The 72,089-nt window shown below is 42.3% G+C and overlaps 1 protein-coding gene and 1 long non-coding RNA gene across 2 annotated transcripts; one reads left to right on the top strand and one right to left on the bottom strand.

Annotated features, from left to right (window-relative positions):
* Positions 1–2,758: 2,758 nt before the first annotated feature.
* Positions 2,759–36,767, bottom strand: tmem33 (transmembrane protein 33). Its single transcript, XM_055636987.1, has 8 exons — positions 36,612–36,767; positions 26,986–27,039; positions 20,109–20,203; positions 16,738–16,925; positions 15,415–15,482; positions 12,978–13,111; positions 12,756–12,839; positions 2,759–4,017 (listed from the first exon to the last, which is right to left on the bottom strand). Exons 2-8 carry the CDS (start codon positions 27,025–27,027, stop codon positions 3,888–3,890), a joined length of 741 nt encoding a protein of 246 aa, XP_055492962.1. The 5' UTR covers positions 27,028–27,039; positions 36,612–36,767; the 3' UTR covers positions 2,759–3,887.
* Positions 36,768–57,122: 20,355 nt separating this feature from the next.
* On the top strand, positions 57,123–66,592 carry LOC129698110 (uncharacterized). The gene is made up of 2 exons (XR_008723617.1): positions 57,123–57,498; positions 66,366–66,592. It is a non-coding gene; the product is annotated as an uncharacterized LOC129698110 (long non-coding RNA).
* Positions 66,593–72,089: the final 5,497 nt, after the last annotated feature.

The following is a 72,089-nucleotide window of genomic DNA, read 5'->3' on the forward strand; positions in this document are numbered from 1 at the left end:
GTAGCACTCGATCTAATCGAGTCCCAGGTGGAGGCAAGACCTCCAGACCCACTCCACCATCACCTCAACCCCAACCCATGTAAGTGCCATGCCTCGTCTCACACAGCCTTCCCGCGGCTGACATTGGAGCACCGAGGGGGGGGGGGGGGGGGAAAGCATGGTAGGCAAAGACTGCCCTGCAGCTGCGAGGCCACAATCGAGACCTCAGAAGTAGCATAGCCCAGCTGGCCACCTTACAGCTCACTCAGGCACAAATCGAACCCAGTGAATGAAATGCTCGGCCTTTCACTTTTGAAAACTTTTGCACTTTATGACTAACTATAAATATGTTCCTAACACGATAAGCCTGATAAATGGTGTACACTTATTTTCCCAATTACATTGCTGAACTTCTAATAGTTTGACAATTTATACGACCAGCAAATCCTACACATGCTCAAGACCATCTGTATAGTCTACCACTGAGAATATGCAGGCACAATGGTTTCTCGAGTACGTTTTAAAATCAGACAGCATACTCTTGTCTATCCAGCATTCATGGGGAATGTAGTGTGCTTGTTAGTCATAGTCATGCCTACCAAGATGCTCCATCTAAGCTATCCCAATTTACCCAAAGCTCTCAAAACCATGTGCCGACTACTGCCCTCTGGCAGCTCTCATTCTATGTACCCACCACCGGAGTGAAAATGCCCTTCAAATTTCCTATTAAATTTCCCCCCTCTGTTTAAACCTATTCTCTCGAGTTTTTGATTCTCCTAGACTGCATTCACCCTATGTGTTCCTCTCATGATTTTATATACCCAAGAATAAAAGGCCCTTGGCTACCCAACCACGCCTTGTGGCTCAGGCCCTCAAGTGCTGGCAATGTCCTCATAAATCTTCTTTGCATTCTTTTCAGCTTAACAGCATCCACTACATTCATCCCTACCTAACTACCAATCTAACTCAATTTACAAATTTGATGACAACACAACTGTACTGGGCAGGCTATCAAATGATGAGACCGAGTACAGAAAAGGCATTGAGAACCTTGTAATCTGGTGCCAAGACAACAACCTCTCCCTCAATGCCAGCAAGGCAAAGGTGATTATGATTGACTTCAGGAAGCAAAGGAGTACACACACCATGGTATACATTGCTGACACCGAAGTAGAGATGGTCGAAGGTTTAAGAATAAATATCACTGCATTTTTTCCTGGACCAGCCACATCGAAGCTATGGCCAAGAAAGCACACCAATGCCTCTACCTCCTCAGGCAGCTTAGGAGGTTTGGCACGTCTTCCTCACCAACTTGCATAGATGCACCACATAAAGCATTTTAAACAGATGCATTACAGCATGGTTTGGGAACAGATCCATCAAAGACCACAAGAAATTGCAGGGTTGTGGACATAGCCCAGACCACAGCACAACTGACCTGCCTTCCATTGACTCCATCTACACTTCACTGTCTTGGCCAATCTATCAGCATAATCAAGGACCAGCCTCCCTTTTCTCTCCCATCAAGCAAAAGGTACAGAAGTTTGAAAACGCACCTCTAGATACAGGGACACCTTCTGCCCAGCTGTTGTCAGGAAATTGATCCATTCTCTCATCTGCTAAAGTGCAGTCCGGACCGCCCATCTACCTCATTGGAGACATTTTGAAATTTCTTTAATCAGACTTTATCTTGCAGTTATACCCTTTATCCTGTATCTGTGCCCTGTGATTGGCTTGATTGTAATCATGTATAGTCTTCATTGACTGGATAGCAGGCAACAAAAGGTTTTCCACTGTACCTTGGTACGTGACAATAATAAACTAAACTAAATCAAAACAGTGCAGATGCAAAAAAATCTGCAATAAATATATGGCAGTCTTTTCTTTGACTGGTTAGCACACAAAAGTTTTTCACTGTACCTCAGTACACGGGACAATAATAATAAACTACACTAAAGTGCGGCCTCACCATCATTTTGTACAACAACAACATAGCTTCCCAACTCCTAGACTCAATTTCCTAACTGATAGGCCAGCCTATCAAAATCCTTCTTCAGCACCCAATCTACTTGCAACGCCACTTTCAGGGCATTATGTACTTTTACACCTCAAAGCCTTCTTTCTACAATTCCCCAGGGCCCGACCAGTGACTGTGAAGGTCCTGCCCTGGTTTGACTTCCCAAAATGCCACATCTTCTCATCCAAATCTTTGGTTGATGACAGAGCAATGGCCAAGCTCTTTGTATGACAACACCATCAACTACAATGGAATGCATATTCCCACACCCTTGCCCCATCCAAAACAAATTGGAAACTAGTTCAATAAATGGACTGACGTGAACTTCATGTTGGAGAAGAATAATCTTTCTTCAACAGACCAGGCCTGAATGCTAACAATGCTAAGAAGAAAAAACTCAGGAGGGTTCAGCTAGATCACAAATTCTTGGGGAACATTTCCAGCATTTATCATTTATTTTAATTATCTAACAGCTGTGTTTTTGTCCATGTTTACATATAATAGCAATAAAGGTGCAAGTATTGTCTTACACTCAAATTCTACTTGGTGGAGATCATTGCAAAATATCCATTTGTTTTGAATTAAAGATCATTTCAATCTGCAATAAGGAATTAGGTAAAAAATAGCAATATTTCAAAAGATTTAGTTTGGCATGGATGTAAAACCTGAAATCTGACTGAAATATGGCAGGAAAATTAAAGTGTAAAATGACAGATATGGCAACCAAACTGCAAAGTAAACTTGAATACAGCAAATAATACAGCCATTTCAATGTTATGCTTTATTAGGTACAGGAACTTCAGTCAATAAAATTCCCAATACATACCACATCTTGGTTGACAGAACAGAAACAAAAAAAAAAACACCAACACTACATAACAGCATCAGTCTGTCTTGCATTGGTTGGAATGGGAAATTGGTTACATAAATATTTGATTTGCTATGTATGAATTTTTAAACACATCTTAAAAAAACATATTTTTTTAATTTTCTAGCTAATTTAGCTTGTATTTCATTATTGTGAACATTCTGTACCAATACAGGTTCTCGTAGAAAGGATTAAATTTTGACAACTAGAATGCAATTATTTCAGTGCAAATTGCTGGTAATAGTTACATGCCTTAAATATACATCATTCAAATATCGAAAACCTGTTATAAAATCGACATTAGATCCTTTTATGCAGTGTGAAACACATTTAAGAAATGCTCATATCCCAGTGAGCATTAAATATCTTTTCTGCCACATTGAGGTTTATCCTTATTGGAGCTAATATTTACCTCCATTTAAATGCAGTCTGATTAATTTGAGCCGCCTCAACATTTTTCTAATAAACTTATTCATTGGGTATTCTGATTGAGTGGGAAACAGACATTTTACAGTGTAAACGGACAAACAATGACATTTTATTTGTGTTTGATTTCACATAACACTTCAGGATGCAGTGTCTGACGTGTAATCTATCCATTTAATGAATTGGATACCCTATATATTAATCAAAATACAAAGTTTTGGGTACAGACAACAAAATCTAAGATCGTGAACATTCAAACAAGTGCACATCAAGACCAATTACCTTCAGTGCCATTTTTCCATTTTCCCTCTAATAACTAAAAGTAAACATTTATTTCACCATTATTACATCAGTTAAAAATTAAAATCCATACGAACATCCTAGTTTTTCAATACCTTAGCCAACCATTTCAATTAGATAATTTAACCAAAAATTGAAATTGAGTTTAACAAATTTTGTTCAAAGATAAAATCTCATATGAATGGGATTCTAAAAAAAAAACAAGCATTTGGAATATATCTAGGCTGACAGCCTGTAACATTAATCAGTTGCTCAGTATGTTTATTTATCTTTCACAGAGGATGCATTGTTTTCACGTCAATTTGCGGTGGGAGCCAATCGACTTACAAAGGAAATGCAATTAAGACACATATTTCGCAAAAATCCAGGGCAGACAGGTTTCATGATTAAATGTTCCAACAGTAATTTCAGTTCTGAAAAGAGAGTTCTGAAACGCAAAAAGGGGTGTTAACATCTTGGTATGGCTCAGATTCGTATTCAACAATTAGCAACAAGAGATAGATAGCAATAACCTGAAATATGTCAGATAATGACCCTTCTCATTTTCCTTATGAGAATATTTCATGAGCTAAATGGGAATGACAAGGTAAACATGATGTACAAGTACATTTCATTCATAACTTTATTCATTCATAGAAAATGAGCACAACTTCGTCAGTATGTACTGCGACCTTTTCAAAGACATTCAAGGTGGGAAATGGGATACCACTGAAAAACACTGCAAAAACACTCGTTGTGGAGAATTTCATGATTTAGACCCAACAAAGAAGATAGATCAGTAATATTTCTAAATCAGAATAGGGTGATAGTAGGAAAAAAACGCGTGGGTGATGACATTGCTATGATTAAATGTCATGCATCAGTTACCCTTGCTCTTCTAGGTTGTGGGCACTGTGACAAGAGTAGTGCAGGAGATTTTAAAAACAGCCTTTAAGGCTTGCCTAGTCTTGTTAGTTTTAGATCGTGTGAAGCTGGAGAGGAGCGCGGGAGATTTAAAAAGCAAGCATTAAGGCATAGTTCGTTGAAATAAATAGAAAGGAGACAGACTCAAGCGGAGCATCCATTTTGACAAAAAAAGACAAAATGTTGGAGTGATTTATCGGGTCGGCAGTATCTCTGGAGAACACGGATAGATGACGTTTCGGGCTGTAACCCGTCTTCAGAATGAAACAGGGCTCTCACTTAACTTTTTTTTTTTCTGTTTCCAGCCGGGCAACCTTGGCAGCTTTTTAAGTTGCCAAATGACAGTTTAGGTGGTCATTTAAGACGGCTTGCATGACGCGTGCGATAATGTGCTTGGACGAATTGCGTAGTTATCAGTCGGAATTATGCTCAATGAAGCATTCACATATTATTTCTGCTTCAAATAAGGTCACAAACTAAATATATTCACCAATCAAGACATGATATATATCACAATGACATGCAGCAAAATTATAATACAGTATCTCAACTCTTTTTACACATTGCAATGAATGCAATTTCTATTATTTCTTTCCACTTCCAAACAAAAATGTGGTTAGATTATTCAGCGTATGATCAACCTCGGCGAAACCAAGCGCAAGCTTGGCGATAGCTTCGCACAACACCTCTACTCAGTTCGCAATAACCAACCTGATCTTCCAATAGCTCAGCACTTCAACTCAACTCTCATTCCGAATCTAACCTTTCTGTTCTGGGCCTCCTCCATGGCCAGAGTGAGGCCCACCGCAAATTGGAGGAGCTGCACCTCATATTTCGCTTGGGTAGTTTACACCCCAGCGGTACGAACATTGGCTTCTCCAATTTCAGGTAGTTCTTGCTTTCTCCCTCCTTCTCCTCCCATTCCCAGCTCTCCCCCAGCCTACTGTCTCTGTCTCTTCCTTTCCTTTTTCCCGTGCTCCCCCCCCCCCCCGACATCAGTCTGAAGAAGGGTCTCGACTTGAAACGTCGCCTATTCATTCGCTCCATAGATGCTGCCTCTCCTGCTGATTTTCTCCAGCTTTTTTGTTTACCACCCATTCACACAAGTTCTCTTATCCCACTTTCCTCACCCACTCCCTACACATTAGGAGCAATTTTACAGAGATAAGAACCTACAAAGCCAATGCGTCTTTGGGATGTGGGAGGAAACCCACACGCTTGCAGGGAGAATGTGTGAATTCAACATAAACAGTGCCCGAGGACAGGATCGAACACAGATCTCTGGCGTGTGAGGTAGCAAGTCTACCAGCTGTGCCACTATTTTGTTTTCCAACACACAAAAAATTATACGTTGATAACTTTGGTTACTAAAAAAAAGAAACTATCCATTTTCAGTCTTAAATCTCTAAGTGATGCTATGTCCCCCTTTACAGCTACTGTATGTTTTAATTCAGTTCAAGACTATGGTGCAGTACATTGGCCATAAAGTTGCTGCCTAAAAGTGCCAGAGACCCAGAATTGATCCTGAATATGGATGCTGTCTGTATGGAGTTTGCTCCTTTTCTCTTTGATCGCACGGGTTTTCTCCACGTGCTCTTGTTTCCTTCCACATTCCAAAGGAGTGCAGGAACCTTTTTCAGACCTAACCCAAAACGTAATATTTTCCTTTTGTCCAGAGATTCTGTCTGACCTGTTGAGTTACTTCAGCTTTTTATGTCTATCTTCAGTTTAAACCAGTATCTGCAGTTCCTTCCGACACACACACGATACTATACGATAGAACTTTATTAATCCCAGGAGGGAAATGTGTGTGTGTGTATATATAAAATACATACAGCTTCGTTTTCACGTTCATAACATTGTTTACAGAGTACTATGTTTACATATTCTGTTGTGCTGCTGCAAGTAAGGATTTCATTGTTCTAAGTGGAACGTGAGAAAATAAAATACTCTCGACTTACGTCGCTAATGTGTGGGATAGAACTAGAGTATGGGTGATTGGTGGTCAGCGTGGACGCAGTGGGCCGAAGGGCCTGTTTCCACGCTGTATCTTTAAATTAAACTAAAAACACTAAAACCAGAGGGAGTCTAAAGAAAGGTCTCTACCCGAAACATCACCCAATTTCTTCTATCCAGAGATGCTGGCTGCTCCATGGAGTTCCCCCGCACAATTAAAGCATGGAATAGTCTTCACCCTACCATAGTTACCCAACCAGACGCAACTAAATTTAAGGTAGCTCTTTTTTCCCCAAGAACCCTTTTTTTGCTCCAAGTCAAGAGAGTTTTATTGTCATGTGTCCCAGATAGGATAATGGAATTCTTGCTTGCTGCAGCACAACAGAACATGTAAACATAATACAGAACAGGACATACAAGTTCAGTATGTTTATATACCATAGACCATATATATCACAATAAATAAACAGATAAAGTGCAATAGGCTGTTATTGTTCAGAGTTTGGAGTTTGGTGGTGGACCCTCCACCACCTCCAGTTTAAATTCCATTTGGAATTTAAAACCAAGAAAACCAAGAAGCAAGAGTTACTCCAGCTCCAGGGAATGATTCTGTGTTGGTTTTCAGCAGTCGCGGTGAGGCGGCGACCGGACAGCAATGGCGGCCATATCGCCCACAATGCAAAGGGAGGGAGAAAGTGCCCGGCACCGACCAGTTGCTGTGGCAGTGCGCATGTGCAAGGCGGCTGGCCATGCCGGCGGATGAGGAGCGGCCGGAGAGTTGAGACCCAGACACGGATGGCGGGCGGAGACGGAGAGTGACAGAGAGAGAGAGAGAGATAGAGAGGGCGGCCCATTCAGAGTTGAATGGTACGTGTCCCGGGTGCTTGCCAAGCCGGGCAAAATGACACGGCTTTTAGGTTGTCCGGCGGGACTTTAAGTGGCCATTGGCAGCCGGGCAACTGTTAATTTCGAGCCCTGTGAAACATCACATATCCAACCGGAAAAGTCCATTATCCATGTTTTCTAGAGATGCTGCCTGACACGCTAAGTTACTTCAGAATGTTTTTTTTTTTGATAAACCAGCATCTGCATTTCCTTGTATCTACATCCACTTTGAACTGGTTGTTTGAGAGCCAAGCACTGTATTTGAGTGGTAAGTACTCAAACTTTGTATCAAGAGGTTTCAGCAAGAAGCCTGAGCAGTGGAAAGGTAAGATAAGCTAAGGTTGTTCATATTTTCCTCTTCAGCCTCATTGCGGTTAGGATGGCAGTTGGGGCAGTTGTATGCTCCTCCTGCAGGCTGTGGGAGATCAGTGTCCCCTGGTGATTACACATGTGGGAAGTGCCCAGTTGCAGTTTGACCGACTGCATCAAGCGAGTGGAGTTGAACTCACACTGGAGCATTATAGGTAGGACTATCCGTGAGATAATCACACCTAACGTTCAGGCAGCAGGTAGATGGGCGACCACCAGAAAAGCCAGAGGAGATAGGCAGAGACTGCAATGTTCCTTTGTGGCAATTCAGTGAAGAGCAGCAGCCGCCAAGTCTGTGGCATGATGACTGGCACAGAGGCACACAGGGAACGGTGGAGAGAGGGAGAGCTAGGTAGAGGAAGAGCAACCAGAGGTTGTTGTATACATTGGTTTTAATGATATAGGTACCTAACCTTCGTAGACTTCAAGAAGGCATTTGACTTGATTCATCAATGCAAAATGATCAGGATTTTGAAGGCTTACGGTATCCCTCCTCGTCTCCTGAGAGCCATTGAGGATATGCACTTGGGCAACCCGGCCAAGGTTGGCATCCCGGATGGCGAGAGCAAAGTGTTCGGGATCCTTGCGGGGGTCTTACAGGGAGACACACTGGCACCCTTTCTCTTCGTCATTGTCCTTGATTATGCCATGAGGCAGGCGCTCAAGGAACATGAGGACCTCGGCTTCACAATCAACCCAAGGCATTCGAGAAGAATCGGGCCAGTCAACTTGTCAGACCTCGACTTTGCTGACGACATCGTACTGCTGTCAGACCAGATTAGGGAGGCACAGGAGCTGCTAGGCAGGGTCGAGACGGAGTGCGAAAAAATGGGCTCCACCTCAATGCCAAGACGACGGAGTACATGGCGTTCAACGTTGGTGACCATGTGCCTCTCAAGACCAGTGGCGGGGCATCTCTCAAGAAAGTGGAGGACTTCAAGTACCTGGGAGCTTGAATGCAGTGCTTGGAGACTGACATCAAGGTCCGGAAAGTGCTCGCATGGAAAGCTCTCAATAACATGGGGAAAATCTGGACGTCTCGGGTGTCTAAGGGTCTCAAACTGAGAGTCTTCCATGCAACTGAGGTTAGCTAATGTTATCCCACTTTTTTAGAAAGACGGGAGAGAGAAACCAGGGAATTATAGACCAGTTAGCCCGACATCAGTGGTGGGGAAGATGCTGGAGTCAATTATAAAAGATGAGATAGCCGAACATTTGGATAGCAGTAACAGGATCAGTCCGAGTCAGCATGGATTTACGAAGGGGAAATCATGCTTGACTAATCTTCTGGAATTTTTTGAGGATGTAACTAGGAAAATAGACAAGGGAGTGCCAATGGGTGTAGTGTTCCTGGACTTTCTGAAAGCATTTGATAAGATCCCACATAGGAGATTAGTGGGCAAAATTAGGGCACATGGTATTGGGGGTAGAGTGCTGACATGGATAGAAAATTGGTTGGCAGACAGGAAACAAAGAGTGGGGATTAACGGGTCCATTTCAGAATGACAGGCAGTGACTAGTGGGGTACCGCAAGGCTCTGTGCTGGGACCATAGCTATTTACAATACATATTAATGATTTAGATGAAGGGATTACAAGTAACATTAGCAAATTTGCAGATGACAAAGCTGGTGGCAGTGTGAACTGTGAGGAGGATGCTATGAGAATGCAGGGTGACTTGGACAGGTTGGGTGAGTGGACAGATGCATGGCAGATGCAGTTTAATGTGGATAAATGTGAGGTTATCCACTTTAGTAGCAAAAACAGGAAGGCAGATTATCTAAATGGTGTCAAGTTGGGAAAAGGGGAAGCACAACAGGATCTGGGGCTCCTTGTTCATCAGTCAATCAAAGTAAGCATGCAGGTACAGCAGGCAGTGAAGAAAGCGAATGGCATGTTGGCCTTCATAACAAGAGGAGTTGAGTATATGAGCAAAGAGATCCCGCAGTTGTACAGGGCCCTAGTGAGACCACACCTGGAGTATTGCGTGCAGTTTTGGTCTCCAAATTTGAGGAAGGACATTCTTGCTATTGAGGAAGTGCAGCGTGGGTTCATAAGGCCATCTGCTGAGAGAACGGAGCGGCTGGGTTTGTATACTCTGGAGTTTAGAAGGATGAGAGGTGATCTTATTGAAACATATAAGATTATTAAGGGTTTGGACACGCTAGAGGCAGGAAACATGTTCCCAATGTTGGGGGAGTCCAGAACCAGGGGCCACAGTTTAAGAATAAGATGTAAGCCATTTAGAACGGAGATGAGGAAACACTTTTTCACACAGAGTTGTGTCTGTGGAATGCTCTGCCTCAGAGGGCGGTGGAGGCAATGTTCTCTGGATACTTTCAAGAGAAACTAGATAGGGCTCTTAAAGACAGCGGAGTCAGGGGATATGGGTAAAAGGCAGGAACGAGGTACTTATTGTGGATGATCACCCATGATCACATTAAATGGCGGTGCTGGCTCGAAGGGCCGAATGGCCTACTCCTGCACCTATTGTCTATCTGTAGAGACCATATTATTGTACGGACGTGAGGCTATCGATGGTACCTACACCCGAATACTCAGAAAAGTTCAAAATGTCAGTTGCAGGGACCACATCATCGACGCCCAGCTCTATGGGGAGATTCCACCTCTGACCGAGAAGATCAGGTGGAGAAGGATGAGGCTCGCTGGTCACCGCCACCGTCACCCAGAAATGCCAGCAAACAAGGTTGTGCTGTGGGAACCCACCCATGGATGACGTGATCCGGGACGGCCAATCAAGACGATGCTGAAGACGTTGATGGAAGACGCATGTGCAGAGACAAAAGAGGAGCTTGCCAGCTGTATGGCGGACAGAGATGTGTGGTGCGTCCGTCACCGTGCCCGTCGGAAACCAGCACCACTGCGTCGCTAATGTTTTCAACGATAATAATAATAATAAATAAATAATAATAATGATAATATTATATGTAAGAGAAGTGATGATGTCCTGCAGACTGAATACAGAGAATTAGGCAGGAGAGTACAAAGTAAGAACTCAAGGGTAATAATCTCGAAATGCCTCTGATGCCATGTGCTAGTGAGAACAGGAATAAAAGGATAAGGAAGATGACTGAGGTCTTGGTGAAGGGTGCAAAGGCTCTGGTATTTGAACTCTTGTGACAGGGACATAGTTAATACCTACATGAGGGATAGGCTATACCCAAACTGGAGGCGACCAATATCCAGGCAGAGAGATTTGCTAGAGCTGCTTGGGACGATTTAAATTAGCCTGTCAGTAGGGTGGGAATCAAAGCAGCAGTGAGGCAGATGAGAAAGTTGAAACAAATGCAAAGATAAAGAGAATAAGTTGACTCGACAAGACAGGCAAGATGGAGCGAAAGATGTCCGATGGTTTAAACTGGATTTATTTCAATGCAAGAGGCCTGATACGTAGGGCAGATGAACCCAGGGCATACAATACGAAACAATAGAACTTTATTTATCCCAAGAGGGAAATTGGTGCGCCAACAGTCATAAAAGTGTTGTACTTCCGATGGTGCTGGTGCCAGCAGCATCCTCCTACAGCCCGGTATCTTTTTGGTTTTTTTTGTTTATTTAGTTATGTAAAGTGTGTTTTATTGTGTTTTTTTGGTGTTTTTATGTGGGGGAAGAGGGCACGGTGCGGGGGATACCGTCCTTCAGTCGCTTCCTGGTGAGGACGCGACTATTATTCGAGTCGCGTCCTTGCCCCCCTCCCCCCACAGCGGCCTACCTACCTGGATTGGCGCGGCCTTCCTGCCGGGATCGACCGGAGCTCCAGCAGCGGCGGGACAGCGCTGAAACATCGCGGGGCTGGCGATGCCTTACCGGGGGTCGCCGTCTGGAGCCCGGAGTGCTGGACCTGCTGCACCGACATCATGGAGCTGCGGTTTGCGGAGCTCCCAACGCGGGCGGCGCTGATGGACAGTGCGGGGTCCTGTGACTCTGCCCGGCTCGGCCTGCGGACTTAGGAGCTGCAGACTCCGGCAGCGGGAGGCAGCTGATCAGGAGGTTTGGGCCGCTGAGGAGGAGGATGCTCACCGTCGGGGTTCAGCGTTGGTGTTCCACCAGCCCGGCGTGAGGGCCTGAACATCGGGCCACCCGGGGCGGCGACTGCGGGTGCTCGGAAGGCCCCGACCACGGATGAACACGGAGGGGAGGCTGGCTGGACTATAGTGCCATCCTCACCTTGGTGCCATTTATGTTATGTTGTGTCGTGGACTTTCTGTGTTTGTGGTTTTTTTTAATTCAATTTCAATTTTATTTTTAATATGTTTTATTTATTTATTATTTATTTATTTGTTTTTTGTGTGATTTTTTTTATGATACTGCCTGTAAGGGAAATTCATTTCGTTGTCTCAAATTGAGACAATGACAATAAATTTGAATACAATACAAGAATACAATACAAAACATAACAAGATACATGAAATTAAAATGACAAGTGGAAAGTCCAGGATTGGGAATGTGCAAAGATTGGGGAGGAGGGGGAAGGGGAGTTAGTCTACCCCACGACAGAAAGGGGAGGAGTTGTACAGTTTGATAGCCACAGGGAAAAAGGATCTCCTGTGGCGTTCTGTCGATTCAAACATGGGACTGGGATATCTGGATCCAGAGTAGAATGACAAAATCTGACCACAGTACTCCAAATGCGGCGCAACGCACCAACATCTTGTACAACTGTAACAGTACTGGGGAATTCAGTGTTGTCTACGGAAATTTAAAAAAATCAGCTCAAGAGTAACAACTTTTTATCAACCACATAATAAACTAAACTAAATTGTCTTCTTCAAAAGAACATATACTTTAGAGGTCAGTGTCGGTTCAGGACAAACTATCCTCTTACATTCAATGAAACTTGGATTATCAATTAAAGAATCAGTTGCAATAGTAAGCAATTTCAGGACAAGTCTTTGACTAATAATTATTACTCCTGACAACTCGTACTACCTTTCTAAAAATAAAATTTGTAACAGCATTCCATGCGACACTAGATTCACTTCAAGTTCGATTAAGATGTTTAACCAATGCACCAAACCACTGAAATACATACCGGCAATAGGGGTTTCTGTGAGAAGAGTATCGGAGTGCAAGAAATCTGTAGTAAATGAAAGGCTGTAACAAACTTCCTTGGCCGCTATAAAAAAGTAAAAATGGAAAATTATTGCAATGCATCCACATTGCTAGTTTCATGCATGCAAATAACTATATTGCTTAAATGAAATTTAATAGCAGATTAAGTTATGACAAAAATATCCCCATTAAGTCATATTACCTTAAGAGCATGAAGACTGTGGCTGGCATCAGAAAAATTTCATTGCAAGCAATAAACTTCAAAATATTCTGCTGATTGGCTGAAATTTTATCCAACATGTTCCTCAAAAAAGCCAAACTGCCTGAACCCAGGATCTAAAAAGAACAGGAGCAGTTGTTAGTTGCTATAACCTTCTCTGTTCTCTGAAACCCTAAGAATTCTCTGCAATCAATCCTGATGCGTAAGTATTTTCAATAGTAATTTTTAAACATATTTTCCTAAACCTAGATAAAAATGTCTTCTAATTTGCTACCTCTTTGTGGCATACATTTTTGTGAGAGTTCTTCAGCCAGAATGATAAATTAGCAATAAATAAATTCCACCTCCAAGGGGCAATGTACTTTACAAGTTTGATTCTGAATCTTTTGCCACGTGCTGCAACTCCGATACAGGGTCAGAAAAAAATGGTCCCATTTTCCTGGGAATCTTTTCCCCGGGATATTTAGAATACATAATTAGTCCTCTATTAAAGTCTCACTCGAGTCATGAGAATGATTAGTGATCAGCAGTCTATAACTCTGATAGACTTGATGGGCCGAATATATCAAGGATGGGCTGAGTAGACTCGATGGGCCGAATGGCCTAATTCTGTACATAATCACTTATGAACCTAATCTGCTTCAGATTAGACTTTGTCCTTGCTACATGCCATTTTACGTTGGCCCAAATCCCTCTCAATCTTTCTTTTCCATGTACCTGTTCAACTTTCTTTTAAATACTGTTAAAGTACCTGCCTCAATCCTCTGGCAGCTTATTCCATATACCCACCACCCTGAGTGAAAAGGTTTTCCCTCAGGTTCGTATTAAATCTTTCCCCTCTCACCTTAATCCAATGCCGTCTATTTCTCGTTCCCCTATTCTGGGTAAAACAAATTCTGAGCATTCACCATACGTATCCCCCTCATGATTTTGTACACCTCTACTAGATCACCATCCAGCCTCTTACGGTCTTACGAATAAAGGCCTAGCCTGCCAAACTTCTCCCCCCTATAGGTCAAGCCCTCAAGTCCTGGCAACATCCTCGTAAATCTTCTCTGCACTCTTTCCAACTTAATGACTTCCTTCTTATAGCAGAATGATCAAAACCAAACACAATACTCCAAATGCAGCCTCAGCAACCCAACACCCCAACTTCTATAATCAGATATTGATATATCAAAGACCTTATTTAACACCCCATCTACCTGTGATACCACAATATCTCTGCTCTACAACACTAAAGGGCCCTGTCATTCATTGTGAAGGTCCCACTCTGGTTTGACTTGTCAAAATACACACTTGGCTGCAGTAAACTCCATTAGCCATTCCTCAGCCCAATTGCCCAGCCGATCCTGATCCTTCTAGAATTTTTGATAACCATCTTCACTGTCTACAATACCCTTGGGAAGGAGCCCCTCGGTGACCGAGCGTGTTCTATTGGTGAGAGTAACCTGATGAAAGTGCTGTTGGCCAAGGGCTACAAAGTGAGTCGCAACAACAGCTGTGTCAACTGGACGGTGCGATAGCTGATGAAGATGAGCTCGCTGGTGCTGACCAGCGCCTAGTTTTAAGATGAAACAACATAAGGTGCTGGAGTGACTTAGCGGGTCAGGCAGCATCTATGGAGAACATGGCCCTTTTGGGTCAGGACCCTTCTCCAGATTGATTGCCGAGTTACTCCAGCACTGTGTCCTTCTGGGCATTAACCAGCGTTTGCAGTTCTTTGTTTCTACCAAGTTTTAAGGTGATCCTGACCTGCATGAAACCTGACTTACGTAAGAATTTACAGTATGTAACGTTTATTTTAGTTGGGGGGTGTCTGTTGTTTGATACACCACAACTGAAGAAATAACTGCACAAATGTGGAGTCCCAAAAGTAAATCTGGACTTGTGGGAGGAGGTCTTGCATATCTCTTGGACTGATTGGAGTTGGAATTTAATAGTATTCTTTGTATTTGCCAAGTAACATTTTCTTTGGAAATTTTGTTTAAAGGAATGTCACCAAACTCCAAGATATGATTATAAGAAAGGCTTATATTTTCCACTGCTAAATACTCAAAATATTCAACACCAAAAAAGATTTTGAGATACATGGATCAAATATGGGCAAATGGGACTGGCTTAAATGGATATCCTATGTGGCATTAAAGGGTTGAGCTGACGGGCTTGTTTCCATGTTGTATGACTGACTCTAAATCAGACAGATTAGAGACTGGTAGCAAAGTTATTTCATGGTGCTATGGACAATGCCCCCTTCAGCTTTCTGTTTCATTCTGGAAAATGGAACCCACAGAACTATTTGAACAGTTTTTGAAGTATGTACTACAAAGAGCTGAAACATGTTTCATACTAACAAAATGTCTGCACGATTCACCTCAATAGCACACAGAAAGGTGTTTGGTTGCGAAACAATACTTACATCCAAAATTTTCTTTGTATAGGCTGTAGCATGTAACAGAGAAAATAGAAACACAGGAAAAATACTCACTGAGGAGACAGTTAAGGAAAAAAAATTCACTAGTCATAAACCAAAAATTTATATTAATGGATCTATAAATTTAAAACTAATAATACTGCTGATACATCCAGAAACTTCACTGCAAAAATAATACATTGGCATTTTCAATCATCTTTCACCTCTTTCATGGAATCGCAAAGCATTATGGAACAAAATATTACTTCTGGTCCAATCTATTATAGAACCACTTTCTACACCCAATCCTATGCAAAGCAAATTAAATGAACTAATGATTGTATAATCTATAGCATAGCCATTGCTGAATTTTCTAACATGTGATCAACAGAAGTTGAAGATGCACAAATATTTTTCAATTTCAAAAAGAAATTACATTTTTCCCCACACACCTTGCAACCCATAAAACCTGCCTACCCCTCCATACAATTCCCCCTCAGGTCCTCTCACCTCCCCATACTCAACTTCCCTGTTCAATGCACATGTCCAAAGACACTGTCCTAAGTCTTCTCTCAAAACAAGAGTCCAGACTCCTGCTCTTAGATCCAAGTCTCTGACGAATATTCCTTGAAACTCCTACCTTAATCTTGAAACTTCCCAAAACTCCTAAACAAAGAGGCTCCAATCAAAATATTGTACGACCCCAAATGAAGGATTAATTGAATGAGATTAAGAGATGCAGCAGGAAACCAGGTGCTTTAGCCCACCGGGTCCATGCTGACCATCGATCACCTGTTCGCACTAGTTCTATGTTATCGCACTTTCTCATTCACTCCTTATACACTAAGGGCAATATACAGAGGCATTTAACCTACAATACTGCACATTTTGGGGATGTGGGAGGAAAGCGAAGCACCCCGAGGACACCCACTTGGTCCCAAAGAGAACGTGGAAACTCCACACACCCGAGGTCAGGATTAAATCCGGGACTCAGGAGCTGTGAGGCAGCAGCTCTACTAGTTGCGCCACCTAAAAGGGATATCAGCAGGAATTTAGTTCCAAGGATCACATCAGGTGCAAATATTGGTCTTGTGGAAAAAGCTACTTGGCATAAGGACAAATCTCTTACAGACAACTTGAAGTGAGCAAAACCTTATTTCCATACTTACACAGCAAATGAGCGTCTTAGGGACTCGCTATAAAAACGTTCAATTGTAAATTTAAATAACAAGAGTACAAACAGGAAGATCAGTTGTGTACATTTAAATTTTTTGTATTTTATGGCAGTGTTTCAACTCCACTTTAATGCAGTCAATATTTAAAGGATACTTGTAACTGGATAAGAGTTGACAAAGATTAATGAGAAAAGGAGATAGTGGCAGCTGTCCTCTAGCAGGGCCTGATTCAGAAAAGCACGGCTCAATTGGAAGTGAGGTAAACGTTGATGCAATCGAAGTGCACTCGTAAGGGCATTTGCCAGCAAAGCACGTTGGTAAAAACTGGCTGCTTCATATAACCTGTAAAGCAAAGGACCAGCTTTCAATAAATATATTTTGCAATATCATTACCCACTTTAATAATTTAAGCAATCTTCAAAATGTATGCACTATTTAGAAAAACAAAACCTTTGAAATGTTTTCCCAAATTTTCCTGAAGACAATGGTTTGCAATGGTTCAGTTATCAAATGTATCTACTGTACGCAAATTGTTGTGGGGATATTGATAAGACACAAACTGGATAAATTACATTTTGGGTCTGAGGAAGGGTACTGACCTGAAACGTCACCTATCCATTTTCTCTAAAGATGCTGCCTGACCTGGTGAGTTACTCAAGCAATTTGTGTCAATCTTTGGTATAGACCAGCTTTTGCTGCTCTTTTTTCTTACTGATAGCTTTAATACCTTGTGCGAGTCTGAAACTCATTTTGGGGTAATACAAAAGTCTACTTAATACAACTATCATTCTATAATCATTTAACCTACACTTCAAGAAATACTCATCAGAAATCAGGAATGGCAACTTGTCATTGCCTTTTCAAGGGTAGGGTCTTCGTCATGAAAGTTAACTTTCTCACTAAAAATCAGGAACCTTACACTTTACAATTTAAAACATAAGCATCATAATCAGAAGACTGACGTTTTATGGTCAAAGTCTTTGGCGAGAAGGCTGAGCAGAGGGTGATGGCAAGATACAGTATGGACTTTTTTTTGTAACTTTCTTCTTTAGTCTAAGTGCATTCGGGATGCAGCTAGCTCGATAAACTTCTCCTGTAGGATGCAAAGTCAGGTAAACTTCCAGTGTCCCCAAGGACTACACCTATGGGAAGTGCATCCAACTGCAGCTCCTGATTGACTGTAGCTGAATGGCCTCAAGATCATCAAGGAGACTGAGCATCATATATGGGAGTTACAATGAGGTGGTCATACCAAAAGTACATGCAGAAAAATAGATGGAAAAAGAAGTAGGTAGTGAGTGCAGGAATCCCCCAAGGACATTCTCCTCGAAAACAAGTATACCCTTTTGGATGCTGCTAAAGGGAGGATGAGCGTTCAGAGGAGAGCAGCAGCAGCTGTCAGGTATGTGGCACCAGGTGTACCTCTGAAGCACAGCAGGATAGGATGGTCAGATGGAAATATACAAGTAGAGGAACCGTTATTTAGGGGACAAATAGGAGACTCTGTGGCCGCACAAAGGACTACAGAATGGTGTGTTGGCTCCCTGATATTTGGGTTTAGGATGTCTCGGAGTGGCTGCAGATAATTCTGTAGGAAAAGGATGAGTAGCCGGGTCATTGTGCACATTGACACAAATTACATAGGTAGGAAAACAGATGAGGTCCTGCACAGTGGTTTTCGGGAGTTAGGCAAAAGGTTGAAAAGTAGGACCAAGGGTAGTAATCTCTGGATTATGCCCCATGCCACATGCTAGTGAGGGAGGGATGGATGAATGAGTGGCTGAGGAGTACAGGGGTAGGGAATTTGGATTTTTTGAGTCATTGAGATCTCTTCTGGGGCAGAGGTAACCTATACAAGAGAAATGTGTTGCACTTGAACTGGTTGGGGACCTCTATCCTGGCAGGCAGGTTTGCATGTGCTACTCGGAAGGCTTTAAACTAGATTGACAGGGGAACACGATCTGATGCAGTAGTGAGGCAGGTGGAAGGCTAGAAGTCGGTACAGAAGCTAGTGACATCATGTTCAGTAGACAGGATAGGTAGGAGTAAGGCAAGGATTGAGAAAAATCGGTTAGATAAAACTGCATTTATTTCAAAGCAAGGTCTGACAGCAAGGCTAATGAACTGAGGGCATGGATGTGTACATGCAACTGGAATGTTACAGCTTTTACAGAAGCCTGGCTAAGGGAGAGACAGATTGGCACCTTAATGTTCAAGGGTACAGGGGCTACAGGTGAGATAGAGGTGGGTATAAAGGAGAAGGGGGAGTTGCTTTATTGATTAAGGAGAACACCACAGAAGTAGCAACTGAATCATCCTACCGCAACCAGAGAGCAATGCTGAACTATCTACCTCCTTGGTGACCCTCAGATATCCTTGCTCGGACTTTACTGGCTTTACCTTGCACTAAACGTTATTCCATTATCATGTACACATACATGATGTTTTTTTATACACTGTAAATGGCTTGATTGTAATCATGTATTGTCTTTCTGCTGACTGGATAGCACGCAACAAATGTTTTTCACTGTACATAAAGCTAAACTGAACAGTATTCAGAGATGCCATTGTTGAAGGATCATCCAAAGGTTAGAGGTGCAGGAATTAGAGCAACAAATAGGCCAAGAGATCACAAAATTAATAGGGTAGCTATAACTTTTCCAGTATAGACTGAGATTGCAATCGTGCCAAGAGCTTAAATGGGATGGAATTTGGAAAGTGTGTTCAGGAATGTGTCCTCATGCAATACGTGAAGGGCCCTACAAGGAAGAGAGCAAAGCTTGACCTACTCTTGGTGAATGGGTAAAGCAAGTGACTGAGGTCCAGCAACCACTGCTCTATTAACTTTAAAATATTTGTGCATAAGGGCAGGACTGGTCCTCAAGTTATAGTTCTAAATTGGTGCTAGGCTAACTTTGATGGTATTAGAAAGGAACTTGTAGAAGTGGATCGAAGTAGGTTGCTTGCAGGCAAAGGGACGTTTGGAAAGTGGACAGAAGGCAACGACATTCTAACTCCATAAAACCCCCACAGGATTTTACAGGTTCATTATTTTTTTTAAATTAGAATAGAGATTAGTACAGGTGCAATTCATAACCTTGAAATGTTAATGCTATGTCCAACCTATTTAAATAAACAATATCCTATAAACAACCAAATATATATCATTCCACACTATCATATTATCATTTGAATAAGCCACCATTTTATTTACTCCACAAAATGCTTCCATAAAACACTGTACTAACATTTGTACAAAAGAGCTGCAGATGCTGGTTTAAATCGAAGGTAGACACCCATTCCTTCTCTCCAGAGTTGCTGCCTGACCCGCTGAGTTACTCCAACATTTTGTGTCCACTGAACTAACATTCATGGCCTTTAGACTGGTGTATAAATAAAAATGCATTGCTATATCAAAGATAACTGCACTAAAATGATGATGCATCACAAGCATTTTTCAATACGAGTAAGACATTTTCCTTCAATGTGAAAACTAATTCAATCAATTTAAGAAATGATACTTACCCCATAAAAGGAAATATGAACAAGATGGAACAATAAATTGTGAAAATCCGAGAAAGCCACATGGCAGCCTCCAGTTTGTTACCCATCATGTATTGCTGAAAATGAAAGAGATTTGTAATTATGAAGTATTATCAAATACAAATATGCCAAAATCCCAATCAAAACCAACATCTAACAAAATTATTAGAAAGGAACTTGTAGAAGTGGATCGAAGTAGGTTGCTTGCAGGCAAAGGGACGTTTGGAAAGTGGACAGAAGGCAACGACATTCTAACTCCATAAAATCCCCACAGGATTTTACAGGTTCATTATTTTAAAAAAAAACAAAACAAAGTAAGTTCTTATATGAGGGTAGTGGCTAACACTATTAACAGAAAATTCCTGCAATATTTGGAAAATTCATACATATTCCAAAACACAAATTTATATATTATTGTTTCAACAATTGCATTTGATTGGCAATCAAACACTAGGAGATGGGCCAAAAACTCTCAGGAATTAATAAAGTCAAAAAGTAATAATCACTTCCAAACACCATTTAAATCACGAAAAAGTATCACAGGAGCATTAACAAATAGAAAATTAAACCACAGTAATAATATTCATGAAATAGAACAGATAATTTGGATTGTCATGAATCAAATAGATCAATTCAAATAAATCCTTTACGCTTGCACTCAAATCAATTTTAACATCCCTGACATGAAAACAATGATTTATGAACTGGGATGGGAACTTGAATGTGCACGCATAAGCATCAATAGCAGAAACTCATGGTTAATTCAGAGGATTATGCTATTTCCCACAATAGTTTTATTGTTAACCAATTTTAAGAGTCAATGTAGACTTCTTGTTTTATTGAACAGTAGACAATAACAGAACAATTTAAGTGTGGGAATGCATATGGCATTCAATTGAGTTTTTAAATCCTGAAATATAATTTTCATTTTATGATTCATGGTTGTAAAACAAAGACTAATGTATTTCTCTCATTTATCATCAGTTTGGAAGAAGGAACCAGAAATTAGGCCTGGGAAATTATGCAGTAATTACTAGGGGGCTTAAAGGTATACAGCATTTATGTCACCTATTCCATCTATCCAGAGATGCTGCCTGTCCTGCTGAGTTACTCCAGCATCTTGTGTCACACTACTACTGCAAATTGTGTGATATATGTAACCAGGGGCCACATTTAAGAATAAGGGGTAGGCCATTTAGAACGGAGATGAGGAAAAACTTTTTCACCCAGAGAGTTGTGAATCTGTGGAATTCTCTGCCTCAAAAGGCAGTGGAGGCCGATTCTCTGGATGCTTTCAAGAGAGTTAGATAGAGTTCTTAAAGATCAAGGGATATTGGGAGAAGGCAAGAACAGGGTACTGATTGTGGTTGATCGGTTCTGGCTCGAAGGGCCAAATGGTCTATTCCTGCACCTATTGTCTATTGCCCAGAGTTCCCTGAAAGTGGCAACTCAAATAAACAATGGTAAAGAAGACACATGGTATACTTGCCCTCATCAGTCAGAGTATTGAGTACAAGAGTCAAGAAGTCATGATGCAATTTTATAGGACATTAATTCAACTACATTTGGAGTATTGTGTGCAGTTTTCTGGTCGCCCAATTACAGGAAGGATGTGGAGTCTTTGGAGAGGGTGAAAAAGAGGTATACCAGAATGCTGCCTAGATCAGAGGGTATTAGCTATAAGCAGTCAGTCAGAATCATGTAGCACGGAAGCAGGGCCTTTGGTCCAACTTGCCCATGTCATCCAAGATACCCTATATTGCCCATGTCGTCCAAGATGCCCAAGATGTCCCACCTGCCTGTATTTGGCCCTTAGCCCTATAAACCTTTCCTATCCCTGTACTTGCCCAAGTGTATTTTAAATGTTGTCATAGAACCTGCCTCAACAACTTCCTCTGTAAGCTCCTTCCACATACCCTGTGTGCGAAAGTTGTTCTCAATTTCTATAGCTAATACCTCTAATCTAGGCAGCATTCTGGTATTCCTCTTTTTCACCCTCTCCAAAGAATCCACATCCTTCCTGTAATTGGGCGACCAGAAAACTGCACAATACTCTAATTTCTTATTAAATTATTCCCCTCTCACTTTAATCCTATGTCCTCTGGTTTTTGATTCCCCAACTCTGGGTAAAAAACTCTGTGCATTCACTCTGGGAAATCTGAACAACCAGAAACAAAGATTGCAAACAAAATGGGAAACACTGCCCAGTCCATCACAGATATTGACCTCTTGATGATCAAAGGTACTTACAAGAGTTGCTGCCTCAAAAACATAGCCAGCATCAGAGACTTACACCACCCAGGCCATGCTCTCATTTCACTCCTGCCACTGGGAACGTATCAAAGTCTGAAAACTGTAAGCTTAGGAGCAGCTTTTTCCCTACAACCATCAGGCTATTAAACATTACAACCCCCAAATAGGCTCTAAACTAATAAAGACATTGTTTTTTTTACATTTATACACTGAACTTTTTCTTTCTTTATTATGGGGTTTACAGAGTTCTAAGTTTACAAATCAGTTGTGCTGCTTGTGCAAGTAAGGATTTCATTATTCCATTTTGGGACATATGACAAAATATTCTTGAATCTATTCCCCTCGTGATCTTATACACCTCTAAGGTCACCCATTATCCTCCTGTGCTCCAAGGAATAGTCCTAGCCTACCCAAACTTTCCCAATAGCTGAACACCTGGACAAACCTGGCAAAATCCTTATAAATCTTCTCTGCACTTTTTCTAGCTTAACAGCATCCTTCCTATAGCAAAGAAATATAAACTTTAACAAGACTCCAAATTCAGCCTCACCAAGGTATTGTACAATTGTAACATAACATTCCAACTTCTATATTTAATACACTGACTGCTGAAAACCTATGTACCAAAAGCTTTCTTGACCACCCTATTGACTTGCAATGCCAATTTCAAGGAATTATGCACATGCCCTTCCGGATCCTTCTGCTCTATAACACTTCCTGCCATTCACTGTGTAAGTCCTGCCCTGGTTTGACTTCTATTTATACCACCCACTTTAGTGTCATCTGCTAAATCACTAATCGTACTTTCTACATTTTCATCCAAATTATTGATAAAAATAAGAAAATGGACCCAGCAACGATCACTGAGGCACATTATTAGTCCCAGGCCTCCAGCCTGAAAAACGATACTCCAGCATCACCCTCTCCTTCCATACATGAAGCAAATTCTCTATCCAAACTTGGATTATTTTCTCTGAACGAAGGACAGGTACAAGTTTATAACATTTGAGAGGCATAGATAGGGTGGACAGTCAAAACCTTTTTTTCCCCAGGGTGGAAGTGTCAAAGATTTGAGGGCATAGCTTTCAGATAGAAGGGACAAAGTTTAAAGGAGATGTGCAGGGGTAGAAACATAGAAAATAGGTAGATTACGCCATTCGGCCCTACGAGCCAGCTATTCAATATGATCCTGGCTGATCATTCAAAATCAGTACCTCATTCTGCCTTTTCCCCTGTATCCCTTGATTCCCTTAGCCCTAAGAGCTAAATCTAACTCTCTCTTGAAAACATCCAGTGAATTGGCCTCCACTGTCTTTTGTGGCAGAGAATTCTACAGATTCACAACACTCTGGGTGAAAAGGTTTTTCATCATCTCAGTCATAAATGGCCTACCTCTTATTGGTAAGTTTTGACCCCTGATTCTGGACTCCCCCAACATCGGGAAATCTTTCCTGCATCTACCCTGTCCAATGCTCTAAGAATTTTTATATGTTTCTATAAGATCCCCTCATCCTTCTAAATTCCAGCAAATACAAGTCCAGTCGACCCATTCTTTCATCATATGTCAGTCCTGCCATCCCGGGAAATAACCTGGTGAACCTACGCTGCACTCCCTCAATAGCAATAGTGTCCTTCCTCAAATTAGGAGACCAAAATTGCACACAGTACTCCAGATGTGGTCTCACCAGCATATTTTACAACTGCAGTAGGACTTCCTTGCTCCTAAACTCAAATCCTCTCGCAATGGAGGCCAACATGCCATTGACTTTCTTCACTGCATGTTTAGTTTCAGTGACATGTACAAGCACACCTAGAACACATTGCACCTCCCTTTCTCCTAATCTGACACCATTCAGATAATAATCTGCCTTCCTATTCTTGCCACCAAAGTGGTAACCTCACATTTATCCACATTATACTGCATCTGCCATGCAGTATAATGTGGATAAATGTGAGGTTACCACTTTGGTGGCATGGATGCCCATTCATCCAACCTATCCAAGTCACCCTACAGCCTCATAGCATCCTCCTCCCAGCTCACATTGCCATCCATTGCCACATTGCTTTGTGTCATCTGTAAACTTGGAGATGTTACATTTAATTTCCTCGTATAAATCGTTAATATAATTTGACCCAGCACCGAGTCTTGCAGCACCCCACTTGTCACTGCCTGCCAATCTGAAAAGGACCCATTAATTCCTACTCTTTGCTTCCTGCCTGCCAACCAGTTCTCTAACCATGTCAATACCCTACCCCCAAAGAAGGGGCAAAGTTCTTTTTTTACATGGAGGGTGGAAGGTGCAAACAGTAAGAGGTTTTTAGATAGGCACATTGATATGCAGGGAATGGAGGGATCTGATTATGTGCAGGCAGATGAGATTAGTTTAACTTGGCATCATATTCAGCACAGACATTGTGTGCCAAACAGCCTGTTTCTGTGCTGTACTTTTCTATGTTCTAGGTGTTTAAAAACGATGTTAAAATATTTAAAAATCATCTCCTTATTCAATAAAAAAGAAACATTGATACTATAGATGTGATTTAGTTGAGCCGTTGCATTTATATTGCTTACATCAAGTTCAGAATCTGAACTTTTCAAACTTCTATTGCAGCATACTTGTTCCAACCGATTAATCCAACCCTCTTAACAGCCAGTAACACATCCATCATTATAATTTCCTGATTGCAATCAAGCGAGCAAAAAAAATAATCTAATGGCATTGAAAAAATATGGCAACTTAGTGAAGATGTTCAGGTGATCGCACTGATAATGCAAAGATAAATCTTAGTCAGATGAAAATAGTCATCATTTATTTTAAAGTCCAGTACATGAAGCATTTATGAAATATAAAAACATAGAAACATAGAGAAACATAGAAAATAGGTGCAGGAGTAGGCCATTTGGCCCTTCGAGCCTGCACCGCTAGTCAATATGATCATGGCTGATCATCCAACTCAGTATCCTGTACCTGCCTTCTCTCCTCCTCCATCCCTTTAGCCACAAGGGCCACATCTAATTCCCTCTTAAATATAGCCAATGAACTGGCCTCAACTACTTTCTGTGGCAGAGAATTCCACAGATTCATCTGTGTGAAAAATGTTTTTCTCATCTCGGTCCTAAAAGACTTCCCCCTTATCCTTAAACTGTGACCCCTTGTTCTGGACTTCCCCAACATTGGGAACAATCTTCCTGCATCCAGCCTGTCCAACCCCTTAAGAATTTTGTAAGTTTCTATAAGATCCCCCCCTCAATCTTCTAAATTCTAGCAAATACAAGCCGAGTCTATCCAGTTTTTCTTCATATGAAAGTCCAGCCATCCCAGGAATCAGTCTGGTGAACCTTCTCTGTACTCCCTCTATGGCAAGAATGTCTTTCCTCAGATTAAGAGACCAAAACTGTATGCAATACTCCAGGTGTGGTCTCACCAAGGCCCTGTAAACTGCAGTAGAACCTCCCTGCTCCTATACTCAAATCCTTTTGCTATGAATGCTAACATACCATTCACTTTCTTCACTGCCTGCTGCACCTGCATGAGTACTTTCAATGACTGGTGTACCATGACACCCAGGTCTCGTTGCATCTCCCCTTTTCCTAATTCAGCCACTATTCAGATAATAGTCTACTTTCCAGATTTTGCCACCAAAGTGGGTAACCTCACATTTCTCCACATTATACTATATCTGCCATGCCTTTTCCCACTCGCGCAACCTATCCAAGTCACCTTGCAGCCTCCTAGCATCCTCCTCACAGCTAACACTGCCCCCCAGCTTCGTGTCATCCGCAAACTTGGAGATGTTGCATTCAATTCCCTCGTCCAAATCATTAATATATATTGTAAATAGCTGGGGTCCCAGCACCGAGCCTTGCGTTACCCCACTAGTCACTGCCTGCCATTCGTTCTGTATCCACATCAATACCGAACCCCCAATACCGTGTGCTTTAAGTTTGCATACTAATCTCTTATGTGGGACCTTGTCGAAAGCCTTCTGAAAGTCCAGATATAACACACCCACTGGTTCTCTCCACTCTACTCGTTACATCCTCGATAAATTATATAAGATTTGTCAGACATGATTTACCTTTCATAAATCCAGGCTGACTTTGTCCAATGATTTCACCACTTTCCAAATGTGCTGCTATCCCATCTTTAATAACTGACTCTAGCATTTTCCCCACTACCGATGTTAGACTAACTGGTCTGAAATTCCCCGTTTTCTCTCTCCCTCCCTTTTTAAAAAGTGGGGTTACATTAACTACCCTCCAATCCTCAGGAACTACTCCAGAATCTAAAGAGTTTTGAAAAATTATCATTAATGCATCCACTATTTCTGGGGCTACTTCCTTAAGCACTCTGGGATGCAGCCTATCTGGCCCTGGGGATTTATCAGCCTTTAATCCATTCAATTTACCTAACACCACTTCCAGGCTAACCTGGATTTCACTCAGTTCCTCCATCTCATTTGACACCCGGTCCCCTGCTATTTCCAGCAGATTATTTATATCAGATTAAATTCAGTCAGATTAGATAAACACAGTCAGATTAAAACTAGATACTCAGCTGTATCGGAAACTGGCCATGAACCAAGAGTATTTTGTTGTACTCACCAAGATACCGCCCTGAGGGCCATTTCTTGTCGAGTCTGCCATTCCAAAATAATGCTAGAAGAGAAACAAAATGTTAGTTAATCAAACATATCCTAAAAGAGAAAAACTAGGAATTCCAGATGCTGAAGAATGAGGGTTTAGTTTAGAGATACAGCATGGATACAGTACCTTCAGCCATTTGAGTTCACACCGACCATTCATCACCCATTCATACTAGTTTTGTTATCCAGGAAGATACAAGGAATTTCAGATGCAGGTTTACAAAAAAGAGACAGAGCACAGGTAACTCAGCAGGTCAAGCAGCATCTCAGAAGAACATGGAAAAGTGACGTCTCAGGTCGGGACCCTTATTTGATTGTAGGGAGAGGAAAAAAGCTGGAAGAGTGAAGGGGCAAGACAAAGTCAGGCAGGTAATAGGTTGCCACGGGTGGGGGGCTTTTTTTGATAGGCAGATGAAGGACCCAGCCCAGAGATGAAAAGACAGGTGTGAGACAAAATAATTGAAGTTGCAAATTGTGAAGCTAGAGAAAGGAATGCAGATGGAAGGGAAGTGGGAGAAATAGCTGAAAGTCCAGGTGGGGCACAAGAGAGGCGGGAGGGGGGTTGTGGCAAAAAGGGGTAGAGGTTTGTAGTTATCTAATGTTAGAAAATGCAATATTCATACCATTGGGTTGTAAGCGACCCAGTATGAGGTGTAGTTCCACCACTTTGCGTGTAGCATCACTCTGGCAATGGAGCATGGAGGAGGCCCAGGACAAGTGTCCCGATCCAAAACACCACCTATCTACCTTCTCCAGAGATGCTGCTTGACCTACTGAGTTACTCCAGCGTTGTGCATCTCTTTTATTATCGCACTTTCTCATCCACTTCCTGTGCATTAAGGGCAGTTTAATAAAGAGCAATTTTACAGAATCCAAAAATTAACCTTTTAACCTACAGGTCTTTGGGATGAGAGAGGAATCTGAGGCACATGGAGGAAATCCATGCTGTCACAAGTTGAACAGACAGACAGCACCCGAGGTCAAGGTCGAACAAAATTCTCTGGAGCTGAGGAAGAAGCTCTACCAGCTGTGCTGCTATGCCGCCAAGCTAATTGATTTAAGATAACTCGCCTAAATTATAATTTAATTGAACTAAAGACTTTAATATTTGAGTGAAGAAACATAACAGCAGGAAAGTGAGCAATGCACTTTTTGAAAATAATGTTTGCTCTATAACAATGAAGTCTAATAATTTTATAAAACAAACTAGCTCACATGATATCAATTCTGTGGTCATTTCATCTTATGATTTACATGCATGATTAATTTAAATTTAATGTCTGTTTTCCTCAGGATCAAGGGGAACAACAGTTTAGTTAAATATCATTCTGTGTTATATCATTTGTAAATTTATTTCTCTAATTACATTTTCAATGTTTCTGAACATTAACTATTGAAATATAGCAGCTAACAAAGCATAAAAACATAACTTAGACCAAAATCAAGGCTTTTTTGAAAAGTTAGTTCAGGTGCAACATTTGCTCTCCATCAACCAGCTCAAGATAGAAAGAATGTTGCAGAAAGCCAGAGAGCCTTGCCATTTAGAATTGGGAACAGACTGATGAGCATGTCAAAATTGGTAGTAGATCCATCAAAAAGAAACATACTTATTATGTAGATTGGCTCCTCGCCTTACAGTGCCCTCCATAATGTTTGGGACAAATACCTGTCATTTATTTATTTGCCTCTGTACTCCACAATTTGAGATTTGCCCCCCCCCCACTATTTCAGGGCACCATAATGTTTGGGACACAGCAATGTTATGTAAATGAAACTAGTCATGTTTAGTATTTTGTTGCATACCCTTTGAATGTAATGACTGCATGAAGTCTGCGATGTATGGACATCCCCAGTTGCTGGGTGTCCTCTCCGGTGATGCTCTGACAGGCCTGTATTGCAGCCAACTTTAGCTCATGCTCATTTCGGGGGTTAGTCCCCTTCAGTTTTCTTTTCAGCATATAAAAAGCTTGCTCAATTGTGTTCAGATCAGGTGATTGACTTGGCCACTCAAGAATTGACCATTATCTAGCTTTGAAAAACTCCTTTGTTGCTTTAACAGTATGTTTAGGATCATTATCTTGCTGTAGAATTAACTGCCGGTCAATAAAATTGAGGTATTTGTTTGAACTTGAGCAGATAGGATGTGTCTTTACACTTCAGAATTCATTATGCTACTACCATCAGCAGTTGTATCATCAATAAAGATAATAATAATAATAATAATCTTTATTTATATAGCACTTTTCAACAAAACCAGTATTTGAACCAAAGTGCTTTACAGAGATTGATTAAATTAATTGAACAGATCAAATGTCAATATATCCATACAAAACAAAAAAGAGAAAAAAGACACAGAACAGTACACTATAGAAATCAACATGAAACGTCCCCCCACAGCAGAATTCACTGTGAGGGAAGGCACTAAAAAGACCTTTTTCCCCCTCATAGTCCAAGTGTGGTCGGGCTCTTTTAAGGCCTTCTTGCCAAACTGTAACCTGGCCATCCTATATTTGCAGCGAACCAGTGGTTTGCATCTTGCAGTGTAGCCTCTGTATTTCTGCTCATGAAGTCTTCTGCAGATAGTGGTCCCTTGACAAATCCACACCTGACTCCTGAAGAGTGTGTTGAAATCTGTCCGACAGGTGTTTGGGGATTTTTCTTTGTTAGCCGAGCTCAGAATTCTTCTGTCATCCCAGTGCCCTGTGGAGGTCTTCCTTGGCCTGCCCAGCCCCTTTGCGATTCCCAGTAAGCTCACCAGCTGCCCGGCAATTATGTTCCAAACTGTTGCTTTTGGTAAGCGCACAAGAGGACGAAGAAGCGGTCTCTAACAGTTTTTTATTCTTATTTCTCAGTCTCATAATGGCTTCTTTGACTTTCATTGGCTCAACTTTGGTCCCCATGTTGATAAACTTCTATAAAAGTTCCCACGGAAGGTGATGGAAAGACTGGAGGGAAAGAAAGGGCGGTGCTGAGAGCTCCATATACAACTGCATGAACCCCCGCAGTCCGCCATCTTAAAAACACCTAAGGAGCAAGGGGGATAGAGTGACCAGTGTGAAGCCATACATGCCCCCAAACATTACCACCGTGTTTCCCTGAAATGGAGAACTATGGATAAACACAGCTGTAATACAAGTTAATCTTGGTGAAACCAAAAGTATAAAAATGGCCTTTAATAAAATCTGACAATGTGCACTTTTAAGTACTTCATGGCAAACTGTTATTGGCTAGCCTACAAATACGGCAAATTGTGGTTTGCATCTTGCAGTGGCCTCTAAATTTCTGCTCATGAAGGTCTGCAGATTGGTCATTGAAACATCCACACCTGGCTCCTGTAGAGTGTAGTCTGATCTGTGAACAGGTGTTTGGGGACCTTTGGTATAGAGAGAATTCTTTGTCATCATTGTGACAATTCCTTTGCCAGCCCCTTTGCGTTGTAAATAAATATCTTATGTTCCAAACAGTTGATTTTGCCCTAAGGTTTGCCCTATGTCTTAACAGTTTTTACTTATTTCTCAGTCTCATAATGGCTTCTTTGTTTGGCTTCGGTCCCCATAGTTGATTTTCTAGAACGGATTTCCTGTATGAAAGATGGTTGAAGGGAAGTTGAGATCACTAACCTGCATAAAGTTAAACACAAAAATCACCACCTTTTGTGCATGGTCCCAAACATTATGTGCCCAATGGGGAGAATATGTATAAACACAGCTGTATTCAATTCACTATCACTGTATAAAAAACCATCATGCTCACATGTCATATATCAAACAACATCTGTAAAGCAGGAATAAATTTAAGCAAAGAGGCAAATAAAAATGATGGTCTTTGTCCCAAACATTATGGAGGGACACTGTATATACAGTCTGTGCATGTGAACAAGCAATTGGGAGACCAGTGGTATGAATTTGTCAATTGTGACAATTCTTGAATGGTTGAAATAAATATCTTGGTTTAACTACGTTGCCCTTGTTTGCCCTATGTTTTTATTTACATTTCTGACTTATGCACTGTTTGGGTTCGGAATAGTTTTCAAGAACGGATGACCTGTATGACATTGTTGAAGGGAAGTTTATCACTAAGATAAAGTTCAAAAATCACCACATTTTGTGCAGGCTGCTATACATGTGCACAAGAGAATACTACATAGTATATTCAATTCACTATCACTTAAAAAACCATCATGCTCACATTTCATATATCAAACAACTCTGTAAAGCAGGAATAAATTAAGAAAGTGCTAAAAAAAATTTGCCGAGCTCCGATTTCCTCCACATCCCAAAAATATGCAGATTGATGGGACATGGAGGAAATGGGACAAAATATAAATTGCCTGTTGCACGTGGATGGTAGGTAAAATCGGGGGAATTTCATGGCCACTTGGGGAGAACAAAATGGGTTGTAATAGGATTGGTGTAAAAATGAATACTTGACAGTCAACAGATAGCCAGTGGTCAAAGCCTGTTTCTGTGCTATTTCTGACTGTGGTTCTGATATGCATGAAAATGCAAATAGGAGATGAATAAAAACAAGAGAAAAAAAATGCCAGAACTGTGAGATAGAGATACAAAACATTCAAGATGCTGGAAATCTGAAATAAAATATATAAAGTTGTAAATATTCAGGTCGTCAACCAATAACTCTATTTTGTTTACTCCATAGATAAGAATAAAGCAGAAAATGAACAAGGTGCAGTGTACATTTCAAAATGTCACAATGACAAAGCAATTAGTAATTTTTCATTGAAGTACTAAATTTTTTATTATACAGTACGAAACGAGTAATCAAATTCAAAGGGTCACAATACTTAATCTAGTTTGCTTGAACAAAAGAAGAGCTGTGGACTTTATCAAATAAGCAAAAATTATAGCTGATATCAATTTCAACTATTTTTCATATTTTGTTCTCCTTTTACTCAATATTTCTTCCTTGACGCTTCACAGCTAATCTGTCCTGAGTCAATTTCCCATTTGGCACAACTGGATCTAGAACCCAGCAGTGTAGTTTCAAATGTATCATCACATGATTAGTAACTATGCTACCTATTTTAGGAACATTTGAATTAAGAAAGAGAAGGCCATTTGTTCCTTATGTCTTCTCTGCCATTCCATAAGATCAGTGGTGCTCTTTTAATTTAATGCTACTTTCATGCACTCATTTAATATCCCTCAATTCCATAATGTTTAAACGCCTACTGACCTCTTTCTTTAATATATTCAGTGACTGAGCCTTCACAGCCAATTTTAACAAAGAATTCTCAAAGACTTAAGGGCCTGTCCCACTTGGGCGTCATTTGCGCGACAGTCCGTAGTGATTGACACGCGACGGTCGCATGCAAATCACGCGTCATCGTGCGTCAGCACAGCCGTCTGGTGCACGTGACGTCATTAGAATACCCTGCTTCCCTATTCTGCATCATGACCATCATGGAAGATCTACAGATTGTATTGCTACAGCAACAACAGAGACTGCTGTTAGCAGCAGCCCTCATACTTACAGATCAGCCAGGCAGGAGTACACCAAGAAAGGCTAGCAAGAAACCCAGAAGAGGTTAGTGTGGACGAGGTTAGAGGTTACATGACGCGTAAAAGGCGGGCCGACTGCGTATGGGCTGCGCGCGGCATGCATGTTTACGGACGTTGACGCACGGTGACATAGCCATACGTCACCACGCGATACAGCGTGTGTAGCCAATGCATCAGCGTGCATAAGCGATACGTCACGCAGGTGGCATGCGAGGATTTTGGTACACTACATGTGATTCCACGCGTCACCATGCGCTATGCGTGCATCACTCACGCGCCCCACACGCGTCGACCAATTTTCTACATGACGCGTAACCATATAACAATTACAGCACGGAAACAGGCCATCTCGGCCTTACAAGTCCGTGCCGAACAACATTTTTTCCCTTAGTCCCACCTGCCTGCACTCATACCATAACCCTCCATTCCCTTCTCATCCATATGCCTATCCAATTTATTTTTAAATGATACCAACGAACCTGCCGCCACCACTTCCACTGGAAGCTCATTCCACACCGCTACCACTCTCTGAGTAAAGAAGTTCCCCCTCATGTTACCCCTAAACTTCTGTCCCTTAAAATGAGGCGTAAATGAGGCGCAAATGATACCCAAGTGTGAAGCTCTATAAGGCCCTTTACTATCTTCCAGGTGAAGAGAATTTTTCAGTCCTCAATGGCTGACTATTGAGACCATGTGATGCTTCAGACTCTGATCTATGTCAAGACCCATAAAAATGTTGTATGCTTCATTAAGAGCTTTTAGCATTCTTCTAAAGTCAAGTAAAAGCGGTCTGTTTCATCTCTCATATGAGAGACCCACCATCCAAGGGATCTGTCTGAAGAACCCTTTTCCTTTCATCTAATCCCATTTAACTCCTGGTAGCCAGAGTGTGATGTATCTGTAATGTACTATCATTGAATGTATTAGAATGGAATTTGGGATGTATAGGGAGGTTTCACGGTAGTCGGGTCACGACCCATGACCCGTACTGTTGCTACGCTACTCCAAATGGATTACACGCATGAACTGCAGGTAGGCACTTACCATTGTTTCCAGCGTAGCGGGCCCGTTAAAACCCGCTGAAATTGTCAATTTTTGCACTGTAAATAATTATGGAAATCGGGATAAGCGTGTGGACATTTAGCCTACTTCAGAAATAAAATGAAAACGCATCTGAAGAAAAATTTACAGCCAGATTTATCACTTCTGAGAATTTTTAGATGCCAAAGGAATCAAGAAAAAACACAAATAATGCCTTACTTGATGAAATGCAGTGAGCAAACGCGATAATTCCCAATATTTTCAATGTTTACCAAGCACTTTAGCTGCTGTAGTCCCTTCAGTTCTCGCTTCTCTATACCTTCATTTCACTTCACGTTTGGAATTCTAAAGTTGGGTACATGTCTCTCACACTTACCCCGACTCCCACAATTTTTTTCAGCGCAAAAATTCAACATTTTGGCGGTTTTTAACAGGTAGGAAAGTACGCGTTTCTGGCATTAATAACATATACCGGAAGTGACGGATGTCTTCCAGTTGGATTTAGCGGCTCCGTGCATCGAGCCCTATGACCCAATGACCTTTCGTGCAACCACCCTATATGTAATGTAATATGTAATGTAAATGCCAGTGCCCCTTGAGGCCAAAAGCAGAAGCTGGCAAATGTACCTGTGCCTCATGAATGAGGTCAAGTGACTTTCTGGAAGTTTCAGTCATAGCAGATTAAACTTATCTTACACGATGGCGGATGTGAATTCATTGTGCTAGTCACAACAGGGCCTGACAGAGAACACTACACAGAGAACTGCTTTTCCTGCTTTTTGCCTTTGAAGACATCTAAAATACCATAAGATTTTCCAGCCCCCTTGCTTCCATAGCCTTGCCATATTATCTGCTTTGCCAAACCAACAGTGGTCACGTAATAAAGATACAATACACCTCTGACCTACCAATTATACCCCTGCTGGGTCTCTAAAGCACCATGGATTGTAAAAACTTAAATAAAGCAAACATGAAATGTAAATTAAAGTTACAGCAAAACTTTCATTTCTTGCAGGGGCACCCCAGGCGCAAGTTAACGAGTTGCTCTCAGAAACCTGTACCTCAGTACATGTGACAATGAACTAAACTGAACTGAGGGCCCACAGGGGCGAGGCGCTGGTTTCCTGGCAAGACTACCGGGTCAACTAGAGATTGCCGAAATTGCGGTAGGGTGGGCACACCTGTCACCCCCGTTGTCTGATGCAGGCCTCCGAGAGGAGTCCAAAGGTAGCAAAACGGTCTGACTAGACACCACACTGCAGTCAGCCTCTGAAGTTAGCTATACGAATGCATTCACCGGCACCAGCTGGGCCGAAGTCCCTATGCCCAGCCACAGGGCTCAGTGGTGGACATGTACTGTACTAATTCTTTAGAATGTTGGCCATTAAAGCTTATGACAGTGAACAAGCAGTTTCTCAATCTGCACAAACTCAGAAAGTTCTTTTCATCTCATTCAAAATTCTGAAGCTATACCCTCCCCCCTTATTCTGGTGCCTAATGAGAAGAAATACAGCAATGTCTCACAACAAATTTAGCTATCTTCAACAGGTTGTCAACAAAGCCATCCTGTTGGAAGAGGCATAGATAGATAGACTGGATAGTCAGAGGCTTTTACCTTGTACCTTCCAAAGAGTCCTCTAGGGACTATACTGGAAGTTGGACAATTTTATACTAGACAATTTTTTAATTTATCAAGCTATTAATCAAGACAAGTAACCTACAAACCTGTACATCTTTGGAATGTGTGAGGAAACCGAAGATCTCGGGGGACACCCACGTAGATCACAGGGAAAATGTACAAACTCCGTACAGACAGTGCCTGTAGTTGGGATCGAACCCGGGTCTCCGGCGCTGCATTTTGCTGTAATGCAGCAACTCTACCGCTGTGCCACCGTGACTTGGAAATGTCAAAAAGCGGGAGGGCAAAAATTTAAGGATTTTTGCGAGTCTTTTTTTAAAAACACAGTAGGTACCTGGAGAGCACTGCCAGGGTGAAGCAGGAGAAGCCAACATTTAAGAGATAGTTACACACGAACAGGCTAGGATTAGAGGGATATGGACCTCATATAGTTAGTTTGGAAGTTGGATTAAGTTCAGACTGGCATCATGGTTGGCAGAAGCATCAAGGGCCACAGGGCCTGTTCCTGCACTATACATTGCATGTTTTCAATGCAAATAGTTGGTGTCACAGCATTGATCCATGTGGCACCCAACTAGTTACTAATGGCCAATCTGAAATGTTCCATTTATCTTTGCTAATATATTACTCCCAATCACTGTTGTCATACACTCAAATATTGTATCACAACCTTTACAGTGTTGTCTTATTCAATGCCTTCTGGAAATCCAAATACACTGCATCTTTAATTCTCCTTTATCTACCTACTTCATTACATCCTTAAAGAATTCGAGCAAGTTTATCACAAATGACTTTCCTTAAATCAAATGACCCCTGCCTCCCAATCCTGGTTTCCAACACATTTCTAATGTCAAATGCTTGACTGTCTTCCCGACTTCCATCCCCCTTCTCGTGAACAGCGTGTTGCAGATGTGCAATCCTCTGGGGGCATCTTGTGAATCCGAGGGATCCCGTAAATAACAAACAACAAGTCAACTTTCAGCAATGACACTTCTTTTAAAGACTCTGCCAACCTTTGCCCGATGCACCTCGCTGCCTTCACCCAGGCGAGAGGCTGGGCCTCAACCTGCACGCACTTCATTCACCACCTTGCTGAATGCGGCGGTGATCCCACCCCAGGCCCAGGCCCAGGCCAACGTGCAGGGCCGGGTGACTATGGGCCTTGCCTCTACAAACACGGACGGGGACGTGAGGATGCACCGCACCGCACACCCGGGCGCAATGACAACCACACTGGGCCTACTCCCAGTGACTGGGGCTGAGCCGGGGCCTAGCCTCAACCTTCGTGAGAGACCGGGCGAGCGGCGACCACCACGGCTCTAGAAAGTTCCATCGTTACCCCGGCAACTGAGCGGCCGGCGGGCGGGCGGGCGGGTACCCTACCTGCTGCCGGCGCGGCGGCGGCGCAGAGTCCCCGGAGGAGGGAGGAGGTGGAGAGAGCCTGACCCGCGTGACGCTGCTCGACCCTCAGCGCAACCGAAGCTCGTACCCGCTGCTGCCCCAACGGCGATCCCTCCGCGCACGCGCGTAATTGCGCAACCCCCGCCGGGCCGGCGGGCGGCCTGAGCATGACGTGTTGCCGTAGTGACGTGTCGGCAGGGGCGTCGGCCCAAGGACGTCTCTTCCGCGCAGGCGCGTGATAGCAGCTCGCACCAAAGATACTAGAGGAGCTTCTCTGGTACCTTTAGCTCGCACCCACCTCCCTGATGTATGTGTGTAGGCAGGAACTGCAGATGCTGTTAGAGGATAGATGCTGTTAGAACTGCAGATGCTGCCGAAGATAGACACAGAATGCTGGAGTAACTAATGTTGAACATAGAAACATAGAAATTAGGTGCAGGAGTAGGCCATTCGGCCCTTCGAGCCTGCACCGCCATTCAATATGATCATGGCTGATCATCCAACTCAGTATGCCGTACCTGCCTTCTCTCCATACCCCCTGATCCCCTTAGCCACAAGGGCCACATCTAACTCCCTCTGCACTCCCTTAAATATAGCCTATAAGGCGCTGGTCAGGCCGCATTTGGAATTTTATATGCAATTTTGGACACAATACCTGAGGAAGGATGTGTTGGCTCTGGCGAGGGTCCAGAGGAGGTTTACAAGAATGATCCCAGGAATTAATAGGTTAACACATGATGAACGATTGTCAGCACAGGGCCTGTACTCGCTGGAGTTTTGAACAATGAGGGGGGACCTCATTGAAACGTACAGAATAGTGAAAGACTTGGATAGAGTGGATGTGGAGAGGATGTTTCCACTGGAGGAAGAGTCTAGGACTAGAGGTCATAGCCTCAGTATTAAAGGTCGTTCTTTTAGGAAGGAGATGATGAGGAATTTCTTTAGTCAGAGGGTAGTGAATCTGTGGGATTCTTTGTCACAGAAGGCTGTCGAGGCCGTCAGTGGATATATTTAAGGCAGAGATAGATTCTTGATTAGTACAGGTGTCTGAGGTTATGGGGAGAAGGCAAGTGAATGGGTTAGGGGGATGAGATAGATCAGCTATGATTGAATAGTGGAGTGGACTTGATGAGCCAGATGGCCTAATTCTGCTCCATTCACTTATGAACTCAGTGGGACAGGTAACATCTCTGGAGAGAAGGAATGGGTGAAGAAGAGCTGATGTGTGTGATGTGTTTGTACCTTAGGCCAAACAAGGATTTTGCTGATTTTGTAACAATAAAAGACAAAAAGTGCTCAACGGATCAGGCAGCATCCCTGCGAATCATGCATAGGTGACTTTTCAGGTCAGGACCCTTCTTCAGACTGGGCTTGGGGGAATCTGGAAAGGAGTACTGGCAGGAGAAAGCCTGCGGAAAATACGTGGATACAGGTGAAGGGGGTTTTGATAGGCAGGGATGCAAGACACAGGCTGTGAAACAAAATAAATTGTGAAGTTAGAGGAAGGAGTGATAGATAGAAGGAGGGGAGAATGGAGAAATAGGTACGAGTCCAGGTGGGGCATTGGGGAGAGAGAATGGGACAGGGAAAGAAAGGGGGTGGGGGAAGAAGGGGAGTGCCTGTAGTTACCTGAAACTGGAGAATTCAGTGTTCATACCGTTGGGTTCTAAGCTACCCAAACAGGATATGAGATGCTGTTCCTACAGTTTGCACATGGCCTCACTCTGGCAATGGAGGAGGCACAGGCTAGAAAGGTCAGTCGAAGGAGAAGGGGTGGGATGATGGTGTAGCGGTAGGGCTACTGCCTTACAGTTTCTGAGTCCCTGGTTTGATCCTGACTACGGGTGCTGCTTGTACGGACGTTGTACATTCTCCCCGTGACCTGCGTAGGTTTACCCCAAGATTAGCTTGGTATAAATGGAAATGTCACTGGTGTGTGTATGATCGTGTTAATGTGTGGGGATCGCTGGTCTGTACGGATGCGGTGGGACAAAGGGCCTGTTTCCATGCTGTATTTCTAAACTTAAAAGAATGGGAAGGGGAGTTAAAATGGTTACCAATCAGGAGATTCAGCAGGTGCAAGTGTTCAGCAGGAAGCCACATTGGGAACATCGGCTGCAGAAGATGAGGTTAGAGGAGGTGCACGTGAACCTCTGCCTCACCTGCAAGGATGGTTGAAAACCGTAGATGGAATGTGCAAGAAAGCATAGGGACAGGTATCTCCTCCAGTTGCACAGGAAAGTACCCTGGGGAGTGCGTGGTTTGGTGGGAAATGTTTAGTGAACCAAGGAGTTGCAGTGGGAGCTGTCTCTGGAAAGCATAAAAGGGTGGCGATGTGAAGATGTGAATAGTGGTTGGATCACCTTGGAGATGATGTGAGGTCGGCAAATGATGTGTTGAATTCGGAGGCTAGTGGGGTGAAAGGTGATGATCAGAGAAATAAAATAAAGTCCAAAGAGGGTAGAAGGCCAGTAGAGGGAGTCCATAAGGAGGAGGAATGTGGGTGAAGAGGTCGTCACTGGGCAGTGAGGACCCATTGCCAGTGAAAGACCCTGGCAGGTTCGGAACTCCTTCAGGTTTAGTCGTAAGAGTAAGGGCTCTGCTGAGGACTGACCATTCTTCAGAAAGAGGGAGTTTGGAGGGGAGGGGGTGATGGTGGTGAAAACCTGACGGGGTAAGAACTGAAGTCAGACCCTGGCTCAGAGTGTGGAGTCACCCTGGCTCAGTGTGGAGGGAAGCTTGGGGAACGTTGTATGGGGAGGCTTTATGGGGTACTACGGGGGTATGATGGAGGGGATATGAGGAGTGATGGTGGGAGTTAGGAGAAGTAGCACGGTCAGCATAGAGGGAATGGCAGCAGGACCCAGTGGTGCCATTATTGAGGTTCTCTTTTAGAAGAGTGGAGCAATAGAACCCAGTCCACATGACATGGTTGGAGCTGACAGCGAGGAGGTTCCCGGCCTGCAACTGCGGCTGGATCCCAGTTGTGTCGATGACCCCAACCTACATTGAATTCTCCAATTTTAGGTCATTTCAAAATTACCCCTTCTTCCCCCCCCCCCCCCATGACATTTATTTTCCCTCTTTCCTCTGTCCCAGCTGGGTTTGTATCTATTTCTCACCTGCTCTCCCCCTCCACCTACATTCCATCCTCTAGCTTCATAATTTGCAACTCTTCATTTATTAAGTCTCACACCTTCCGTCTCTTAATCTCTGGTCTTTGTCCAACCATCTGCCTCATAACCCCCCCCCCCCCTTCATCGTCCTATACAGGGACACATGACAATAAACTCACTTGAACACTTGAACTTGAACCTTCACCTGTATCAACCTATTTTCTGCCAGGCTTTGTTCTGCCCCTCCTCTCGTCCAGCTTTCTTTCCCCACAATCAATCAACTCCAGAGCCAACAATATCATGAGAGACCCCTTCCACCCCTGCAACGGACTGTTCCAGCTGCTACGATCAGGCAAACGCCTCCATTGCCATGCGGTGAGAACGGAGAGGTTGAGAAGGAGTTTCTTCCCAGAGGCCATTCGGACTTTAAACGCCTATCTCACCAGGGACTAAATCTACTGAACGTTTTTCCTTCCATTATTTATTATGTAAAAAAATATGTGTGTTATGATTGTGTTTATAGTTTGTTTGGTTGTTTGTCTTTTGCACAAATGTCCGCGAGCATTGCCACTTTCATTTCACTGCACATCTCGTATGTGTATGTGACAAATAAACTTGACTTGACTTGAAAAAAGTCCTGACCTGAAACATCACCTCGCTATGTTTGCCAGAGATACTGCCTGATCAGCTGAGTTACTCCAGCACTTTGTGTCTTATGTGGTAATTCCGTTGTCTGACCCTCCGGGCACAGTGCGAGGAGCGACATCCTGCTCAAGAGTGTTTCATTGACATTTATATGTACCGACAATGAAACAATAAACGCATATCACGCCTGAAAACACAATACACCTAGATAATATATAGTAAAAACAAATTCAGTAAGGTAAAAACACAATACTAGTGCAAAAAGACTGAAGTCCATTGTGCAACCAAACACTGTTCATGTTAGTGTGTTAGTGTGGTGTGTTTAAAAAGGTAATGGTTAGAGAGCCTGAGGCTTGATGAGAAACACTGGGCAGTGGAGTGCATGGCTGCATGGCCACCCATGCCTGGACCAGATCTGCACACTGCACCCTTTTTGCAGCTTGTGTTAGCAAATGTGAGGAAATTGGAATAGGATCAACCTCTCCAGCTGCCCCACCATCTGTCCCAGACATCAACCAACCTTCTCTGCCAGTTACCCACTGCTGTCAATTTCCTGATCTTTCAAAAAAAAATTGCTGATAGTTTTCTGATCTTTCAAAAAAATGTAATCTAGCCTTCATAAACATTCAGTAGACAATTACAGAGATTTGCCAATGTCATTCTTTGCACAGATTTAAACTTTGCAATTCACCTAGCATCAATAGCCATTTGTGAAAGGGCGTTTCAAAAACGTCAAGTTTTGCATGCAGAATTTTATTTGAATTCCTTATAGGATAGGCTCTAATTTTTAGAATTTTCTCAGTTCTGGGCAGAAGGCTTTTTAAACAAATTTATATTTCTTATGCCCAATAATGAATTTTAATGCAGTTTTTCTATTTTTCCTGGATGAAACTTTCACTGTGTTTTATGAATCTTTACAGAATAATATTGCAGATAGGAAGGGACTGTCGACCCTTTGTGCTAAGCTTTACTCTATGAATAGTATAATAACAAGTGGACTAGCAATTGAAAGGCTTCAGTGACTGCATTTTCTACAATGTATCAGCATACCTAATATTTACATTTATTACATTTTGTGTTCACCTTTTATTATCAGAAACTGGCATTTCAAAAGTGCTGAAAGATGTATGAAAAAAAAAGGGTTTTCACTAAGAATATACTTACCTTTTAAAATGTGTACTAAGATATATTTTTTTAATTTCAAGATCTTATACGATTTCTGATTTTCCATTGTTTCACCATTGCAGACTGTGCTTGCAGCTCTCTCAACATTGTTCTGAAAATAATTTTCAATAATTTCATGTCTACCTCGTGTAAGATCCTTGTGAAACTATGCTTCTTTCACTGTCTTTACTGTCTCAGTGATAGTATTTGATGTATTATTATGCTGTGAAATGACAGGACATTTTACTATGTTATACAAACTCTAAAACAAGTTGTCAGTTTCTCAAAATGCAGAAACAGAATATCTCAATATGGTCTTGATACTGCATAATATGTGGAGAGATTTCAACCAATTTTGGCACCTTTGTGAACTGACATCTAGTCAATCCGTGGGGATTTGATTTTCTTTGGGGTATTTTCTCAAAATATTTTTGAGTAGCCAACCCCTCCCTGGGCCCTTTTGCCAACAACTGCAGGAGATGTAACACCTGAGTTTGAGTTTAGTTTATTGTCACGTGTATCGAGGTTAAGTGAAAAGCTTTGGTTGCATGCTAACCAGTCAGCGAAAAGACAATCCATGATTACAATCGAGCCATCCACAGTGTACAGATAATTGATAAAAGGAATAATGTATGTAAGAGATAATGCAAGATAAAGCCAGTAAAGTCAGATTAAAGACAGTCCAAAGATCTCCAATGAGATAGATGATAGGTCAGACTGCTCTCAAACCATGCTGTGATGCATCCCGATAAAATGCCTCTGCGACGCATCTGTAGAAGTTGGTGAGAGTTGTTGAGGACATGCCAAACCTCCTAAAGGGGCTGTCCCACTGTGGCTACCTAATCTGTGAGTTTAGAAGAGTTTGCCCTCGACTCAAACTCACAGCATGGCCGGCACATAGTCCTAGGAAGTCCTATGAGGTCACTGGACCTCTCCTTCATGCTCGAGGGAAGTTCCCGCATACTCGCGGCCTCAGCTAGGTCGCGGAAAAAATTTCAGCATGTTTAAAAGCTCGTACTGCAGTGGAGTGGGATCGCTATTTGGTTACAGGCAGTCGAGGGCAGCCGCAGGCAATCTCCTTCGCAGACCGGGCATTTTAATTGGCTCATTGGAGTTTTCAGGACCAAGGAAACCGACCAGTCAGTAAAATGCCCGCTAAACTTTATTAAACGTTGCCTGACTTCTTAAAAGTGTCACCACTCCTTCTCCCCCCCCCTCTACCCCCCCCCTCCCCCCTTTTCTCTCCCCCCCTTTCTCTCCCCCCCTTCTCTCCCCCCCTTCTCTCCCCCCCTTCTCTCCCCCCCCCACTCTCCCCCCCTTTCTCTCCCCCCCCTTCTTCTCCCCCCCCCTTCTCTCCCCTCCCCCCTCTCTCTCCCCTTCTCCCCTCTTCCCCCCCCCCCCCCCCCTTCTCCACCCCCCCCCCCTTCTCTCCCCCCAGCTAGTGATATTTACTGCTAAGAACTTGGACCTTTCAACCATCTCTACTTCGGCGCCATCAATTTATGCAGGGATATGTGTACCGCTTTGCTTCTTGAAGTCAATCACAATCTCCTTTGTCTTGCTGACACTGAGGGAAAGGTTGTTGTCTTGGTGTCAAATCACAAGGTTCCCAATCTCCTTCCAGTACTCCATCTCATCATTATTTGATATCAGGCTCACTATGGTGGTGTTATCTGTGAATTTGCAAATTTTGATAGATTTGTATATGGTTGTACGGTCGTGGATGTATAATGAGTAAAGAGGACGCATTCTTGTGGGGCACCAGTGTTGAGGATTAGTGTAGAGGATGATTTGTCACCTGTCCTCACTGATTGGTCAAGGAGTTGAGGATCAATTTGCAGAGACGAGTGCTGACCCACATTCTCCATGTTTAGAAATGAATTTGGATTGCAAAATGGTATTGAAAGCAGACCTGTAGTCTATGAATAGTACTATAACAACATTTAAATGACATTTGGGAGAGTACATGCATAGGAAAGGTTTAGAGGGCTATGGGACAAATGCAGGCAGGTGGGACTAGTGTAGATGGAGCAACTTGGTCAACATGGGCAAGTTGGGCAGAAGGGTCTGTTTTCATGCTGTGTGACTCTGACTCACTTTGTACATAAATACCTCCTGGTGGTCAGAACTCGTAACCACAATTGGATTCACGCCATTAGAATTTTAATATCTTAAGCAAAATTAACAATGGAAGACTATGGAAACTATGTTTGCAGTCAGAAACACGATTGGTTTGCAGAACACTATCACAGAACTACATTTTGTAAACGGCATACATATATAGACATTTTTTAAATGGATTTTGCCAGACGCATGATCTGACATTGTTTGTTATTTTCAGGTTAGATGTTACGATTTGGCCATCTCTCTTAATTCATTTATAATTCCTTTCTTTTGCAGTGTCTCTGATATAATGAGAGATCTGAAATTCAATTAAATAAACTGATTTAAAATTGAGAATAGCTTTGAATAAAAATAATATTTTTTTAGTCATTGTCAATTAGTGGCCTAGATTTTGTTCTACATCTGGCACAACTAAATCCATTGTTAAACAGCAACGTGTCCTCTGATTTACTATGGAAACTGCCAAAGAAGATGCAGCAGTGTTATTAAAATATTCACCATGTTGCCTCGAGACTTACTTTAAGTCCTTTTTCTCTGTTCCTGCCTGGTGCCTCAGACCTCATGAAACATTCATAATTCTTCATTTTCAAGAAAGGCAATGAACCCAGTGGAATATTGAACAATTTAGTAAATGTAAAAAACCTACAACTCTCCTTCAGATTGAAATGAGTTGAAACTCTGCGATTTGCAGATTTTGTAGGCAGAATACTACCTACTCATATTTCACATCCACTGGCGGTGAAAATGACCCGTCAATTTTAGATAGAAACAGCCTGTACCAGGTGTGGAACAATAGTAACAGTGGAAAAATGAAATGAGAAAAGTGACTGAACCTCTCAGATTGTTTACTAGATCTATGCCTGCAAAGCATTTTTTTTCAAAGCTTATTGTGATATTTATACTTGTTGTGCTGGAAACATTAACAGAATAAATTCCCCCAAAAAACAGCTTGAATCTATGAAATAAGCTTGTTCTATATAATCCGTGGTTTCATCCGCCATGACAAAATAATATTGATCTGCATTTATCTTCCTCGTATGGAAAACAAGTTACACAACCTCCCTACAGTATTGTATTGTAAAATATTGTAACATTCCTGTGGGAGCTACACACTATGGTTATCAGCATTATTGCATGGAAAGAGCTGTCGATGTATTTTAATATTTGAATACCCTTAAAATAAATACACATCCACCTGAAACTGGTAAGACTTCAGCTGTCTCGACAACTGATAAAGCAAGCATGTTTATTTATGTTTCTACTCAATAAGGCAAGTAAAGAATAGGACTTCCAACCAAATACGGCATACTATGTTGATGGCAAGCAACATTCAACTGACAGCATTTAAATTCAGCAATGTGTCTAAGGTTTTATCAGATAGTACACATTGCTCTTAAAGATAGATGTACAGTTGTTCTACTGTTTTACTTTTTAAAAGGTAACAAACCCATTATAATAACTACATATATAAAATGTGTACATCAATTTTATTAACATAGATTTTAAAATTATGCAGATAATGAATTAGTTACAAATATACCACAATTGAAATTTAAGTAAACACTAGACCAAGGGGGACCCGTTAGGTCCCGTCCCCCTCAACCGGGGGGGGGGGGGGGGGGGGGGGGGGGGGGGCGGGGCGGGTGGCACACCACACACACACACAAACACACACACACAGTAACAACACCCCCCACACACACACACTAACCACCCCCCTTGATATTATATTAATATTATTCATTGGCTCCTTTTACCCCATCCTGGCCCTATGCACTGATGCAGAGCCCTGAACGTACAGGCGCGTGTAGAGAGGGATGGGGGGTAGAGAGAGGGCAGAGACACAGACAGAGGGGAGGGGGGGAGAGAGAAGGGGGTTGGGGGGATAGGAGAGGGGAGGAGGGGGAGATGATGGGGGAGTGGGTGAGGGGGAGAAGGAGAGGGGAGCAGAGAGGAGATGGGAGGGAGGATTGAGGGGGCTGGGAGGTGGAGGAGAGGGGGGGGAGAGGGAAGGCAAGAAGGGGTGGGAGAGGGAGAGAGGAGAGAGAGGAGGAGGAGGAGGGGGAGAGAGAGGAGGAGGGGGAGAGGAGGGGAGCGGGCAGGGCATCAATCAAAGGACTGTGAGTTCAATGGCTTCAATCCAGAGCCCGGGGGGGGGGGGGGGGAGGTGGGGGGGGGGGGGGGGGGGGCAATACTCCCTCACTCCTGGCTGCCGGCTCGGCTCCAGGGCCCGAGTACGAGGGGGGAGTGGTGGGGGGGTGATGTCACTCGCAGCGAGTGGAACACAGACCAGGCGCGCATAAGCAGACCCTTTGTGACGTCATCAGCGAGACCATCTCATTTATTTTCAAAGTTTCATCGTATTTGTGAACATTTTCATAAATAACTCGAGAAATATAGCATGAATTTTTCAAATAAGGCAATTTCGGACTCCAGGGGATAAATCTCTACCCGAATATGTAAAAATTTTACCATTAGAGCGTCGTTTTTTTAAGAAGACATGACAACACACAAACAAATAAATCCACATCCACATACAAGATCAGAGTTTTATAGCTATAAGGATTTTTTTTTTCTGTCTTTTTTTTTTCTTTTTGTAATGTTAAGTGCATTTTTGGTTGTAGTTTATATATTATTTTTAGCTGTGTATATGTATTCTCTTCCCTGTGCGGGGACCCGACCTTTCCCTGTCGGGTCTCCATCGTCGTTGGGGCCTAGCACCGTGGAGCAGCCTCCAACCGGACCGAACTGGGGCTCCAGTCGTAGAGCCTGCGGACTCACCATCGCGGAGCTGGCCGACTTCGGAGCGTGGAGTGCTGTGGTGGCGCGCGGCTGCGACCCGACTTCGGAGCTTCAGAGGCTCTGGCTGCAGGCCCTATGGATGGTAACATCGGGAGCTTGCGGGTGCCTGGTGGGAACCGCTTTTCGGAGCTCCCGCACCGGCAACTTCTCCCGCCTGAATCGCGGAGTTGATAACGACCCGGAGTGGGGCCTTACATCGCCCCGCGCGGCCTTAACGGCTGCGGGACTTACCATCGCCCGCCGGGGGGTTTAATATCGGGAGAACAATAAAGAACAGGGGTGAGACAAGACTTTGCCTTCCATCACAGTGAGGAGGTGTTTGGAGATTCACTGTGATGGATGTTTATGTAAATTATGTTAATTGTGTGTCTTTTCTGCCTTATCGGTATATCCCTATATACGTACTATTCTAAAACTCCTAGATGATAGAGGTTATAGATTTGGAAGGTTTTGTTGTAGTAGTCTCATGAATACATAAAACATAGAAAAGTACAGCACTGGAACAGGCCTTATGGTCCGCCATGTCAGCACTGACCATGATGCCAAATTACATTAAACCCATCTGCCTTTGCTTCATACAATAGACGGATCATCCAACTCACTTTCCTGTACCTGCCTTCTCTCCAGACCCCCTGATCCCTTTAGCCGCAAGGGCCACATCTAACTCCCTCTTAAATATAGCCAATGAACTGGCTATATTTACATGGATAGGAAAGGTTTAGAGGGATATGGGCCAATTGCAGGCACAAATATAGATTGGTCGGCATGGGCAAGTTGGGCCAAAGGGCCTGCATCATTGCTTTATGTTTCTATGACTATCAAGGATCCAGTTGCAAAGTGATGCCCAAGTCTTCGAGGTTGGTTATATCTAATCCTTCTGTCTCCCTCCCTTCAATAGGCAGTGCTATCCAAATGCTATCTTCATTGGTATTCCCCTGTATTCGGAAATAGAGATTATCAGTAATACTTTCATTTCTGTTCCCTGCTGCAATTAACATTTTACTGCAAACTAGGATTTCAAATACATTCATATCCATTCTAATCCCTTACATGATCATTCAGCTGCTCCAACAATAAAAAAAAAAAACAGTTGCTTTAGAAGAACTGAATCACAATACATATGCCTTAAGTGCATAATCATGTTGCAAATCAAGCACTTAGATGACTGTTGAATGCAAAATCAATATAATATTGCAGAATTAAAGATTTCTAAATTTTTAAAGGTCACAAAAGATGGATAACTGTATTGTACTGAATACTGCAAATCTAATATCAGAGCAGAAGACATTATTTAAAATAAATGGGCATGGAAATCAAGCAAAAAAATATCAAAGGTTTGGTAATATTTTAAATTAATTACTACAGATTTTGTATGTTAGGTTGTACCAAACATCAGCTAATTAGCAAGTAAAATAAATTCCTCTTATAACTTGCCTTAATTGAAGATTCACTGGTGTTGTGTCTTGGAAAAGGAAATATTTTCTCCTGGGAAATGAAATGGCAGACACAATCTCTTCTGAAATTGTTACCATGGTTGGTGTAAAAACAATATAGCTACTACGAGCGGTAAGTTTCAGGCAGTTTGTCTATATATTTCAGGATATTGAATTAGAATTTTGGAAATAGCCCTGATGCTTTGAGCGCAAGGGAAGATGACAAGCTATTTGATATTGGAAGCTCCATTGCAGTAGTCCAGTAAACACATTTTCACAAATAATTCTACTGCTTTGGAAAGTGAAAAAGTACAGAAAATTTAATTATTTATGTTATTTTCTCTCCTATATGATGTTATATCTTGAACTAAAAACCACAAAATCTGAATCTAATTGTTAGCTGACTTCAATATTGCTGAATTATGTAAGGGCATGTAAAAATTAGACAAAGTGGCTATTCATCTTTTTCAGCCTAGTCTGCTGTTCAGATAATTTATCTCAACTCCATCTTCCTGTACTCCATCTCCCATTTCTCAAGAATTCTCTTAAGATGTATCACCTTTCTTAAATATAAAAATACCCAACAGAAGATAATTCATAGGTACACAAAAATGCTGGAGAAACTCAGCGGGTGCAGCAGCATCTATGGAGCGAAGGAAATAGGTGACGTTTCGGGCCAAAACCCTTCTTCAGACTGATGTGGGGGGGAGAAGGAAGGAAAAAGGGAGGAGGAGGAGCCCGAGGGCGGGGGGATGGGAGGAGACAGCTCGAGGGTTAAGGAAGGGGAGGAGACAGCAAGGGCTAGCAAAATTGGGAGAATTCAATGTTCATGCCATCGGACGCAAGCAACCCAGGCGGAATATGAGGTGCTGTTCCTCCAATGTCCGGTGTTGCTCACTCTGGCAATGGAGGAGACCCAGGACAGAGAGGCTGGATTGGGAATGGGAGGGAATGGGAGAGGGAGTTGAAGTGCTGAGCCACCGGGAGTTCAGGTAGGTTATTGCGGACTGAGCGGAGGTGTTCGGCGAAACGATCGCCCAACCTCCGCTTAGTCTCACCGATGTAAATCAGCTGACATCTAGAGCAGCGGATGCAGTAGATGAGGTTGGAGGAGATACAGGTGAACCTTTGTCGCACCTGGAACGACTGCATGGGTCCTTGAATGGAGTCGAGGGGGGAGGTGAAGGGACAGATGTTGCATTTCTTGCGATTGCAACGGAAAGTGCCCGGGGAGGGGGTGGTACGGGAGTGATGGGAAGAATTGACTATTATTATTTGTTGTATTTGCCGGCTGGTGGGGTGAAAGGTGAGGACTAGGGGGACTCTGCCCTTGTTGCGAGTGCGGGGATGGGGAGAAAGAGCAGTGTTGCGGGGTATGGACGAGACCCTGGTGCGAGCCTCATCTATGGTGGAGGAGGGGAATCCCCGTTCTCTGAAGAGCGAGGACATTTCCGATGCCCTGGTGTGAAACGTCTCATCCTGGGAACAGATGCGGCGTAGGCGGAGGAATTGGGAGTAGGGGATGGAGTCTTTACAGGGGGCAGGGTGGGAAGACGTGTAGTCCAGATAGCCATGTGAGTCAGTGGGTCTGTAGTGTATGTCGGTCAGAAGTCTATCCCCTGCGATGGAGATGGTGAGGTCAAGGAATGGTAGGGAAGTGTCGGAAATGGTCCAGGTGTATTGGAGTGCCAGATGGAAGTTGGTGGTGAAGTGGATGAAGTCAGTCAGTTGTGTGTGGGTGCAGGAGGTGGCCCCAAAGCAGTCATCAATGTAACGGAGGTAGAGGTCGGGGATGGGGCTCCTTCCCATGGAAGTGGGCTTTGAGGCGGAGGCGACGGTTGAAGCGCTCCAAGTCATGGTGGGCGCGGAACTCATTGAGATGGGGACGGAGGGGGACAAAGGTAAGACCTCTGCTGAGGGCAGACCGTATCCATGTGGGAGAGGGGGAGGTCGGGGGGGTTGGTGAACACCCGGCAGGGATGGGAGTTGGGGCCAGAGGAAGGCAGGTGGGTGGACGGGATGGGGCGATGTGTAGGGGGGGGTTTGTGGGTGTTGGAGGGGCGGTGGGTGGTCAGGGGGGTGGGGGGTGAGAGGGCTGTAATGTGGGTGGGGAAGAGCGGGAGTGACATGGTTGGAGGGGGATGGGGGAAGAGTCAGTGGAACAGCCACTGAGGTTAGCAAGGCTGGGCAGACGGGCACTAGGACCCAGTGGAGTTAAGCCCAGGAGAGTGAGAGTGAGGAGAGTGGGAGTGAGCAGCGTGGAGGCTTCAGGCCCGGTGCAGAGTCCAGATAATTCATAATATCCCTTTGAGTGAAAAAATGTATCCATGTTTCACACTCCCAAATCCAAAACTCCATATTTTGAGATGTTGACTGACAATAGACAATAGGTGCAGGAGTAGGCCAATCGGCCCTTCGAGCCAGCACCGCCATTCAATGTGATCATGGCTGATCATCCACAATCTCCCCTACCCCGTTCCTGCCTTCACACCATATCCCCTGACTCCGCTATTTTTAAGAGCCCTATCTAGCTCTCTCTTGAAAGCATCCAGAGAACCTGCCTCCACCACCCTCTGAGGCAGAGAATTCCACAGACTCACCACTCTGTGAGAAAAAGTGTTTCTGCGTCTCCATTCTAAATGGCTTACTCCTTATTCTTAAACTGTGGCCCCTGGTTCTGGACTCCCCCAACATTGGGAACATGTTTCCTGCCTCTAGCATGTCCAAACCCTTAACAATCTGATATGTTTCAATGAGATGCCCACTCATCCTTCTAAACTCCATAGTGTACAAGCCCAGTTGCTCCATTCTCTCAGCATATGACAGTCCCCCCGCCAACCCGGGAATGCTGGTTCTGGGCTCGGCAGCCAGAAGGATATCCTTCCAGCAACTAGTTTGTTAGGAATTTCACACATTTCAGGAAGATCACCTCTCATTCTTATAAAATCTGTTCCTCCATGCTCACAAGACAGTATCAGAAAACATAGAACAATACATCATAGGAACAGGCCCTTCGGCCCACAATGCCCATGCTACTAGGATGCCGTTAAACTAAAGAAGGGTCTGAAGAAGGGTTTCGGCCCGAAACGTTGTCTATCTCCTTTGCTCCATAGATGCTGCTGCACCCGCTGAGTTTCTCCAGCATTTTTGTCTACCTGCCGTTAAACTAATCTCCTCTGCCTGCACATGATTGTTCCCCCTCCATTCTCTGCATATCCATGTGCATATCCAAAAGCTTATTAGATGCCACCATTGTATCTGCCATGGGCAAAGCCATGCTGACTGTCCCATTTTAGCCCATTCTCTTCCATATGAGAGTAAATCCTATCCAGAAGAATCCTCTCCAACAGCTTACCAACTACCAGCATGTGGCCAGTCTACTCATCCCAAAATTAGTTGAATAAATCTTGTTTAAAGTCTCACCATGGCAAATGCATTCTTAAATACTGTGCTCAGTGTTCCAAGTGTGTGTATTAAGTTGTTTGGTCTACATTTGTTGGTGACATCACATTCTAAATGTAAGTGATGTTTGTTCAAGGATACCTTGTATATTATTAAAATACAAAATATTTTCCCGTCTTTCACCCTTTAACATTTTTTTCTATTTTAACCTCAAAGTGAAAGATTACAGATTTCCCTGCATTATATTCCATCATAGTATTTCAGAATGGGTACATTTGCCATGGTGAGACTATAAACAAGATTGCTGTGACCTTGTCACTCACAATGCTGAATGCAGTTTCCTTTTGAGTCCTCATAACCTATTTTCACACCTAACATTAAATCATCTGCAAGATGGATGGATTTTTCAAACTTCCTTCATTTAAATGATTAATGCAAACAGCAAATAGCTGAGGCCAAGCACTGATTCTTGTAACAGCCTGCTTCCTGGTCTGCTAGACTGAGAATGAGCAGTTTATTCCTATTCTGTTCCATGTCTATTAACCAATCTTCAAACCATACTAATATAATCCCATCAGTCCTAATTTTATGTAATAACCCCTTTGTGTCACATCTCATCAAATACTTCTTGAAAGTCAGAGTACTTTGCACATTATCCATCCTGCTAGTTATAATCTCTGCACCATTTCTTCCAAATGAAACCTTGAAACTGCTTTGCATCGGCAGGAAACGTGAAGCGCAGTACCAGTATAGGCTAAAGTTAGAAACACTAAAGAAGGGTCAACTCAAAAACAAAATTAAAATTGTTGCTGTCTATATAAGGTAATGTAAAGGTTTGGTTCAAGAATATATGTAACATGTCACCTGCCATTATAGCAATGTCACACTCTAAACCGGTGGTTTTCAACATATATCCCGTGAGTTAGAACGATCCTAAAGAATGACATGTTCAGTTGCCTCAGTGAGCCGTGCCCTTCCCCGCTTCTGCACGCAGTAGCAACCTGGCTCCGAAGCATACCTCTAATCGGCCATCCCCCTGATACACAGGCCCTTTCCACCAACAATGCAGGTCTCATCTTGAGGATTGCATTGGCAGCCCACGAAGCCATGCTCCAGAGAGATGGAGACACAAGAGACGGCAGATGCTGGAATCTTGATCAAAGAGAAAGCACAAAGTCCTGGATGAATTTAGCAGGTCGGCAGCATCTGGGGAAGAAATGGACAGGGGACGTTTCGGGCTGGCACCGCTCTTCAGCCTGACTAGAGGTCAGTCAGTCTCATGTTCCAGGCTGCCAAAATTGTCAGCAACAGTAAAGAGCCTGTCCCATTGCAGGGGCCTAATTTGCAAGTGTAGAAGAGTTTAGGAGAGTATGAAAAAGTGCCATGGCCTTGTTGTATCACCAAAGTAGAACACCTCCTTCGACCTTCTTCGACTATGTAGAGAACCTCCTATGAATATGTTGAAGACCTCCTTCAATCACCTTCGACCTCCTTCGACTATGTTGAAGACTAGCTTCGACTAGATTCGGGAAAATTGGTCACCGAATAGTGGAGAGTGAAGAAGACCTCCTTCGATCTCCTTCGACGTCCTTTGACTATGTTGAAGACTATCTACGACTACCTTTGATTACCTTCGACTACCCTTGATTACCTTTGATTGCCTTCGATTACCTACGAATAACATGCCGATCTACTACGACCTACTTCGACTAAACCTATGAGTAAAAAAAATATTGATTTTTTCCATGGCGACCTTTTTTTACTCGCAAGTATGCTAAATAAAAACGCCGCAACCTAACTGAGGCCTCGAGTACGTGGGTACTACTTTCAAGCATGAAGGAGAGTTACAAAGACCACCTAGGAAATTATGTCGACCATGCTGCGAGTATGAGTCAAGGGAAAAATCTTCTAAACTCTCCAATTAGGTCCCCGCAGTGGGACAGGCCCTAATTCTAAAGGGGCTGTCCCACTGTGGCGACATAATCTGCGAGTTAAGAAGAGTGTCTTCGACCTTCAAGCTCGAGTGCACTCGCCTGGAAAACCTTGAGCTGGATCGACCGTCCGCGTTGAAACCGCGAGCTGGATCGACGACTACACACACACACATCGCAAAGGTGGGGGACCAGGGAGCGCAGGGGAGTGCTGTCTGAAATTCACACCTGCGATGAAGAGGAAGGTAAAAGACGGCTGAACAGTCCTTTAGAGAGCAGGGAGGGGGGGTGGGGAGAGAAAGAGAGAGAAGGAGAGAGAGAAGAGGAGAGAAGGGGAGAGAAGGAGTGGAGACACTTTTAAGAAGTATAATAAAGTTTAGCAGGCATTTTACCTACCAGTCGGTTTTCCTTGGTCCTGAAAGCTCCAATGAGCCAATCAAAATGCCCGGTCAACGAAGGAGATTGCCTACGGCTGCCCTCGACTGCCTGTAACTATGATTGCACTACGATTGCCTGTGCATTGCGCTACAAGTTAAAAAAGAACCATGCCATTTTTACTGCAGAAAATGTTTCAACATGTTGAAATGTTTTCTGCGACCTAGCTGAGGCCGCGAATATTTGGGAACTTCTCTTGAGCATGAAGGAGAGTTTCAGTGACCTCATAGGACCTCCTAGGACCACGTGTCGACCATGCTGCGAGTTTGAGCTGAGGGCAAACTCTTCTAAACTGGCAGATTAGGTCCCCGCAGTGGGACAGCCCCTTAACTTCCATAAACATTGAGAAGGGGGGGTCCAAACTAGTAACAATCAATCACATTATATTTTTTGAATTGATAAAAACAGCGGGACAAAACGGCAAAAGTACGATAATTATTATTATTTTTTCATTTACTCAATTAATTCAAAGATGTAAAACACTCGGAACAGCCTCGCAGTGCTGGAGACCCGGGTTCGATACTGACCTCGGGTGCTGACTGTACAGGGTTTGCACATTCTTCCTGTGACCGTCTGGGTTTCCTCCGGGTGCTCCGGTTTCCTCCCACATCCTAAACTCTTGCAGGGTTGCAGGTTGATTGGCTTCTGTAAAATGCCCCATTTCCGGTAGGCGGCGCGACTCCCGTCAGCAGCTGCCTCTGCAGCCCGTCGCGTTTTTATTATTTTTTGTCTATGTTTATATGTAGTTTTTGTTATTTTTTGTTGGGGGGGGGGTGTGTGGGGGTGGGAGGGAGGGGGCAACTTTTAAATCTCTCCCTGCACGGGAGACCCGACCTTTTTCTCGTCGGGTCTCCGTTGTCGTTGGTGCTGCAAATGAGGAGCGGTCTCCAACAGAAGAAGCCGGGGACTCTGGTGCTGACTCACCTCACCGTCGCGGAGCTGGCCGAGTCCAGAGCGGGAGGAGCGGTGGTGGAGCGCTGCTGCTGCTGCTGCTGCTGCTGCTGATGCTGATTCGGAGGCTTGCGGGTCTGCGGACGGCGCGGCACCAGCCCGCGGGTCCCTGGAGGGAAACTCAGGGCTTGCAGGGTCTGCAGGTAGATTGGCTTCTATAAAATGCCCCGTGTGTGTAGGGAGTGGATGTGAAAGTGGGATAACATAGAACTTGCTATGATGGGCATAGACTCGATGGGCCGAAGGGCTTGTTTCCATGCTGAACTAAACCTGGCGCTGGTGCAGTGGCCAGATTTATCCATGGGGAAGCTTAGTTTAGTTTAGTTTAGAGATACAGCGCGGAAACAGGCCCTTCGGCCCAGCGGGTCCGCGCCGACATGCGATCCCCGCTTATTAACACTATCCTACACTCACTAGGGGCAATTACATTTACCAAGTCAATTAACCTACAAACCTTCACGTCTTTGGAGTGTAGGAGGAAACCGAAGATCTCGGAGAAAACCCACGCAGGTCACGGGGAGAACGTACAAACTCCGTACAGACATCACCCGTAGTCGGGATCGAACCCGGGTCTCCTGGCGCTGCATTCGCCGTAAGGCAGCAACTCTCCCGCTGCGCTGATGACGCTGCAGGAAGAAGGCTCTCCGAGCGTGGAGAACCTCAGCCAGTTCTGCATTCTCCTTATATGAGTGACTTTCAAAGGCGATCTCAGTTAAGCCACATTGTTCTTCCACTAGACGATGTCCCGTCCATATTACCAGAGTCAGAGTCATGTACATTCAGAATTATCAGGTCATTTAAGTAATTGTTCACATTCATATGATCAAGTGGAAGGGACATCATTGCAAGTTGTTTTTTTTCCAAGGAAAGTTGCTCCTCGTTTGAGGAGGACATCATGAACTCTGAATTCTGACGAAGGGTCTCAGACCTAAAACTTTTAGAAGCGCTCAGCAGGTCAGGCAGCATCTGTGGAAAGGTGGATGGAGATAACCTTTTACTAAAAGGTTACCTCCATCCACCTTTCCACATATGCTGCCTGACCGGCTGGGCGCTTCTTATGCATGATGATTTTATTGTTAATCGCTCTTTAGTCAATTCATACAACAGAGAAGGTTGGTTTCATTCCGATAATGTTAAGTATAATTGATTTAGGGAGTTACAGAAATCACTTAAAGTGAAATTCAATGTTGCTCCATAAAACTGTGAACTACAAGTCACCAAGGAGGGGCGGAGCCCATAATGGCCCAATGTTGACTGGGGAAGAGTGTTGACAAGGATGCGAACAGTGGGACTAGTAGGGCAACTAGCATGGGAGGGGGGGGGGGGGGGGGGTGCATGGGATACTTGAAATGAGAGAAATCAATATTAATACCTCTGGGCTGTAAGCTGCCCAAGCGAATGAAAACCGTATCAACCGCAGCATATATCGGTTTTAATATGGACGTTTGGTGTTGCGTTCGTGTTGGTAAGTTTTCTGATGGGCAGATGAGCGAAACCCGTCGTGCTAGTTCAAAAGATCAAGACAATGACACCACCGCCAACCTGACTCTCGCAATTCTGTCTTGGAGGCTCGCTCCAATTAGGATGGGGGTAGGCTTAAGACTGGGGTCATGTTTTTGGGCAAAATCAGGGGAGTCTCCCCCTCCAAAAAAAAATCTTACCGTAAGCAGTAATACCACACAAGCAGAAGCTAATTATGACGATTTTCTAAGGGTTTATTTATCCGTTGTAATGAGAAAAACACCAACAAATCGGTCGAAATATGTTCCATGGAACCCATTGAATCCAAGGGCTTTAGGATCCCTGACTGGATTTCGATAATATATACAACTGAATATCGCAGACTCAATAATTCTCTCGTGTGGGAGTTATTGCACCAGCGCATTGAATTTTAAATAAGTCTCTAGGTATAACTAATAATTATCTCTTCATTTTCTGATCCAGTTGGATTTCTCGTATACCTATTATCAAAAACAATTTAAAATTGTTTAAATTAACCGGAGAGACAATCTAATAACGTGCAGCTTTTGGTGTAGAATTAGACAACGGTGGGCGCGGACACAAACAACCCAGCTTTTCGAAGCCATCTTAACATCAATAAATAACATGTTGATATGATATGAAACTTGGTCGCAATCCTAAACTAATATTTGTCATGATTTGTTCATAAAACATATTCCATTAGCATTTCTGATATCGCAAGTCTCGTTTGCCAAAAACATTTTTTTTAAAGGATTGGAAATAAGGACCTATTCTCCACGTCTAAAATGTTACGGTGCAGAAGTGGAGAAATTGGCATTGAAATAATGACTCGGTCAACCCGTTCATTGTAAATTTCAAGGATAAAATGATCCGCAGCAGAATAAAGAGAGTCCGTCCACAGGAGGGCGCCGTGAATCTGTCTATTTCAAGTAATTGACACAGGCAGCTTTCACTATAATTAGTTTATCCATATATAATATTAGCTCACAGAGTTGGTTAATAATCCCAACTTAATTCTAAAGAATCAAATACAATGGGAAATTGGGTATATTTAAAATGTAAAGTTGCATGCTACTTCAGAACGATTTTGCTTTTAATATGCAATGTGACTGGAAACAGCTTAACCATCAACAAAAATGGTAAGCAATGTAGAATCTAATTTTTCAGTTCAAAACTTAATTAGCAATTTTAAAAGGTTAACGCCAGCGCCTGAGACTGTTTTTTGTTTAATAATCCTATTACTGATGGCTCATCATGTATAAAATGGTGCGGTATGATGCAAAAATCCCACATTTGTTTATGTGTGGATTGTAACAGAAATATATTACATATTCTACATGGAGGAAAAAAATAACTCAGACTATAATCGTTTACCGTTCAGTCTGTAAGTATTGGTATTTCAAACTTAATTGTTTTCCCCTATTTTTGAATAATATTTTAAGATTAGGGACAACTGAAATGTGCGAATTGTTTTAGTCGAAAGCAGCGTTTATGGCCTTAATGTTTGTGTCGACGTGAATATATAGCACTGGATATAAATGTATCTGCTTTGCGCGCTGTGTCCGAACCATACGATATCTTAACTGCCTTTACATTAGTTTACAGTGCTATTGAGGTTACAATAAACAGTTATGATCGTAAAGAAATGTGTGCGTTTTGTGTTGGTGTTTAAAAACACGAAATTCTGTTCAAATATTATATGTAAATGTTGATATTTCCTTTGTCTATCCGGCGTGATGTAGTCTTTGAGGTACTGAACGGATCATTGCTGCATGTATTTGGCAACGCAAAATCCAAAATGAATAATAAAATGAACAATTCTCCTGGATCTTTTATTCTTTTTTTAAACAAAAACCTATAATGTTAATGTGATATCGGCGCGTTAATAGCCGCGTTAATTACCGATGTGAACACAAAGGCTTCGCGTAAAGACGATTACATTGTAAGGACAGATTGTATATGTCTGTAATATTCAAGAAGATATGATTTTTTTTAATTTTGCTGCTTTGGAAAAACGGTTGTAAAATATTGTTCAGCTTTTTCAGCGTCAAAAGGAAATATTTCACAGTGTACAGTTATTTATAAGTAAATGCACATTCCTAGGTGGAATAGAATGCATCATTTGGAAGAGTGAAATGTACATGTTGTGCACGACGTTTTTAAAGTGAGATGGGGGAGGGGTTTAATTCCGAGTACATTACTTTTTATTATCTAACCTGAATCAGTCTTTCCTTATGAGTTATTATGTGTCTACAACCACAGCAATGTCGAAAAGGACTCCGCAGAATATTTCTTCCACATATTTTGATTAAAATTACAGTATAGAGATCACTGTAATCTTACAAAATCAGAATCAATTTATTTTCCTGCTCAAAAAATGAAATCCTTCTCCAGCGGCCGATTGCAGTTATTTATCACCTTGAAAACAATAAAGTCCAACGTCAACGCGAGAAAACATAGCAACGAATATAATATCCTTTGGTAAAGATAAATAATAAGTACTTAGAGTAAAATTCCATTGCTCCGTTTGTGCTGGTGTGCATTTAAACCGGGAGAAATCGGTTTGAATGTGGGTGATTGGTAAAAAAAAACGCAATTATATGATATTCAAAAAAATTAACTTACGCATTTCAAAAGAAAATAATTTATTTGTTCACTAAAAATATCCTCATCCCATTGTAATTTGAAACTAACAAACCTTAGAATATATCTTCAAGGGAATTGGACATTAGCTTTGTAGCCTAATTTGTGAGCATTTGTTGAGAATTCCAGTCTGATGTAAATCGTGAATAAAACGTTAGCGTAATTCTTTGCACCATATAGTCTGTCTAAATGCGCAATTGTGATTACTCATATAGTTTAACAGTGCTTTTGATCTTTAAATGCTCTTGCACCTCTTTCTATATTGACCATCGTTTTTTATCTTTAAAAAAACCTTAACAGGAGGATGCTTTTTTATAAACAAATATTAACCTAAATCGTGGCTTCCATAATCTCCATTTGCAACCCCTGCTGTTATGATGCACCAACAATAAACGAAATATATGCATTTTCACCAAAACAAGAGCAATTACTAAGGAAACCAGCTTCCTCGGTATTCGTTTCATTTGCTCCATTTTAAAGCTGATTCATCACTGGGTACCAGGCGTTTTCTGAAGAATTTCCTATAGAATATGTGGGAGGAGACAAAAGAATGCAACCCGACACGTCTGACAGAGAAGTCAAAGCAAGTAAATGCAAGAATTAAAGCTACAGAAAAATAGGAATTCAGATGAAATCGAAAAATAAAAGGCTCCGATTCTTTTCTCAGCCGTAAAGAAAAGTTCACCAAAGCAAACAGAGCGAAGAAAGAGAACCAGAGAATACAAACGAGAAAATAGAGAAAGGAGAAAACAAGGGGGAAAGGGAACATTCTTATGAATACGTTTCCTTTGTTGTTGAATACAGTGGCAGTAAAAAAAAGAGCAGCAACCCCATTGGAAATGTCAAGATAGACAAAGTTTAATACAAACATGCCTTCTTAATGTTAATCGAATTATACACTTTAATGGGATCGCATCGGATTGATATCGTTCCCCTTTTCTAACTATAATCAGTTAACGCCTCAGAAAACATTTAACTGAGCGAAAAAAAATCCAAGAAAATAAATAGATCTTTTCACTTTTTGCCCTGGTTTTATGTTGCATTTCGGCAACTATAAAATCTCGCCGTCCCTAATGCTAAACATTAAAGCAGTTCCGAATTATTCCCATATGTGGATTTATTTCACTTTCTTATGTATTTTAATTTGCTACGTGCTTTGCCTGTGATTTTTTGGCATTTACGTCCTAGATCAGCGCACACTGCCCAGCTAAGTGGCACATAACAGTGGCCATAATTATCTTTTAGTAGTTTTTAATCTTTGTGCTTTTGCAAAAGGATATTACACCGCGGCGTTTAAGAGGAGAGGATAAAAAGAACGGCAAGTGGATGGTGGTGAGATCTGTCCATTGGGGACAAAGTGGTTTTGTATGGTCTCTGCGTGTGTTCGGTAATGTGACAGGATTCCGTTGGGTTAGTATCAGTGCAGGGTGGAGCCTCACAGTGAGGATGAAGATATAACACGTTTGCTCCCCAGGCCTAGTATTCCGCAATTGCCTTTACATTGACTTTCTGGGTCAGTTACCGAACTAAAGCCATCGACAATCCGAAATAAAGACAGTGTTTCGGTGACACAGACTGTGGTGATCCCAAAATGCCGGAACTCACGGATGCCCAGAACTGTTGGCAGAATTTAATTCTCCACAAATTCAGCATAGACTATGAAAATAAAAGATAAATCAGTAAGAGTAAGAAGATTTAAAAGTGAAGTTATACACCCGCGTTTATATTTCATCTTCCAGTTGCCGCTTATTTTGACGGTTAAACTAACTTTAATGAGTCAGTCATTTGGGTTTCTGTGATAAAGGCGAGAAGTTCAATGCGGAACCATTTTTCCTGTTGTTGGATTTCGACAGTCAGCAACGTGGCCTTGTGCATCAGTCCAAGTTTCCAGTGTTAACCATTTTATAGAAGGATCCATTTACAACAACTCGAAAGGAAGTGGGGGCACAAAGATTCAAATAAACACGACGGATGCTGGAAATCTAAAGCAAAAACAAAGCATTGAAAACATTCAGCACGTCAAGCAGCATCTGTGAAGAGGGAAAGGGCGATAATGCTTCAGATCAATGACCATTTGGCGGAACTTGCTTTAAATTGAAACGTATTTATCGTAGGACCCCGGAAAGAACAGAAGAGTGCATTGACTCGGTGAACAAACTGAATTATATCTTATTTCAGCACATAGTAGAAGTGCAAGGGGAAAAAACACACATAGAGCAAACCTGTGCCGCAATAATGGCCGTTTCAGCAGGTCAGACAGCATCTTTGGAGATAGAAAGAGTTAACGGCAATATCGTTGGCACGGGAAGGCCTTTGGTGAAAGGTGAGGGGAAAAGAACATGAGCAAGAGTAGACCAATCGACCCTGCTCTGTCATCCAATAACCAATCTTGGCCTCAGCATCACTATTCCGCGCTCTCCTCAAATTCCTTCACTCCCTTGCAGTCTAAATGTACTCCAGCGAGTAAAAGGGTAGGATGGGGGTGAGAATCCCGGCTGTGGATGGACGGCATCAACTCCAGTACCTTCTGCTCCACTGCACCGGGAAAGGGATGGGGAAGTTAAGCAATTTTACCTGGGCGTTATTTTGTATTAGCTCCATTTCGCATCAACCTGCCGGTAATCAAATAGGACAAGAGCAGCACCATGAAGGCGGAATTGGCAGTTGACTGCTTAGAGCCAAATTTGGAGTTTAAATGTTTTATACCCCTAAATACAAAATCTCAATTCCATGTAATTCCTAGTTAAAATATTATAAATAAATGGTCGTTCTGCGAAACGGGGATACATATTCCATATTTATTTGTACTTCACGAATAATGGATTACGTTTAATACCTGACGCAGAGAACAGTCGCACTCCCTCGATGACCATGCTTGCCCTGTTCACACATCAACTGATTTCTACCTCAAATGTTGACCCATATTTCGGAGGAATGCAGGTGCACGGATTGCCATCCTGATCAGGAGCACCCTTTTCTCTCACATCTCCTCACCAACCCATATCTTGCCCCTGGATTTCTGCTTGAACACTTAGGTACTGTTCGAGTGCCGTACGAAACGTTCAGCACCCTCAATAGGTATAATGACAAGTGTTTGCATTCAATGATAAAGGGTCAATGCAGAATGTGTAGCGAATAGAGATCTTCCTTGTCAATTTCTATGCGTTACACTGGGATTTGGCTCGTTCCTGTAAAACATTGATGAGTTTTTGTTTTTTTAAAGCACAGCAATGTGGAAAATTAATTGCAAGCTATTAATTATTAATAACATTTAAACAACTTCATCATCTTACTTTAATGAGAGATATTCATCTGTATACCCCCAGTGAAGAGCAAATGTCAGGCTCATCGTAATACTTATTGCTTTATCAAAAATAATCTCCAAATAAATTAATCAAACTTAAATATACCATGCGTGTAGATCATTTGTCAGTAATGGATGTATATTAAAATTTGCCGGTATTATTTTCTGTCATTCATTGTAACAAATTGAACATTTATTGCATATATATTAAAAAATTATCCCGTAATCGACTGTTGCCAGGATTGACGTTATTGGAGAGTTCCTTGAGGTGAAGTCCCGTTGGAATAATTTTGTTCTGGCGATTCCCTTCGGAAAAATGCTTCAAGAATTGCTTCAAACCATCGCTAAATTGAGCTGTTTGACTAACAGTCCATCATCACACTATAAACAGTTTGAGCCTGTAGCAGACACGGAACTTTACTGTAAAACTACATTTGTTGTAAATAAGCTATACATTACATAAGTGTATCTGACAAATTGTTGGAAGAGTGAACAGTTCATCTTTGTTTGGTCGCAGTTAAATCACGTTCTAGAAGAGCACAAACTCCTATTAATACATAGGAAATATTGGTTTCATAAACACGATCAGTCAGGCACATAAGGGTGGTATTGTGTACAGTTGTTGACCTAAAATTGGTCCTAAAATAGACTGGGAAGTGGACAAGCCTAAGGAAAAAAACATTCTTTGTTTTCGGCTCCTGAGTAGATGAATGGGAAATGTCATGCAGATGATTAGTTTGTCCTATTAAATTGTCAGAAAGGGAAGGATTTCTCTAATAATTGCGTTTCGATTAAGAAATATGAAGCCGGGGTACGAGGGAGACAGAATGGTTGGGAACTCGGAGACCGGGAGAGGGACGCGGGAGAGGAGGAGTGAGGTGCGACTGTGTGGTCTGTGGTTTGAAAAGTTGCGAATGGAATCCAATTAAAACCACCGAAAAAAACAGTAAGAGAACGAGCGAAAAAAAGAGTGTGATAAATATTAGCAAGCCGAAAGGCAAAGAAAAGCACGCGAAAAACGCTCGAAAGTAAACAAGAAGTGTTATGTAAGGCAAAGGCAGTGAGAATGAATACAATTGACATAGATATACATCACAACAAAAGAATGGTGGGTCAGGAGTATGATTTCTTGCTTAGAAAAAAAGATAATTTCAAAGGGAAGAATTGACGCAGTGTGGACAAATACTTGCATCGCTATTGGTGATCTGGACAAAATATAAGTAAAATGTTGAATTGATGAGCCGGATTAGCGAGCCATACACAATAGGATAACTGGATAGAGATTGATGGTGTCTCCAGAAGTGCACGACATTCTGTCAGACCTGCGGCAATTATTGTCTCCTAATGGATGGACTGACTGCCACTGACCTCAGCGCACTGTGCAACATGCCACCCAAATGATCTAATCTGTAATTTTCTGCATTTAACCGACATCGCGTCTTGATTTACACGGGGAACCAGAATACCCTGTGCTAAATCCCAAATAGGGTACGGATAGAAATGAGAACTGTTTGTTATCAAACATGGAGGCCATCAGCAGGTGTGTGCACACACATTGTGCAATAATACATTATTACAATTTACCCCAAAACAGATATGCTTAGACCTTCACAGAACTTGAACTCAATTCGTTTACAGCCGGCGGTTAACAAAACAGTAAAAACAGCTACCCTTTCTAAAATTTAGGATTTGCTGTTTGTTGATGGAAAAACGTGTGTGTTCTACGGCGTACACACATGTGGCTAGTGACACGCTATTATTAATGTGTGTTGAGTCTGGCAGGTACTTTGCTTGACATGAATAAAATAACTTGTTAAACTGTCTTTGCTCTTGTCGGCGATTTTGTATAATTTGGTGCGCAATTCTTAATTTTTTTTATTGTGCAGCCCCTACAATTAGTATCATGTTTTTGTTGCAAGATCTGTATTATGTTATAGTAGTTTGGGGTATTTATTTTGTAAAATGTATAAAACGTAATTCACGCATAGGCCTTTGTGTGTTGTCATTCTTCGGACTACTCAGAGCTTTTATCCCTTGTTAAGTTTTTACATCACATGTTAACAAGATGGAGCAATCCGTTTTGGTGCCATTATTAAATCAGTGTTGACTTGAACACTCGTCCTTTTTTGTGTTCATAATGTCCCTGCCCTCACTTGAAGATTTATGTTTTTTTGATATTAAATTCCTTCATTCATTAAACCTGCTCTCTTGTTGACTTTTCTTGACCCCTTGCCCCTCTCCCTAAACTTTCCCATATTTAATACTGAATAATTTTTTCAATGTCATGTGCTTTGTTGCCTTCCAGTTGACTGCTGTTCCCTGTGGCATGTGCTGTTTGTTCTGTTCTTGAACTTCACAGGGTCACCTAGTCAGAGTTGCGATGTTCCCTGTCCTCCTGCATTCTGAATCTTGCCTTGCCTCAGCGGTATCGTGTCTAACAAGCCACTTTCCCCTGAATACCAGTTTCCTAATTAGTTAAACAAACACATTCGCTAATGATCCCCCAGGCCTCCTTGTTCCTCCGGGTTTTGTTTCGTTCAGTTTTGGGTGTATTTGTAGTCCTGCTGGAAGCTTGGCCTCTCTGACCCGAGGCAGCCCATTTGTGCTCCTTGGAGCAACGTCCCTTGTCCAACCGTCCCGGGCCAAAGGCCAGGACCATGGGAGCGTTTCATGCCACCAGCTGCAGGAGGTGACACTGGTCACAAAAGGACACGGGAAGGGACGAACTTTTGCTCATAGATGATAAATAATGTCTTCATTCATCTTCTCTAGAACTTGATGCTTGCCCTAGCGTTGTAGCCTGGCAGATAGAATGAGCACATGTACAGATAAAAAAGTCTTTGCATATGAACCCCGGAAAGAAGGCATTCGCAAATGGCCTCCTCATAATCATCTGCTCAGTATCATCCAAATTTCCGGTTGCTTCTAGCTTTGGCGTTGCCTGGTGTTTTGTTTCTTACTTGGCTGTGCATTTGTGCCCTCGAGGTCCCTGTAAAAATTGATACTAATTGTAGGGGCTGCACAGTGCTGGCTGTTAAACGCCCAAGGCTGTGTGGACCTGCTTGTCAACGCCTTAATTGACAAGGGCTGGTCTGTATTTAGGAACAGCTGCTCCTGAACATTGGCACACCAGCACACTCTCCACTCGGCACCCGAAGGAGTGTAAGGGCCGAACTGGTTAAAACTTAAAAGAAGATTTATAGAAACCCCCTTGGTACAGCGACGAGTCAATCTCCAACAACCCCCCCTCCCTACCCCATTCTAAGTAGGATTACATTCATCAACTTCCACTCTACCACCATGTCTGGGAGCCACGTTTCCATTATTAATAAAAGGGCGCAAATTAGAATAATTGGGAAGGTGTCAATATTCTGCAGCAATATATCAAAGCAAACAAGACAATTCCGGCACGGGAACCACCCGTTTATCTCTGTCCTATCCGATTGCGGAATGGCGTTTTTGGGGCATCATTTAAAGTTCTAGATTGTAAGCTTATATCTAGCAGTGTGTTTTTGTTTACTCCTATAATCCACCTTGTAGTTCACTAAAGCTAAATAGAAGTCTTCGAAGTAACTTTGGTAAAACATTTTCTGAAAGATTTTCTAAAATATTCAAGAAGTTATTTTCCAAAAACAAACAAAAACAAAAATGATGACGTTACTTTGTAAAAGTGCTGATTTTGCATTCGATCTGTAAAGAGCAGTGATATTCCGTATTTAAAATATATTATTACGAATATCAATGAGATGAGTGTTTCAGTTGTATGATTGGTGGATGCTAGGTTGGTTTAACCAAATAGACAGATCAAGAAGGCCCAACTCGGAGTTCACAGCGCCCCGGAGCATCCAGCATCAATAAATGAATCATTTTCAATGGCATCTGATATATGGTGCAATAATGCACACCTCTTGGCCGAACATGATTTATGAAACGGTCCATAGTTGATAAATAAACATTAAACTTAATTGTTACGGCTACCCCTTTGATGTCGCCTTAGCGATTTTATGCACCTTTTGAGAAGCGGTAATTACCAGTAACATAAAACTGTATCTACTAAAACGGAATTTTGCTATTGATTCGCGTTTCCTATAAAGAATTGAACGTTGCACTAGAACATTGCTGAGCATTTCATTAAACAGTTGAATCGTGCATATACATTTTCTGTGCGGAACTGTATTTGGAGTACACGTTGGAGTTATGTACCTGTGTGTATACGTGAGCATGGCCATTAATCTCCTTTTGAAAGATATGCAATTTTAACAATAATCGCTAACTTTTTATCCGTTTTCCACTTTTTTTCACAGGAACAATGCAAACATTGATGCACAGTTGGAGTTTCACTGCTGGGGATCGTTGGTGCCGTTTTAGGCGCCTTTAGATTTCATCAATCAAACTGACTGCAATTTTCCATAAAAATGCTGAATTTGGGTCAGAATCTGGGCAAAGCAGATAAAGATCATTGAAGCTGTCTTGTGAGATGATAAATGGAGCCCCTTTCAGGCAAATAAAACAAGAGTTTTAGTTTGGTTTCACTTTCATTGATTATGGATATACTTGAATCATATATACACACTCTTTTGTGGGATATCTTTGTGCCCCGTTCAGGCTTAGGAAGAGATTTAAATGATCAAAGTTGAAGTCATTATTTTTTCTCTCCCTCTCGTTTTTCTGGGTCTAATCGAACGTTTTAGGACGTGTTAGAAATATTATGTAAAATGTTTTGCATATTCTAGGGAGCTTCGTTTAAAACTTATCAACTGCATCTTATATGTGTTTAAATCTCCAAGAAAATAAAGAACAAAAGAATGTCCGGACATGATGAATTAGAATAAAAGGGTTATCGCTTACAAAGTTTGAAGCGATTTCCACGGTGCCACAGATAATGGCACACTATAGCAACACAGTATCAATGAATGTAATTCGAGCTCCACGTTTGTATTATTGTACGTTTTAGACGCAGTTAAGAAGAAAAATGCAGAATAGCACACGTGTGAAAAATGAAACGCCTTTGAAAGACACCCACGAGAAACACAAAACAACGGCGATGTGAAGATTTTTACTCTCGGAGAATTGTGTATTTTTTTTAGGGAGGGGGCGATATCGTGACTGATTATGAAATTGATCTGAAGTGATTATACTGCGGGTGGCTGTAAGGAGAGACCGGGACGCACACACACACACACATGTAAGATGGATAAACAGAGTGCGATAAAGCTTATTTTGACAAGAAAACATTGAACAGCGCGCGAAGGGGGAGAAAGGAGAGAGTGAGCATTATATAGAAGAAAAGCGCCCAAAAGACACCGCAGAACGACACGAAAGTAGGAGAGAAATTACACTGAAAGAAATTAGAAGAAAGCAAGAAGAAAGCAAGAATTACAAAATGAAAACTGACACGCGAAAGAATGAAAAGCAGTGACACGAAAGTGAGCAGCATGATTTTAAAGGAAGCAGATAATGTTGGCAGAACAACAATTTTCAAATAAAATAGGATGAGATACGAGTGAATCGGACCAATTAGATTTGAGTAATCAGATTAGAGCCATACGTGAAGCAGAGGGAGTGGGAACAGAGCATCTCCCCCAAAAAGTGAACATTGAAAGGAAGGTGCAAGAGAAGAGTAGATTACAACGAGAAAGAGAGACTGAGAGTTGCCCCCAAAACAGAGGAGAGGGGGGACATAGGGGGTAAGGGGTAATGTCATGGCAGTGATTTGCCTTTGGAAATGGGAATTTTAAGTAGGACGCCTCTGCCGCTGCCGCCGCCGAGGTGCAGCAGGCGGAGGAAGAGCAGCCCCGAGCTGGGCCACGCAGTGCCACTCAATCCGGCGGGGGGTTAGCAGCTCCGAGCTGCCCGGCTCTGCTCACTCTCAAAGACTCTTTGACCAGCTCTGCGGGCTCCTCACTGGAGGAGTCTAGCGCAACATAAAAGAGCATTATGAAAATTATAATATTAGCCACAGTGCATGTCCATCTTAGCTGCTTTGCAGCTTTTATGCATTGACCAGAGTCTTCAGCTGGTTTTATTTGTAAATATCCATTTCAATTCACCGCCTTGAATAGAGCAACAGTACCTTCTTTATACACAAACTTTTCTGCTTCGCAAGTTCCTTGAATTTGTTTTACTTAGTTTATAGCAGATTCGGTCTTTGTCACTGTAAAGCAGAGACACAGTTGTCATACTGCCAAACCATCATTGATGATAAATGATCTCCGCCTGTTGTCGTTTTTTGTGTGTGTGAAAACGACTAGATTTTTTAGCTATATAGATAGAGGGGGGGGGGGGGGGGGGGGGGGGGGGGGGGGGGGGGGGGGGGGGGGGGGGGGGGGGGGGGGGGGGGGGGGGGGGGGGGGGGGGGGGGGGGGGGGGGGGGGGGGGGGGAGGAACGACATCCCATGAATGCGCGAAAAAAAAGGTGAGCATCTTTGGTGCTTCCTTTGCACGAAGATGTCATTGCCAATTTCTAAGTTGAAAAAGCAAAATTTGCTCATCAAAGCCACTTGTGAAATGCAACCATATTAGCTTCACTTTCTCCCCTTTGAAGTTTGACTGAGGCTGTTAAAACAAAGCATTTCGCTTTGCAAACGTTACGCCTTAGGTGAGCTTAGACCACAACCAATACGTATCAAATTTGTATTTGTTGTTATATCTAATGAGAAGAGAATTCTACATTTTGGATTAAAATGTTAGCTCCAAAATAATAAATATTTCTGCTAATGTATTAGAGGGCTTCAGCACTTTTGGTCGCAGTTATTGTTCTGCCTCTTAATTCTTAAAATTGTCGCGAATTATCCCCTTTCAATTGAATACATGTGCATTAAAAAAGATGGACTTCGAGCTGCATTTAAGCATTACGGAATGTTGTATAGCAGGGGTAAAGGAACTGCATTTCGAAGCGGTAAAGTAATTAGCTTTTCTCTATTAATAATAAAAACAATGTGCATGGTATATTAGAGGCGAAGCTGCTGCGCAGGTGCATTGGGGGAACGTAGTCATACAGCATTGTTGTGTGTTTTGGGAAGGGCGGTGTAAGCAGGTGCCGAGCTAAAAACAAAAGGTTTGTTTGGGTTATATTACGAACCATGAAGAATTGTTTAATTTGACGAGAAAGTGAAAGCAGTGGATGTTCCTGTGAAGTGACATTTCCTGTGGCGAAGGCTGCATTGGCTGCTAATAGATATCTAATTGATGGGTGAAGTCCCATTTCCGCGCTGTTTGCTTTATTGCTCCATTCAGACTGGTGGAAAATATAATGTTAATCAGATCTTTAATTCCTCCAGGATTTGGTGGGAGCTTACTGCACAGAAAACAATCGTTATTAAAAACGTTTAAATGGAGACCCAGTTCCTTCTCTTTACCCTTTAATTTTGCTCGATATTTAACCGAAAACTTGGAGCCCAGGCATCCGAGACAATTCCTATTAATATACATTAGTTAGTAATAAAAAATAAACGTGGATTGTGGTGTGAATCACCAGAATTCGAGAGGTTATGCATATTAGCATTTGAAGTATCAAAGATTGGAGAAAAGTGGGTATTCTTAAGGAAAACGTTCAAATTTTACAAAGCAGGCGATTAGAATTAATGTTCATTTTACTATTAAACCTGCAATGCGCTTTAAGAACATAGAGATTTAAAGTTGAGTCAGTGGTTGATTTAAATAGTTGCGCATCATTGAAAGGTGACCCACCTGGACTCCGCTTTGTCCTCGGATCAGCCCCATCACTTGGGCAAGCTGCAGTTTTATTGTGGCGTTGGAAAAGAAGCGTCACTTTATTTGATTTCCGAAACACAACATAATTACCTTAAAATAAATGTTGCATTATTTTTGGACAAACGTAAAACACGAGACACTAATGTGGTTTGCAGCAAACGTTATGGTAGCATTTAAAATTACCTGCGTCTCGGTATTGATGAGTATTTACTGTATAACGTACTCCAACCTTTAAGAAAATTATCAAAATGAATATGCCAGAGGGGAGAAATAAAGTAATAATGAAAAGCATGTTTTATTACTTGTTATTTACCGTTGAAATTATAAAATTGTTAAATCTTGACATTGCATTTTAATTTATTTTAATTTATTCATTGCCATTTGTTTTTTATGGACCTTTTTATTGCCTGAAACGTCAAGCAATGAAGCATTGAGAAGTGTACAGGCATCCTGAGATGCACAGCCTTTTTTTTTTAACACTTCTTGATGCGATTAATGAGGCGTGATTGTATGAAGGGGATCACGCCTCTAGATTTGATCTGATCAAATGATTGATGAAGCCCAGGGCAAGACTGAGCCCTCGCCGAATAAAGCCCATTGCAGCCCCTTATAATGGATGCATACTACTTGGGCTGGGCTGAGTCAAAGCCTCTTACTCAACTACATAGAGCTTAAACAGAGAGAGAAGGTGCTCAGTTGTTAGTTAATGATCTTTATGCATTGAGCCACCAGCCGTCTGCTACAGGAAAAGTGGTGGAGAGGAAGTAACAGGGGTGAAAGGGGAGAGCTAAGACATACTGTCCCTCCCTCGGCTATACAAGTGTATGATCTGTCCTCCAGCTGCCTGAGAACCCAGCATGCGGCCAAGGCACTTGTCACAGCCGTGGCAAGGCTGAAATGAAAGAGCGAAAGAAAATAGAAGTTCTCTGTATATGCGGATCTTGTTTTTGAAATCGTGCCCAGTAATAGTACCTGGAACTCCTCTGAAGGCAACTAAAATCAATTTACATTGTTCCTCATCATGTAGTTAAATGAACAAACTCTTTTTACTCCCTTTGTAATTAATGTACACTATTTTAAATACGCAATTGCATCACTGCATATGAGTTCTACAGATGAATCGCACTTAAATTGACCTCTTCTCTCATATAATTGATGTGACTCATCGGGTCAGTATGGAAACCAACAAGATTACAACTGCAATTTGAGCTGTTGCCAATGTAACCAACAAATGGTTTGCCCACTAGATTAGCTTGTCGGATGTAAATTATTCATAAAACTCATCTGTTGTTTCCAGATATACAAATCTGTATTAATCAAATAGTAATCATGAAATATAAAACAAATCTCACAGAAATCACAAGATAAACCCAAATCTCACTCACCCACAATACCTAGGCAAGTCATGTAAAGGTCCAGTGCAAAACCGTGGGACTCCTCAAACAGTGCATTAACTCTAAGATATATTATATAAATACTTTGCTATGTGACAGCACATTAAATCTTTTTAATTTCCCGTCTCTGCAGTCTCAATGCTGACTCTATATTTCAGATTTATATATCTAGGGATGCATATCTATGGTGAAATGCTTCTTGTTTTGCTCGGGAACTCTGGAGTGGGTGTGCAATGGTGTGTTGATCACATGTGATGATAGGTGGGCTGCATACATATTCAAGATCTATAGTGGACTACTGGACCAGTTATGGATTTATATCTGTGCAAATGTTCCAGATTTAATGATCAAAATCTATTTTAAATGCTCAATACTCATAATTAATTCAATACTGTGCTTGTTTGAGACTCTTTAATGTCTGATGTAGAAGGTAAGATCATCATGGTAAAGAAACTGCCATCAAGATATTTGGTTGCGATCATGACATGTTTAAAGATTAAAATCACATTACTGGTCGAATGCAAAACAACAAATGAAAGCTAAGGTCAGAGGACATATGAACTACCGTAATGATATATTTTAGTTCTAAGCATCAATGGGATAATTATTCAGAAGCAAAATAGAGAGGGAAACAAACTAGCTAAATAATTCTTTCAAAATGGTTTGGATAAATGTCTATTTGAGACCCAGGTACTGAAACATAAAATTAGGTATTGCTAATTTTCTTTGCAAATGAGCATCAGGAATTTAACAGCCTTGAAAACTTTGGCTCAATTGCCTTGAAAGATAATCTGTAATTTTGCACAATTATTTGTCCAGGTAGATAAACTTTTCATTTGTGAAGATTTTTGTTCTATACCTGATGGTGCTGTGTTAAATAAATACTCAACAATGCATAAACCTCATAAATTATGTATGCTT

Source organism: Leucoraja erinacea, chromosome 1 (genome assembly GCF_028641065.1).
Source record: "Leucoraja erinacea ecotype New England chromosome 1, Leri_hhj_1, whole genome shotgun sequence".
In the NCBI taxonomy this organism is placed as follows: domain Eukaryota; kingdom Metazoa; phylum Chordata; class Chondrichthyes; order Rajiformes; family Rajidae; genus Leucoraja; species Leucoraja erinaceus.

Coding starts and splice junctions, on each gene's coding strand:
- tmem33 (XM_055636987.1), bottom strand. CDS start 27,027: ATGGCAGACTCGACAAGAAATGGCCCTCAGGGCGGTATCTTG. Junction 15,483..16,737: donor CAACTCTTATCCAGTTACAA/GTATCCTTTAAA, acceptor CTGTCTCCTCAG/TGAGTATTTTTCCTGTGTTT. Junction 4,018..12,755: donor CACAGAAACCCCTATTGCCG/GTATGTATTTCA, acceptor TTTGCGTTTCAG/AACTCTCTTTTCAGAACTGA.